This window comes from Mytilus californianus, unplaced genomic scaffold (assembly GCF_021869535.1).
Source record: "Mytilus californianus isolate M0D057914Y unplaced genomic scaffold, xbMytCali1.0.p SCAF_3, whole genome shotgun sequence".
Classification (NCBI taxonomy): Eukaryota; Metazoa; Mollusca; class Bivalvia; order Mytilida; family Mytilidae; genus Mytilus; species Mytilus californianus.
In genome coordinates, this window is record NW_026262679.1 from 21,938,323 (window position 1) to 22,000,419 (window position 62,097).

The following is a 62,097-nucleotide window of genomic DNA, read 5'->3' on the forward strand; positions in this document are numbered from 1 at the left end:
AGTTGATACAGTTCAGCCATCATCTCACCCTATATCAAACGTTATATTTGGTAATAATTTGTTTTGATATGTCTCATTTTTATTTGATTACTTCAGTCATCATCGATATCGAGTCGACATTGTCGATATCCACGGTTGATATCGACATCAGGTTTTGTCATTGGTTTCGTCATCGAAATCAAACATCTGATTATGTCATGAGTGTATACAATCATCGATATTGATTCGATATCGTGTCAATATTTTCGATAACGACATCTGGATTAGTTCATAATTTCAAAATAACAAGTATTTCAAGTTGATGAATAAACATATGAGAAAGTGATATAGTTATTTTTGTAGAGCTTATCTTATAAACGCGTTGACATTTACATCCCAAATAGGCTACAAATAGAGATTTTGTAGAAAGTAGACAACATCGACTGGATTTCACCTACATTTAGGTCTAGGAAACATAGAGCACAATGATCGACAAATCAAATATTCTAAATGGAGTTTCCAGAGGTGTGTTATTGTATTCTAAAGGGGCTAAAATGGTTTTAAATAACATATGAATTTGTTTTTACATGTTAGTTTCAATCAGTTTATTAGATAAGTATTGACTGTTATTACCCTGGGAAGAGCTAGATGACAATATGATGTTTCTTTTTGCTTTACAAGCTTTTGAATGCGAAATTGACTGTTTAATCCATGGAAGTTCTGTGAATGCTCGTACGAAAATTTATAAAGTTATATTTTCATATTTCATATGAAGACGTATTAAGAAATTAAGTCACTCTGATCTATCTAGATGTCTGTAATGAGACCAATGCAATAATTTGAAAATAGAAACAGAAACAGATATTTTTTATTATATTCAGGGAACTTCCAGAAAAAGGTTGTATTATACATTTTGCAAATATCTTAATTCATGTTATATTCATACAGATTGTAAAAAATACATACCTGACTTAGACACTTATTGGACAAATGTTGTCAATAACAGAGTGGCATCTGCCCAAATTAGCTGTGTAAATATTAGTTATATAGTGAAATATGTCTGGGTTCAGGATCGCCTTCAATTTTTGGCAATACTCTTTATATTGAATTTATATACATTGTCAATGCGAAAGTTCCAATCACACCAATAACCTCTTTGAATATCGTTAAGTATAAATATTACGCAAGATTTCAAATGATACTGATTTTGAAATAAAATAATTCTTGGTATCATAAATTTAAGTACAAAACATTTTGATAATAATATACTAATCGTCAAAAAATAAATCATAACATAAATTCTAAAGTTTCGGGTTTACCTTTTATTTTACATCTACCCAACACGAATGCACACACACACACATACACACACACAAAACGAATGAAAGTTAAACCACATTTTCGTCCTCTTTTCCTCGAATGTGACGTCACTGAATGAGACTTATCGCCGATTTTTTTATTTACATGAGCATAACGACTGGTGTCATAAGTGGAACAGGATCTTTTTGCCTTTCGGAGTATATGAGATCATTAACGGTCTTGGTAGGGTTCGTGTTGCTCAGTCTTCCATGTGGTGTTTTGTAGTTGTTTGTCCATTATTTTGTTCGTCATTTGTCATTGCGTTGTCAGTTTGTCTTCGACTTATGAGTTGAACATCCCTTTTGTTATCTTCCACCTCTCTTTTAAACATAACAAAATAATTATTTTGATGGCATGATTTAAAAGAATCGTTACTCTAAGGACTTCCATTGTATTATGTAACTTGATTCATGACATTTCCATAAAATATAGAACGAGAAAATACCTTTCTAAATCAGCTCTTTTCCCTCATTATACTTCTGAGAAAATTATTTATTTGTAGTAGTGTAGTTTAATTTATTAGCTCGTTTTTATAGACAGCTGCTTCCTTGTTTTAATCCTGAAAATGAAATACCGTACTTCGTCTTTTCATTCTTAACTTCATATCTTTTTATAACATAAGCAACACGACGGGTGCCACATGTGGAGCAGGATCTGCTTACCCTTCCGGAACACCTGAGATCACCCCCAGTTTTTGGTGGGGTTCGTGTTGTTTAGTCTTTAGTTTTCTATGTTGTGTCATCTGTACTGTTATTTGTCTGTTTGTCTTTTTATTTTTGGCCATGGCGTTGTCAGTTTGTTTTCGATCTATGAGTTTGACTGTCCCTCTGGTATCTTTCGTCCCTCTTTTACAAACATATATAAAAACACTTTCTTCTGATTTAAACCTTCTTACAACTAACATCATAGGCGACAGAATGTTTCCCAATCTATCAATTATGGGACACACAATGTTTCCTCCACCCTCTTCCACAACAACTATTTTGCGATTTTTCTAAATGGATATAAATACATTACGATCCTCTTATTTCTAAAGTCAGTCCACTTCAAATCATGATTGTTTGAAAAGTGCAACATTTCTTTATATTCTCCTAAAAGAAAACAATTTTGGATTAAAACAACTAGTAGTATAGTCTAAAGTAAAGTTTATCTACGCGTTTTAATAAATTTTTTTTTTTTAATTGTTAAAGGTTTTTTTATAAAAAAAAAAACAAATTAGAACATGGAAATTGTCGGGTATTTTACGTTAGTTCTATGCTATTTGTGTTCAGTAATTTCTATTAAAAAAAAATGAAAACAACACGTTATAAATTTCATGGATTTTCTGGATTTACCTTCATCAGGAACACTCAAATCCGAGTATTTGAAAGCCCCGGATGTATAAGAACCGAAACAATTGCAGAGCTATATATTCAAAAGGACCTACAAAAAAAAATAGCCAAATTCATCTAGTAAAAGTAAAAATAAATACTTAGGATTATAATATACTCAGCTGATCTTAATTATGACACAGTGTAAAGATAGAACACTTGTCTATTTCTTTTACAAATGATATAGTTCTTCCTAATTACAGTTTTTAATCAACCAAACATAAAATATAAAAACAAATGTTTCGTTTTGCTTCTATATATTTTTTCTTTCTTTCAAGGTTAAGAAACTAGACTAGAAAAAAGTCTTATGATAAGAAAATAAATGAAAATAATAAATATGCAAACGTGAAAGTATATTGATTTAATATATCAATTTGAGACCCAAAAGAATGGAACGAAAACAAATTATGTAGACACAGACGACAGAATAAAAGACGCGGGCTTTGATAGGGACACCTTGAGTGACAGATGTATTATTTAATGTTTCCGCTGGAAGAATGATCGGGCACAAACGTCACTCACGCATACCGGTAAAAATAGGAAATTACTTCGGTATCGATCAGTAAAAGATTATCAATCAGTCTGATCAATGAAACAAACTTGCAGAACATGTCTCTGGAGAACCGTGATAACATAAACAAGCGTAAAATGGCCAATTACCGGTGTCCCATTCCGTTCTTATAACACTTCCACAAATATTTTATATCTTCCTATGCAAACACGCTCTAATAGGGAATCAATTGAGATGTTTACAATTTGACATGCAAATCTGCCAATAATGAATTCATTTGTTTAATTATTTACGTTTATTATGGATTTTAAAGAGAAGGGTATCGATAACTCTTTACCTTTCTTATGATATATTTATTTAGTAACATGTAATCCTTTATTCCGGCACCGTGAAATCTTAATTAATGGTACACGTTCCTGTTAAGTACATATCCATAGATAGATAAATCACATCGATTTTGTTACAATATTACATTATCCATTATCAAGAGACCTTGCTTTTTTATATATATTTTTCTAGCATAATCTAAACATATGTTGTTTTTTTTATATTCAATTGGTATATTATAACTCCTTTATTGAAATAAATGATTAATGTCGAGAAGTCATGCAGAAAGACTTTAATACCAAAAAAAAAAGTAAAATAACACAATACCGAACTCCAAGGAAAATTCAAAACGGAAAGTCCTTTATCAAAAGGTAAAATAAAAACTGAAATACTTTAAACGAATGGAAAATGACTTGGTACAGGCATTTTTAATGTAGAAAATGGTGTATTGAACCTGGTTTTATAGCTAGCTAAACCTCTCACTTGTATGACAGTCGCATAGAATTCCGTTATATTGACAACAATGTGTGAGCAAAACAAACAAACATGATAGGTAAAAATGTCAAACTGAATTGCATATGCCAATAGTCAAAATTATGGATAGATTGATTGGGATGTTTTTTTTTTTTGTTCAAATTCAAAGATCGTGACGTTTTTTTTTATGTTTTGAGCATTACTAAGGATAGGAATTCCAGAAATTATAGTGTTATTTTCATTTGATACAGCTAGTATCCCCATATTAAATAAACAAAAGAAAAAGTCATTTCGGAGATAGTAGCTATCAAAAGTTATGATGGACAATAATTGATTGCCACTACTTGTAAACTTCTTCTTGTACGGAAAGTTTTTGCAGTATTAAAAGTATAAGATGTGACGCAATCTTTACAAAGATGGAGTGCAGTCTCGAAATAATTATCAGTTAGAGATTACCGACATCTAATCTATCCCACGGAGCTAGAAATTACACAACACTTCTGATTTAACCAAACCTGATTGATACCAGGTCATGATAATCATATATGCATGGTGAACTGTATACGTGCAACGTGATGGTGTCCCGTTTCAATTTTGATTTAATTGTTTTCCAGAAAGAATATTAAATCGTCAAATTTACAAGGTGTTTAGTTTACGTATTTTATTTTGAAGCGACACATGTGAATTTCTTTTAACAAGACATTATAAAACAAGTTGCTTTATTTAAAAAAAGAAAAGCAAAACGTGAACCCAAGACCGCTGACTGGTCACCAAAAAATTGTTGCTGAATTTTTGTTTGCTTTTGAATTGAAATAATTGACTGTGAAAAGAATATGATAATCATGATGTAAAAACAGCTTTATCAAAAATATGTAATTGTGTGCAGATTCTTGCCCAAGTCAGTTGAAAGCCATGTTGGATAGTTGTGAATAGTAAAGTGTATATATACAGCTACTATTTGAATGTACATTTTAAGGCTCGACTATCTTATTTATTACTTGGAATGTACATCATTTTTTCATAACCCTTTTGCAAATCCCAGTTTCTACAAACCGGATGTCTAATGCAAATTGCACAAACCAATCGCATTATAAATTTAAGCACTCAGTTTGCTTTATAATCTGGATGCATTTATTTCATCTATCATATCTTCATATTTTGTTTCCTGCATGAATGCCTTCAATTATTCTCAACTCGTTATTGAAGCTGTCTGTACTCATGGTAGATGTTGTATAGATAAATTCAAAATCCAATTTCCATGTGAAGTGAAACCCTGTGGCATGCAAATTATGAGAAGGTTTCGTATATTTTTCTTGAGAGTAAAACACCAGCTTCATTGGGACCACTTTTATAGAGACTTATCTCTAGAGATTAATTTTGGTCTCATAAAACTTCTCAAATTTTAAGGATTTCCTGATTTTACTTAAATCAATCCAAAGATTCTACAGGAAAACTTGGTTTTGAAGAATATCATATTTTCAGAAGTAAAATGAAGACATGAACATACTCTCAAAAGGATCAATTTATATAAAAAGTTATGTAGATATAAAAAGATACCAGGATTAAAATGTTGTACGCCAGAAGCGAATTAATTCCACAAAGAATCATCAGTGACGCTCGAATAAAAAAGTTTAAAAGGCCAAATAAAGTACGAAGTTAAGTAATCTATTCCTTGGGTAGGAAATCTTTAGTATTTCGAAAATGTCAAAGTTTATAATAGGACAGTGACTCAAAAAACTAAACAAAAGAGAGAAACAGCTAGAGATCAGAATACCGTAAGTAATGATGACCGTGCTTGAAAGTCACATGTCAAGCTCTTACTGCTGTGTCCTGAGTTTAGATAAGAAAAGCGAAAATTCGCATTCACGAGTGAAATTAATATTTATGCAACCACGTGGTATTTTTGCGCAAAAAATAGTAAATAAAAAGCATACACGCTGATACTCTGGATAAGAATACGCATTTGCGTCATCACATATATTAATCTAATAGTTGAATTCGGATGTCAAACTACCTATCTCAAGTGTTTTGACTCCGGATTCATTGACATTTTATCCCGAATTTTTGTGAACGCAAACCGATAGTATGCGTGTAAACAGGGTGATGTATATATAATGTGAATGAATCAAGACGTGTAGGATATTCGAAAATTTAGAATATAATATCAATAAACACAAACGTCAAGTATTTACGGATTGACATTTTACTCTTTTTAAAGTAACATTCCACTAAATGAATATATTGCTATACAAAATATAAGCAGAGACTTATAAATCCATACTAAAACAGTATAAAATAATTAACATTATGATAGTAATTAAATTTTGTTATGATTATAGTAAAAAATTAGATAACTCCTTTTGTCAGAAACATTGTCAAACATCCAAACACACTATCCACACTGATTTGTGTCCACACTTGTGATTATAGTAAAATATTAATTACGTTTTTTGTGAGTTGAAACCATGCAAGTATTTTTTTCATTCACGACCGTTTAAAATTTAGATATTTAGCTAACTTTGGATACGCATCCCTGCTCATTGGTGCTCATACGTTGCATATAATTTTCATAAATGTAATGACTGTTCAACCTGTGAGACTTAATGCACGTATATGTGACAATTTTAATTATATGCTATTAAGAATGAATTCAGTCTAGGTTTAAACTTAATAATGAATATTCTCTTAGTCTGGTAGTATCTATTCATGAAATTAGATATTTTTGACAGAAAAATCCTTTTGTTTGACTATCTTTTTGCTTTCCGTCCACTGTGTTTCCGACCTAAGATAAATATTTTTAACAGAAATTTCGTTTTCGTAATTTTCTTCATGCTTTCCGACATTTTCCCATGCTATGATTGAAATACAAAATATCAAATGAAAAACGTTCAGAAATAGTCAGTTTATTCTGGGACATTATATATGAATAAACTATTCCCAGGTTAATGTCACAATGCACAACAGCACGCTGTATTAAATACTACACACACACAACGCGTACAGGGACCTTCTCAAAGCATGAATTATGTAATTGCGTTTTCATTATAAAACATTCACATTATTAAAAACGCATATGTTTTGCCAAAAGGCATATAGGTTCTAACATATAAATGATTTTTTTGACTGCAACCTAGTCTTTATTGTTTTACTTTCAAATCTACAAATGCACTTTGATTGTTGAAATATACAATGTCACGCGGTAGTCTATACATAGAGGGACAGTATCAAAGACATAAATAACTACCTGTATAAATGATCGAAAGTTTTCGAGACGTTCCGAGAATCTTGATTCCGAGGATATCGAATGGCCCATAGACACATCCAAAACTCACCAATATATAAGTGTGAACCCCTCATGGGGTTCACGCAAAATATAGGCTTCTTCAAGTAAACTTGTTGGAATTTACCTTTTGTAAATGAAGTACAGTTTATTGGTAAATTGGAGTTATTGCATAAACTTCTTTCGACTGTAAATTTTTCTGTGTTGTTTACTTTGCCTGTCTCTGTCCTATGTATTTTCGTTTATTAAGTATTCTACTGGTTTTCGACAATTTTAATCATATCGAATGTAGCCGTTTACAATAGAGGTTTATCTGGGTGGGGGTGGGGGTATTGACACACTTGCAGTATATAGTTATAGATTATCTGACGGCCAACGCGGGATTTTTATGATATCATCTTTAATTTATTAAACCATTTTTAGACGTCAGCAAGTGTTGTACAAAATAATGAAAATAGTCAGAAATTTATCTCAAAGATACTTAACATTTAATTTAGATCATTTGGCAACCAAGTTGTGCTTTGACACAGTGTTAAAAATGCTAACTATATTTAAAGCACAACTTCGTTGACAAATGATCTAAATTAAATGTTAAGGTTGTTTAAACATTCCCTTAGTAACCAAATAGTAGGAAGGTAGGAAACACAAACTTACACAATCACTTCAGTAACATTACTGTAGATTTAAAGACTTGTACCGATCATTTGCAGTATGTAATAGAGTATGTCGTTTATTCGTCGATGTTCGATGGGTGAAGCTGTTTATTAACATTGCGTCATTGTGACCCCAAATCTATAAAGTTGTATACATCGGAAGACAAATGCGTCTTCTTTCTACTTAATATCCTTTAATATATTTGTATGCAATTAAACCACTTAAAATGTTTGACTGATTAGTTTTCAAAGAGAACTTTTAAAGTAGAGTTAAATACAGAATGGCTGCAAAGTTATTTTATGCGAAACGACATACATAAGATGCTCATAAAAAGACATTTAATCACAAATAAATTATATAAAACAAAAGTTTAAAGACATTTATTTTCAAGTTCGAACATTATCAGTGTGTCGTGGTAAGGGCAAAATTTTCACGTGTCAGTGAAAGGTATGCCGACACCATTATCTATTCATAACCTTTTCATGATTCGGTTTTTCTTTGATAATATTTCAAGAAAAATAAATAATTTTACAAAAAGGAAACGCACTTTGAATTTTAACATTAGCACGGGGTAATTTTATTATTCCAACACAAGCAATCTGTAATTAGGAATCATTTCACATTCTTTCATTTCACCACTATGCTTGTTCTTTAATGAACTGAATTTTGAAAGTTAATTTATCAAAATTTATCCTAAAATCCCTGCATCTGATAGAATAACTAGTATTACTAAAAAAAGATAGCAGGATTGAAATTTTGTACACCAGACGCGCGTTTCGTCTACAAAAGACTCATCAGTGACGCTCGAATCAAAAAAGTTAAAAAGGCCAAATAAAGTACGAAATTCAAGAGCTTTGAGTACCCAAATTTCCTAAACGTTTTGCTAAATACAGCTAAGGTAATCTATTCTTGGGGTAGAAAATCCTTAGCATTTCGAAAAATTCTAAGTTTTGTAAAATAGTTAATTTATAATTATGATCATATCAATGATAATTTGGGTAATTTACTGATTTTTTTTTATTGAAATACTATTCCTCAGTAGGAATCTTTAATCTTTCCTTAGATTTTTTCATTTCAACTGAGTAAAAACTCGCCAAAGTTTCAAGATTTCAAATTTGTTTTGAACCTGCATAAAATCAGATAACATATGATATTTTTGTCTTTAATTCGAAAGGTTCATTATATATTTAAGAGGCCCACAATAAATTTTATGTCAAAATTAAAACTAATCCACAGAAAAAAAATAAAAGGCTATAATACTTAAACTTTTTAATGACAATAGAAGCAGATGTAAACTGCCCAAATAAAGAGCTCCATTGGTATTGTTTAATTTAGACCACTGGTCGTCGTGAAATTAAAAGATTATTGTATTTAATTTGGTCAATCACTAGTCAAACAAAGAAATAGGAATAAGTGCGATAAAACAGTGCAATCAAAACAGTTTTGCCAAATTTCATCTCTCTCCATAATTTGATTCGAGATTGTAAGTGACCATTTAAATCTTTTCACGTTATCCGAATTCTTGCTCTTTCTAACGGTAAAATTATCACGTGACGCATTCTTGCAAAATGACGATGACCAATTTAACAAGAGTATGTAAAATCATCGCATTAAAGTATGATATATAATAAGGTTATTGTCCATTTAACTTTAACATCCGATTAATTTGAGTTTAAAGGAAATTAATATATTTAAAAGAACATTAAAACGCCTCATTTAAATAATTATAACTACAAACAATGTGCAATTTTGCGATTTAGATCTGTCAGTTTGTACAAGATGACCTCAATTTACAATTAAGGAGATAACAATAATTCACATATATGTTCTTTTTAAATGGAATGTGCAAAATGTCATTAATGACATGATGCAACAAAAGCAGAGCTTCATCGACATTTTCTCATTTTAATCGTAATCGCCACATGCATTTCAAACTAAATGTCACCACATATATAAAAACAAAAGGTTTGCATATAATTGGCATTTAGACAATATAATAAAAACGTCGTCAGACGCATGTTCACATAGTAATGAATTGCATTTTTAATACAAATTTAACTCTGTTTTCTAGTGATTGACACTGACTGACTAAATTAGAGATTAGTTTTGACGGAATTTTTGTCCCTTTAACGGAAGCCAGAGACCTTATTTTCCCGCGAGGACAGCCATCACAAAAAGTAATATATCATACTGATTTCAATTTCTCTATTGTAATATGTACAAGTTAACAAAATTGCCAGGAATCGATCTAATAACCGTTTAGGTTAGAATTGATGGACAGACTGAAACATTTTAAGGAAAATGAATAATTAGCCGTTTGATACTTTGGTCAATCTAGTGTCCCATGGTGACAATATTAAACTTATTGCAGTAATGTTACCTCTGTATAAAATGAACATTAAGCTGCACCAGTCTGTGGAAAATGTCTTGGAAATTATTAGACTGGAAATTACTTTGGCGGTTACGTGGTTTTGCCTATTTTGTTTTTGTTCTAAATGCCCCCAACAAATTATCGCTCTAGCTTAATGTGTCTTGATATTTTCACACTTTTCTTAAATTCATATCTTATATTAAAAATCTATTTCCATTTAAGAAATACGATAAATCTTTAAAAGAACATTCATTATAAGCACCAAATAGCTCCTTACAATCAAAACGACATGTTACGGCATCCATAGCTGTAAAAAGGTTTGTCGATATCATCTTATAAATATACAAAACTCTATTAAATACAAAAAAAACTTTAGACACAAAATAAACATCTAATGAGTTTATAAAACTCTATTAAATACAACAAAAAAACTTCAGATACCAAACAAATAATTTCCAATATGTGTAATGATTTTATGCCAAATATCATCTATACTCAATAAAAATGGTGAGACGTACACATGTTTTTATTTTCACCAATTAATAAAAGATAATTACAGACATACATAGTAATTTGTCATGAAGATTTGTTGACTGCCTTTTATTGATATTGTTGCAGATGGTACGGGTCATTAAAGGCAATGAGCAATCAGAAATCGGCCGTGTCTGTAAGTCATAGATAATATGCACCATATCAATTTCAGACTGACCAAACTTACAACTTATGACTTGCTACAGTAAAAACCGTGTATGACGCATCCGTTTATTATAGTCATTAACAAGTTAATGGAAGAAGTGATATGAAATATAACAACTCCAGTAAAATTGATCTAATTAATATTTGTATTCTGCTGGTTTATGGACATGGACAGGAAAAGCATGTATTAGATGTTCGCCTTCATTTTGATGACTATTTCAGGCGAAAGATTGTGAAGGCAATCTAAAAATACGTTATACGCTTCCTTGATTTTTTCCTTGAACGTGTTGTTTCCTTCATGAATGTTTTGAAATTAAACATTATTTGAATTTGACGTTATAAATTAGACAAAAATAAAAGAAAACACACCCTGACGTCCACTATTCAAAAAAATTTCACATAAAATAAATTTTGCAAATATTTTGCTGTGTGAAAAGCAAATATGCGGTCTGTTGAGTTGTCCAATATTTATCGTTATTCCTGTTATCCTTTTAAGTATCAAAACGAAGAAGTCTTACAACTTCATATGTAGTTTCAGTCGCTTACAAAGATAAAGTAGAAGTTTCAGGAAGAGTGATGAAATTAGCCCTGAAAGTCAATGAATTAGCCCTGAAAGTCAACGAATTAAAAAAAGTTAGTATCATAAACATTTGATAAAAAAGAAATATAGAAGTAATTGAAAAATACAAAATCAACTACTATTTAACAAATTCCATAAGTAACGAAGTCATCATGACTTCATAGTTGCACAATTTTGATGGTGAAAATTATAGTTTTGACTAATGTGTGCCTAAAAATTAGATTCCTGTTTCTTCAGGCAACATTTAGGCATGTAATTACCAAAATAAGTTCCAGTAAGAATGCGAATTAACTTATCATCTTTCTGTTAGATGGATTTATTTTGGTCGATGGGTGTAGAAAATCATGTTTTGCAGAAGGAAGTAAACTTTTTAAATGCATTTACAGTCAACTTGACTTAAAACTGGAATACCATGATAATTTTGCAGCTATTGGTAATGTCTCAAACATACATTTAGAAGAAAACTGATTTGTAATATTGCAAATTTTAGATTGTAAATGTTGATAATAACATTAACGATACCAATTTTTCTGCACATGATGCGCATTTCGATAATAAATGTCTCTTCAGTGATGCTCGAGGCCAAAATATTTGAAAATCTAAAGCTTATTAAAAAGACGAAGAGCTATAAACCAAAAAGGAAAAAAGAATAGCCAAAGCCAGGCAAGGAATCAGAGCTTTGCATGAGGGGGATATATTCCTTAATTAAAAAAAAATTCTAGTTTTGTAACAGCAATTTTAATAACACAAACTCCGTGTTTTCATGCCAATACCAAAATACTGGTAACTGGGCTGGTAATACCCTCGGGGACTAACTGTCCACTAGCAGAGGCATCGACCGAGTGTCATCGAAATGGCTGGTTAGGTTTCTGATTCATTTTAACACATCCTCGTGGAAAGAACCGATTGTAATGCCAGAATACTACAATGAGGTTTCAAAAAGAGCAAGATTCCAAGATGACAAATCAAGTTATCAAAGATACCATGATTAAAATTGTGTACGCCAAACGGGCATTTCGTCTACAATAGACTTATCAGTGAAGCTCGAATCAATAAAGTTAAAAGGGCCAAAGTACAAAGTTGAAGAGCATTTCGGATAAAATGCTGGTGAAACTATTTAAAATGAAAACCATAGAGGGGTTAAACATGTTTGCGAACCCTCCCCTTACCTTTGAAAAACGGTGTAACAACACAGCATAAGAACAAACAGTAAAAATCAGTACGCAAGGACTAACTTACCAGATTTGTACTAATCACATAAAAAATTAACAAATAAACAGAAGACACAACGAGTACTCATAGTTACTGAAAACTAATAAAAATCAAAATAACAACTTATTACTAAACCATGTTTTCCAAAACTTGGATACCAATCAGTTCCCCTCCAACGGGTTTAATGTTAAGGCGTTATAAACAGGTTGTAAAAACCATAACCTACTGCAATGACAAATTATAAGTATCGATAGGATGTAGGACCTCAAGTGTTGATACTTGGATAGCAATACATTTTTAGTTGTTTAACTAATCATTAAAGTTTAAACAAAAGTTTGTACCGATAAAGACAATATTCCTAGATTTAATTGAAAGGTTAAAATAGTAGTTTTCAGCCTCAAAAACAACATATATGTGTTCTCTTCCGGATTGAATGTTAGTTATTTTAAAAGCTTAAGCCCAATTGCAGCGATCAGTATACAATCATATTATTAAGTAAGAAAAAATAGACCTACTTACCAGTCCGGGAACAAAATAAGAATGTCGCCAAAATTTTTAATAAAGAATGCTTCATCATCGCTCAACTCGACTACGTACATTCATGATTTTTTTGTTGTTTAAAATGACCACAAATGACAGTTAAATTCATTTTTCCTCCAATATTAGCTCAAATTCTTATGTAATTGAAAAATTTATTCCATTTTCTGTGTAAATTGTTTATAAAGTTATTACACATAACACATTAACAACATTATTATCACATGTTCATATGCTGAAGTCTTGTAATTTGATTATTTGAGTATGATCGCCTTATTTTAACGAGACCCAAAGTGTCGTCAATAATTTTGTTAGCTCAATGAGATCTTACAGTTTTAAAACAAATAAAGTGACATGTATCAATATTGCTCATACTGAGGAGTGTATCTGTCAAAAATCAACAAACGTAGGAATCTTAAGTAATCTTTATTAAGGAAGACTTAACTTTTAAAGGATACAAACTTATTCTATGCTTAAAGGATTATATTGCTGTTTTGCAGTCAAACAATCAAGCCATTAGAATTACGCCATAATATAGAAAACGGTAATATCTCCTAAGGGAAAGAACGTCATTTTCCATCCACTATTCATTACCAAAATGGTACTCTAGAGTCTAGAGTTCTACTCCACGAGAAAAGCTCAAGAATTCATTTCTTCTGACATTAGATGAACCAAATAGAATTTGGTAATTGGATTTGAGCATCAAATGTGTCAATGTAGCAAACTTGTTTTATTTAGATTGTAATAAATACAGAATGATATCTTTATTGTATTGTTTCTGTGTAGACTTAAGACATTTCAATTGATTATGTTTTCTTGTATACCGGACAAAGCAAATTAACAGTATGACTCAGATAGCAGATCAAATCAGTGTTTTAAATTTTACAGTATATTGGTTTCATGAAACTAAGATTTAATGTGATAGAAAGATCAAACTCTAGGTTAGATGATGCAATTATTTTTTTTAATTTTGAAATCTGATTGATTATTTTATCTGAACAGAGTATGGTCTTATACGAAACACTATGACTCGTCAACAAACTTATTTGCTACAAATGTAAACATTTATGGATTTATATCTATTTTCACAAATCAAAGACCTTCTTTCTTTGAAAAGACTTAGTTTTTTAGTATTGACTTTTTTCGATGAAAGGCTACGATTTTGACTATTATACCAATTCAATTTTTTTCTCTAAAACTATTGATCTCATTCTAACTTACTGTGAAAACTAATCAAACATTTGCAGAAAACTTTGTTCATTGTTGGTGCCAGTATTAATTTATTTATTTGGTTTTTCGTGATAACCATTTTCCTATTTCTAAATTGGTTTTCATGGTTTTAACTGCAAAAACATCTTCGATCGTAATAAACAACAAATTTTTTTCATTGCTGAAAATTATCAAATCATGGATTTATATCTAAATAATTGACCAGAAGTTTTCCTGGATTTAATAACAAATTAATCAAAAGAACAAAGTTGTAATTCAGATAGCAAACAGATTTAAGAGTTGTTCTTACTCCGTTTATATTTAGCCAATAAAACTATTTACTAAGTCCATACGTATATATAGTTATTGAATCTTTAGATCTTGTAAACTTTATTTTTAGAAAATTCTGCAAAAACAATAACATGCATAAACAAAATTCAATTACCCTATCGTCGTTTCTATGTTTTGGTTTATAGCCGGAGTCATTGTAATAAATAAGTTTTTCCTTTAATTACAGTGTACCCTAATGAAAACGACATGAGCGGTATTAATATACGAGAATAACCACTATTTCATGCAGCAGAAGAAGTATTTTAAACTTGCTTTCAGTAAAAACTAATCATTCTGATATCACATTGCAGTAGCAATTTAAAGCTTGCAATATAATGTGTGCGCATGCCCATCATTGAAGATCACGTGTTTTACTAGGGGAGTTTATTTAAAGTCGATTTATGTTGAATATGTATTGTTTACTCACTATTGGATAAAAGAAAAGTAGGTCAAAAAGGGAGGCAGAAGACACCGAAGGGACATTCAAAACTCATTATAAAAATAAGGAGATGTGGTATGATTGCCAATGAGACAAAAGTTAAAATGAAGTAAATGTAGTCCACACAACACTAAAAATAAAACAAACAACCGAGCAACAACCCCACCAAACCCCGGGGATATCTCAATTGCTCCGGAAGGGTTGCACCCTCATAGTTTTAAAGATTTCCTTTCAGTAAGCAATAATTCAATTTATGTGGAGAAGGGTTGCACCCTCATAGTTTTAAAGATTTCCTTTCAGTAAGCAATAATTCAATTTATGTGGAGAAGGGTTGCACCCTCATAGTTTAAAAGATATCCTATCAGTAAGCAATAATTCAATTTATGTGGAGAAGGGTTGCACCCTCATTGTTTTAAAGATTTCCTTTCAGTAAGCAATAATTCTATTTATGTGGAGAAGGGTTGCACCCTCATAGTTTTAAAGATTTTCTTTCAGTAACCAATAATTAAATTTATGTGGAAAAGATATTCTCGGTGAAAGTTCAAAATAACCATTGTTCAATTATTGTTCAATTATTCATTTTACAAATTACCACGATCGAATGGTGGTTGTTATCAAAATCAACTTTCCAAAGACCAATTGAATGTATATGTGTAAGAAAGAGCAACAAAAGATAAGTAGAAAAAAATGATTTCAACTACAGACAAATGTCTTAACAGAAACAAATATCAATGCAATACAAAACTCAATTACTTAAAAGAGGAAATGAAAAAGAGAAAAATACAGATACATTTAACATTCACTTTGAAATAGATATTTGACACATATTTTCTATTGTTATCTATTTTAGGAAAATTAGCTCAATAGGGCAACCAAACAATATTTGACTGAACCGGATTACTACTTCTCTTTTGAAAAGTTCGAAAAATGGTGTTTTAAATTCAAAGCAACGTCAGTGGATTTTAATTGCCTGCTAGTCGTGATAATAGTTTGATGCAAAGCACCTTGTCTCGTTTACAGAAAAATTCTCTCTGAAAAGCTGTTGGGTTAGCATTTCCTGCGCTATGCTTGTGTGATCCAGTAGAAAATGTCAGAGCAAGAAACATGAACAAACAAGATATAATGTTTGATTTATAATTGGATATCTGGGATCTGCGATAAAGTTAAAATGTGAATTATAAGATAAGAAATATAAACAACCAATTCATGTTACAGACAAAAGTAGTTATGTAGTAAAAATTTCAGTGTATCTCCCAACGTATCTTGCTGAAGTTTTTTTTAAAAGTTAAATGTATTCTCTGTAAATGAATTCTCTGTGATGAGAACATGCTCTAATATATTAATCAAACTGATGTAAATGTCATACCCTTGAGGTAGATATTATTTTTTTCTCAAGAAAGCGAGACGAAAGTATGAAAACGGAAACCATCTCGTTTGTCATAGATCTGCATTTTCAGCTTTCTATCAGCATCAATTTCAAGAAAAAGATCCATGGCTCTCCAATACCTTCAAATTCAAGTTCAAATGGATATGTCAGTTGTAACAGTGAAGTTAAAATGTTTTGATAGATGTTTGTCTTCTTTATTTTCAGGAGCGTTTTTCATAAATTCTGCTTATATGAGTACCAGAATAATATGACTTAGTAGGAACAGTTTAATCAAGGTTTGAAGCTTTAGATTGTGAAGATTTTTTGGCAATTTGAATAAACCAAACATGGTATTTTTTACATACATATGGTGAGACCTCGAAAAGATACTTCAATATTTTTATTGAAACAAGAATATAAGTCTTATTTATTCAAATTCTCCAATACTTTTGATTTTGACATTGCACAAGATTTTGTTTTCCTGTTCTGTTCGATACGTTGCTGTTTGGAATTAACTTCAAAGTACAGCTGTCGCTATGAGAGTGTGTGCAGAGATTAATTCATTATCATAGAGCTTGCTATCACTAACTGCGAACATTCTTTGGTATGTTATAATTAAGTATTGCGTTTTACCTGTTATTGGGTGTTTTAAATTTACCAGGTATTGTACAGTAAACTGATTTTAATGCTGTAATTTAATTGTACGTTTTTCGATATGTAACTTTTTAGAGATTTTAGATAATTTATGTTACCTTAAGGATAAGTTGAAATCATGCACAGGGGTGTTCTGAAAACAAAAACAAAAGGATTATTATTATTCGATATTGGAATTGCTAAGAAAAAAATCATATTTACCCTTTAAAGTTTGTTAATTTCATTTTGATTGATTTTAGTTGTGGGGTTTAATTCTACTGAATGATTGATTGGCGGTGTTTAATGCTGCTGAATGATTGATGATATGTAACGCCCTACAGCACTATTTTTTATATTGTGGTGGTCAGTGGGACATTCAACTTCATAAGTCGAAAATAAACTGACAACGCCATGGCTAAAAAAGAAAAAGATCAACAGACAAACAACTGTAATTGTATTGAACGTCTTTCTCTGTTACTGATGTTATTCAACTGACCGTAATTTTTGTTCACCGTTTAGGAGTTTTCTGGTGATGATAAGTATCTTATACTATGTTTGTTTTCATTTACATCTTGCCTAGCATCTAATCAATTTAAATCTGCATGGAATTGACACTTGCATTATATTGGGAACCCCGAGATGTTTTTCATCTTTTTTTCAGTTGTTGTCTCGTTTCGATTCACCCCACATCTTTCTATGTTTGTGTTTAAAAACATCAACAACAAAAAACGGTGTGGTATGAAATTTTTATTTGCATTTAACTTTCAATTCAGGCGACAGTATTTATCGATGGTCAATGCTCGGTAATTTTATGTAATAAAAATCTTACTTTGGGGATAACCGCACTGATTCCAAATACAAATACACCAAAAATTATATCATCGAAATGCTAAACTTTTGATAGACAATATTTGTTGAGTTTAATGGATTGATATTTTAACAGAAGTCGGTATTTTAACGGGTTCGTATTGTGCAACCCTGATATGTTTGGTGTATGAGCCAGAATTCATACAACACATTCGCAAAGACGAAAGTAAAAATAATTTTACAAAGTTCTTTAATTTCACTTTCATGTATATTGATGATATATTGTCACTCAATAACCCACATTTCAGTGACAGTAACCATCTCTTATATCCCAGTTAATTTGAGTTTAAGGATACTACTGAAATCAGAAGGTCTGCTTCATTTCTTGATCTTTTCCTCTATGTGTGAATAGGATATATGACAAACGTTATGATCTCCACTTTTATATTGTCAATTTCCCTTTTCTCAGCATCTCTTATATCCCAGTAAATTTTATGTTAAGGATACTACCGTCACTAGAGGATCTGCTTCATTCTATGATCTTTCCTTCGATATTAACTCAGATGGACGACCTCAAACTAGTATCTATGACAAACATGATGATTTCCTTTTTGTATTGTCAACTTCCCTTTTCTCAGCAGTAACGTTCGGCGTTTAAATATATCTGAATTGATACGTTACGCTCGTGCATCTTCACACACTATATAGACTTCCTTATGAGAACTTGCTTCTCACATAACGGCTGCTTCGTCTGATATATGAGGAAGAACTACTAAATCGAAACTGCATACATTTAATGGTCACCATCACGTTATTGGTCACCATCACGAATTCGTTGAACGATTCGATATATTTGTATCTCAACAAACTAGCGACATGATTTTGCGGTCTTATTTCTTAGGATGCCACACTAGTCATCTTATTTGTAATTTTACCGGTATAATCCTATTCCCGATTGTAACATTTTGACTGAGTACGGATGTGCATGGCGGGTTATAGCAGGATACGCTTACCCGGTGATACATACATAGCAGAAGACGCTTATCCCGTCGACGCTCCTTTTGGAGTTCATGCGATTTCCAAAGTTTTTGTTTGTTACCCTAATTGTCTCTTTAATTCTATTAGATGTAAGCATTTTATTGCCTTAAATTATCATACATATTTTTATTGAACGGTTTGCAGAAAAAGGATTAAACAGGTAGGGCGTATTTAACATCTTGAATCTTTTATATCTATGTGTGCTATTATTGTTCTTTAATAGGTAGCATAAGGGCTTAATTTTTTGATTCAGTGTTTTCAAATAGTCTTTGACAATCACCTCAAGCATGGGCAATTCAATTTTTTAACCTTGCTATGACTTTATTGGAAGAGATTTCTCCTCTTTCATGGAAAAACAAGATATTTAAAGAATACTATTTTTACTTTTTCATTACGAGATGGAGCTGTCTTAATTCCAGAATGATATCATCATGCAATGAGCAGTGATTAGGTGGACGGCATTTCAAGATGATATTTAAAATACCTGTAAACTTTAATTCCTCCAACAAGAGAATTCCTGTTAAACAGCAGTCTTCTAATTAATTAAAGAAAATTTTTCCAAGACATAATTTCTGTAATATGGGTTTTTTTTTTTCATTATAACAATTATGTAAAAGTGTGACAACTTATTGTGTTCTATTCATTCAGCATACTAAAAAAAATAACTTGAATACTTATTATGTACTTCGTATTTTGTATACTTAACTGTCACACATTAAACATCAAAATTTTCCTTGATACTATTTTCTGAAAATAGCCAATGAATGTAATTTTGATTGAAACATGTAGCAAAATTTTTAGCATGTCTGACTTCTGAGTGAAAACAATACTGATATTCTATTATTGTCTGAAAACTGAAAGAAATCTTAAAAATCATGAATACCACAAAAAACAACAATAAAATTATCTATATATAGTGTAAAATTGTCATTTTAATTCGCAAGATTTTGTCAACATCATACTCATTAAATAGGATGCAAAAGAGGGACGAAAGATACCAGAGGGACTGTATACCAATATTCAAATATAAAAAAAATCATTTATAATATAAAAATCAAGATAAAAAACGAACCCTTATGTACCTTATGTAATCGCATGATCTCCAAACGGATCAGCGGATTCGTCGACAGGGTAAAGCGTGTCTTGCAATGCACGCCCAACCCGCCATGCAAATAATCTCTGTCAAAATATCACAATCGGTAAATCAACAGATATAACGGCTTTTCTCGTGTTTGAAGATTTAAGACCGCAAAAACATGTTTGTTATGAGATGAGACATCAACAACAATATCGTTTCGGTCGACCAACTTCTGGTGGTAACCATAACCTTGTTTAGTGTCGATATCAATCGCTCTTACTCATAACCCTACAGCAGTAGTTTTTTTGTTGTTGTTTTTTTTTTGTTTGTTTGTTTGTTTGTCATAGAACACACACATATCAATGAAGTCATTATAATGTGAACATGCACGCGCGGAACATATCAATTCAGATATTCAACGCCAGACGATGAACAGAAGGTATGTTACAGGCGAGAAATGGGGATTGGCAATCTCTAATAGAAATTGTCATGTATGTCATAGGTCAGTTTGAAGTCGTCTATTTTTTTCAATTTTAAGTAAATAATCTAGATATGTAGCAGACCTTCTTGTTTCGGTAAGATCCTTAATATCAAGCTCAGTGGGATATTTGAAAGTAATTTGCGGAGAAGGGTTTGATTTTCTTTTTGTCTTTCATATGTTTTGTATGAATTCTTATTCATATGAGAAAACAAAACAAAACAATCTGCGAGTTTAAGTTCAAATCCATGCAGTGTTTTCAAATAGTCTTTGACAATCATCTCAAGACAGGGCGATTCAATTTTTTAACCTTGCTATGACTTTATCGGAAGAGGTCTCTCCTCTTTCATAGAAAAAAAGATATTTAAAGGATACAATTTTTACTTTTTCATTACGAGATGGAGCTGTCTTAATTCCAGTATGATATCATCATCCAATGAGCAGTGATTAGGTGGACGACATTTCAAGATGATATCTAAAATACCAGTAAAGTTTAATCCCTCCAACAACAAAAAATCCTGTTAAACAGCACTCTTCTAATTAATTAATTATATATCATAATTGGTAAAAATCAACAGATATAACGGCTTTTCTCGTGTTTGAAGAATTAAGACCGCAAAAACATGTTTGTTATGAGATGAGTCATCAACAACAATATCATTTCGGTCGACCAACTCCTGGTGGTAACCATAACCTTGTTTAGTGTCGATGTCAATCGCTCTTACTCATAACCCCACAGCAGTAGTTTTTTGTTGTTATTTGTTTGTTTGTTTGTTTGTTTGTTATAGAACACACACATATCAATGAAGTCATTATAATGTGAACATGCACGCGCGGAACATATCAATTCAGATATTCAACGCCAGACGATGAACAGAAGGTATGTTACAGGCGAGAAATGGGGATCTCTAATAGAAATTGTCACGTATTTCATAGATCAGTTTGAAGTCGTCTATTTTTTCAATTTTAAGTAAATAATCTAGATATGTAGCAGACCTTCTTGTTTCGGTAAGATCCTTAATATCAAGCTCAGTGGGATATTTGAAAGTAATTTGCGGAGAAGGGTTTGATTTTCTTTTTGTCTTTCATATGTTTTGTATGAATTCTTATTCATATGAGAAAACAAAACAAAACAATCTGCGAGTTTAAGTTCAAATCCATTGGCAAACTGACTGTTTGTTGAAACATCGATCTGCCAAACACAACAAATATAAATCAAAAAGTCTCACATTTTTATGATTGCAGAAAGTCAAAGTTTTTTTTTCCATATTTTCGTAAAGTTTTAATAATCTATATCAAAGATTTGACTAGATCTTAAGAATTTTTAGAATGCATATCTGATTGACATCGTTGGTTGAGTATATCTCGTCACAATATTTTTGAAGAACATCTTTAAAGGTTTATTTAAATCTCCTATTTAGCAAAAGATGTAGGTTTAAATGTAAGATCCCCAAAGTTGCTGTGAATTCAAAGTTCTTTAGTTAAGCAATACAAACAATGAGTTCTCTAGAAGAAATTAACATTGTTTGGGGATTTACCTGCTGGAACAAACAACATATCTGTCATGAAGAGGGGACATTAACAACATCGCGCTTCTTGAAATAGTTGACAGTAGTGCACACGCTGAAATTTCTCGCCTGCTTTACTTATGATTGCATTATGTTGAAAGTCTGCTATATAAAGGTTTGACTACAAGTATCAAATAAACTTATCATGAAAATAAGGTCAAGGTCAGATGAACCATGCTAGACAAACATGTTCACCTTACAATCATTTCATAGATAAATATATAGGGGTCCTATTGCTTATAGTATCTGATAAAATGACAAACCAAGAACATTTAACATTGACCAATGAACCTTGAAAATAGGGTCAAGGTCATATGAACCTTGCCAGACTGTCATGTACACCTAATAATCATTCCATACACCAAATATGATTTACCTATTACTTATGGTATCTTATAAACTCGCAAAACCATGAAAAATTAACATTACCCAACGAACCATGAATATGAGGTCAAGGTATTATGAATCCTGCCAGACAGACATGTACACCTGACAATCATTCCATAGACAAAATACAATGGCTCTATTGCTTATAGTATCTAAAACAAGGACAAAACCACAAAAACTAAACATTGTCCAATGAACCATAAGAATAAGGTCAAGGTCAGATGATACCAACCAGTCGGACATGTATACCTTACAATCTTTCAAAACACCAAACATAGTTGACCTATTGCTTAAAGTAATTAAGATATGGACTTGATCAAATAAACATTACTTTCACCACTTAGCCATAAACTGAGGTCGAGGTCAAATGAAACCTGCCTGACAAATATGGAGACCTTGCATACCAATATACCAAATACTATATATTGTAATTTTTTTTAAAGCAGCCACTGAACCATGAAAATGAGGTCATGGACAATGAACAAATGACAGACGGAAAATTAATAACATAAGGTATCTGCATACAAGTTATGAAGCACCCAGGTCTTCTACATTCTGAAATATAAAGCTTTAAACAAATAGTCTATGCCGTCTCAGCCGCCGGATTGTAAACCTTATGTCTCACATTCTGCGACTTTAGGTTTTTCGGAATACATGACAAAACAGTTTTCATCCATTGCGCCATGTAGCGCCCAGTTTATGTTCATATGGTTTGCACTGGTTTTCCATTAGTAACCTTGAGTTCTTTTTTCAGTTGTTAGGCAGAGGAATAACTTTAAAGTGTCAAATACAATAATTCGTGTTGCTAGTCAGGAAACCTCTAATTGGTTAACATTGTTTCTTTCAAAGGTGAAAAAGTATGATTTTTTTAATCTTTCATAATATTATTTCAATCAAACAATATATCTATCAAAATATGCATTTTCATGTGTAAAAAATATTGATGAGACAATAAATAGCACTTTTTTTAAAACAGTGCTTACATTTACATAAACATTATCTAAGGTACTGGACAAGCAATTGCTTTATTTCTACGAAGACCAGTAATTAAAAACAACTCATCAAAAGACTTATAGTTTGGTATTCCAAACACATGTTTCATCAACATAAGACATAAACAGTTATAAATGTAAAAAAAAATCCTTCACAGTCATTAACTGCTGTAAATTAAATAAAGGGGTCAACTGCCATCAAGCCATTATCAGTTTCAAAATCTCAAATTCACTACAAGGCACTCTTGCTATATTAGCTGAAATCACTGGTTTTTAATGAGGCTTATGTGTTAAAATTTGATAAGTTTCCTGTCATATCACCAAATCATCACTTGAAACATCACTTCTGTCTTTAGTCCAGTTTACAGTTGAAATAAATTAGATTTATCCATGTCTGTTCCTAATAAGAATTATTCTCTTATGGTTGTGGCCTGTTATCTATTTCTTACATGGACATATTTCTCGTTTTACAACACACGAAGTGTGGAACGAAAAATGTGTTAATTTGATTGGCTTATTCAGCATCATGAAACGATATTTGGAGATTTTCATTGGTTATTCATTAGATATTGATGACTTTCAAAGGTTACTGGTATGTGCAAAAGACGAGAACAATGATTCAGGGAATTTTTACTCGTGAGAATTGGATATTGCTTGATATAAACCCTATTCATTTAATTCCAATAGTAATAACAGCCACAGGCTTTTTATCAATATATTGAAATTAAATAACTCAAGTTAATATCAAGCTAGTACCCCTATTACAGTCAAAACATTACATTAGCAAATATTACATATTCTCTTACACCAGCAGGTTTTTTTGTGTTTAGATGAGAATTAGAACAAAAAAGTAGCCACATGCTTTTCTATTAAAAATAATATTAATATAAAAATCAATTAAGGAAGGATAATTTTTTAGTCATCAATTAAACCTCCACCCAAAAAGATTGCTCTTGTTATAAAGGCCACTTATCAGATATAATGTTAATTTTGAAAAGTAATTTGAACACTTTTTTCACATGTTCAATTTGACACGTGTAAACAAATTTTCTTGCAAGTGTTACATTCTGTTTTATATTCTACTATAGAAGCCTACAGCTTCTTGGTTACAGATGAATATCTTATTCTACAGGCTAGTAACGACTTTTTTTATTTTACAGTTGTGTAATTTTAAATCATTGTCACTTGTACAATTCTACTCATGCGTGCATATATAAAACTGTGCAAACCTATATTCTGTCATTTTATCCTAATGCCAGAATAACACAGAAGTATATTATAATTGCTGAATCAGCAGACGGGAATCATGTCTAATATGTCTCTTTCTGAAAACTCTGACTCCAGTCTTTCACAAGACAGCCAATTTGCTGACATTACATTAATTTTAGTGTCTGGGGATGAACCTAGTTTCTCAGGATTCTCACATGTGGCTGAACCAGTCCATATTTCACCGCCTAAAAAGAAGAAATAATTGTCGTTGTAGTTACCCCAGAAACGGTAAAGAAATTTAAAAAGACAAACGAGGAACCTACATTGGCTAAAAGTAAACAAAACATTTAAAGAGCCCTGAAAAGTATAAAAAAAAAAGAAAGCTGCCGTTAAACAGTCTAAGAATGTTCCAAAGGATTTGCCTTCTACCTCGTAAGGTAAAGAGAAAAGATGAATTCAGAAGAATTTATTCCAAGTTGAAACTTTTGTTAGACAAGCATAATAATAATGCCAGAAGAAGTTTTGACGGGAGTGCACTGGAAGTAATGGACGATGAAGGTGAAGGTCCAGTAGATTTTAGTCAATATGACATATTTGGTGACAAAAACAATAATGAAGATGAGTATCTTGATTTAGAACATAACAGTGAGGAAGAGTACTCATATGCTATACCGAAATTTTGAAGATGATGACAAGTGTGGCAATGAGACGCATAAGAGTATTGCTGCTCTTGTGAACGCCGTTACAAAACACAAGTATGTGATAACTGAAATTGCAAAAGATTATAGAGTCCCATCAAACAGTAAGTCGATGGCACATCCTAAGGTAAATTCTGAGATTTGGCACCTGTTAACTCGTCAGGCAAAGGGTAATGATTTATCATTCCAAAAAGTAAAATCACAAAAATACTGAACTCCGAGGAAAATTCAGTCGGAAAGTCCCTAATCACATGGCAAAATCAAATGACAAAACACATCAAACGAATGGACAACAACTGTCATATTCCTGACTTGAACTGTCATATTCCAAACTATACAGAAAATCCCTGGGTTTGGTATTGTTCCTGTAATGTGTACTACATAAGCACTAACAAAACCTGATGCATTTAGAATGAGAGTCGATACTAACAATTCTTTGTCAATGTTAGGTGCAGTTTTCTTTGAAAATTCTTATGTGAGACGCATGACATTAAAATTAATCATGGATCAGAAGTATCACCAACTTTCCACCATACCTTAATTTTTGTCCCTGAATATTTGTTTGGAGACGATGTATCAAAAAAAAAGGTGAAGGATATTAATGATGCCAAGCAAATGAAAGTTGTTAATTCAGCAACTTAAAAAAACTGGAGACAAGGGTGTTGCAGCTATGGTTGCCCCCAGGTGTAAACAAGGGCTGATGAAGATACCAAAACGCAGTTATGTCCAAAGAGGCATGAGGAACTCCCGCATCCGAGTGAGAGCTGGTTACAGAAACCTCAAAGGTAGGAGATATTAGATGTAATCAACCAACAATCTTGCTCTTTTATAGCAGTTTCTATACGTTTTGGTTTTAAAAAATTTGGGATAATATCATATGATCCTTGGATTCTCAGTTTAGTTAAAAACTGTTATTAAATTGAATTTGAGAGTAAATCAGTTCAGTATTTTGCACCGAAATCTATGGAGTTTTACAAAACTGAAACAGAATTAATTGATAATGAAATTTAAATTTTATTGTCAAAAAGAGCAATACAAAATTCAAAACATGAGAAAGATGAATGTTTCTAATTTTTTTTTTGTTCAGAAGAAGAATGGCAAATTTAGGCCATTAATAAATTTGAAAGGTCTGAATAAATACGTGCAATATTTTCATTTCAAACAGGAAAATTTACAGTCTGTTTTGTTGAGAATTGCAAAGAATCATTATTTTACATCCATAGATTTGTGTGTTGCAATTTTTTTCATTTCTATGCACAACAAATGTAGAAAATATTTGTAATTTGTTTTAAAGGTTCAGATTTATGAATTAACTGCTCTTTGTTTTTGGTTAGCAAGTGCACCTAGAATTTTTACAAAACTTATGACCTGCCCTTGGTTAATAGCCCACCCATATTATGCACAAATTAAATGAGTTTTCCTTTCTCATCTTCTTCAGGGTACTTTGAAATGAGACAGAATATAGGTGTGTATACTGTAGAATAAGATATGTATCTTTGTTCTTTATAGCCTTCGGCTTCCTTACAGAACGTCCATCATCCATCACACCCTATGAATGCTTGAATGATGGACCATTTTAACTACAGAAGCCGGCAGGCTTCTCATGTTAAATATAAATATCTTATTCCTACTGGCTGTAGACGACCTTTTTTACAGGTAAATACAGGTAAAAATATATATCAATCAGAAATGGATTTGTCCTGTGCTCAGTGAGCCGTGTACTATAAAACCTAATGATATACTCGAATCGGCTTCTTTTTATTCCAAGGCTGTAAGACACGTGTTAAACTTACAACTTATCTACTGACTCAGCTTTTACCAAACGCGACACGTGCTTTCAAGTTGTGGACATTGTGGCCATGTCCAGTTTTTTGTGTGATTCAGAGTCCGACCAGGACCGTCCTCTTAATCTTAAGTGACGAGAAAGCAGACATTATGAAATTATTCGCTTCAGACGAAGAAAGTTGCTCTGAGTTGTCTGCACCGTGTGTACCGACAGGTGAGAATAGTGTTGATAAACAACAAACTAATGACCCTAAAAAGTCGAGCGGTCCCCGGAAGGGTCCTGGTAAAAACCACGATGGGAAGGCCCCACTAAAAAGAAGTAGAGATAACTCCGGTGGTGATGCGTTGCAGTCGACTAGTAAAGCTAGTAAAAGACCCACCCTACAGAGGTTAGGAAAACCGAGTTTATGAATTTGTAGTCTTCTTGAAGACTTTTTAGACTATAAGGCAAATACTAATCATTTTAATGCAAGTCCCGACCAAGTGAGTGCACTGCAAAAAGAACCGGAAGTGAATAGTGAATTTGATGGTTTTGATTTGTTATCGATTAAAGGGGCCATTACTGAATCTTTTCACGAGGAAATGAGTTTATTTCAGATTTGTTTCTAGTGAAAAAGAAAAATGTTAAATTTAGACCTGTTTAAAATTTGGTGAGACTTAACCATTTTGTGAAATATTTTCATTTTAAAGAAGAATGTTTTCAAACAGTTCTATGTGGGCTTTCTAGATGTGAATTTTATACTTCCATTGATTTGCGTGATGCATATTTTTCAATTTAAATTCATGATGATGATATAAAATATTTATAAATTTTTTGTGGAAGGGTCAACTATTCGAATTTACTTTTTTGGCTTGAGCACTGCTCCTAGAATACTTACAAAAGTTATGAAACTTAATTTTTCTTATATCAGAAGCATGGTCACAGGTTCTTATTTTTGCATAGATGATTTTCTGTTACTCGAATTTTCAAGCAAAATTTGTCAAGATAATACTGATTCTTTTACTCCAAATGATGAGATCACTAGGTTTTACTACTAATGAGGAAAAATCTGTTCTGGTTCCTACGCAAAGGATAACTTTTCTTGGTTTCATTATTGACTCTGTTGAGTTCAAGAAGAAAAGATACAAAAAACAATTGTAAGTAAAAAGCTACCTACAATAAGAGAGTTAATTACACTGGTTGGAATGTATGCATCGGCATAAAATGCAGTTCTTATGGCTCCATTATATTATAGATACCTTGATATCGATAAGAGTAAGGCTTTGAAGGTTTTTCATGATGAGTATGATGCAAAAACAATATTGCCTGTACAAGCAAAACAGGATATACAGTGGTGGATAGAAAAATTGAACTTGCAAATGGAAAAATAGTAAATTTTGGCTCACCGAGGCAGAGTTGTATACAGATGCCTCTGGTTTAGGCTGGGGTGCAGTTTTTGGTCAGTCGAGTACTCAATGTAAATGGAACAAGGTTGAACAAAATTTGCATATTAATGTTCTTGAGTTATTAGCAGTAAAATATGGCCTTGTAAGCCTTTGCAATGAATTGCAATGTTTACATATCTGTATAAAATCTGACAATGTAACAACAGTTAGTTACATTAATAATATGGGAGGCAGTGTTGTATCACCGTTGAAAATTTGAAGAGATATTTGGGTCTGGACAACAAGTAGAAACTTGTATTTATCTGCTGTTCATGTGCTTGGTGTTGAAAATGTTTTGCAAGATAATTTATCTAGACAATTTAGTGATTCCCCTGAGTGGATGTTGAATAAAGAGGTTTTTTATGCAATTTGTAGTAATTGGGTTGTGCCAGAAATTGATTTACTTGCCAGTAGGTAAAATAAACAACTAGACAAATTTGTTTCATGGTTCCCAAACCAAGATGATTTAGCCTGTGATGCTTTTTCTCTATATTGGAATGATTATTTACCACATATTTTTCTTCTTTTTAGCATTATCCAGAGAGTTTTGAAAAGAAATACAGAAAGAAAATGTGAGATTAGCATTTTTAGTTACTCCAATGTGGACCACACAGCCACGGTATCCAAAATTATTGAATTGTTTAGTAGATTTCCTAAGGAAACTTCCTTTCAAAAAAGATCTGCTTATGTTGGCTCACAACAATACATTACATCCAATGAACCAAACAAAACTATTCTTAGTCGCCTGTTTAATATCAGGAGATCCCTTAAAAGTAAGGGAGTTTCAAAAATCGCTAGTGGCATTTTGTTGGGGTCATGGAGACCATCCACAGCAAAACAGTATAACTATCAGTTGTCGAAATTGACACTTTGGTGTCATAAATGGAAAATTAATTCCACTTCAACCTCTGAAATTCTGATTGTGAATTTCCTTACACAGAGAGCACAAACTCTAACAAGTTTAGATTTGAAAAATATGTCAAAAATAAGAAAAGTATTTCTGTTATAGTTACAAGTTTGCAAAAAACTTCCAAAGTTAGTAGAGTAAGCCAAAAGATAGATTTGATTAAGTTTGACAGAAGAAAATTATGTCATGTCACTAATTTAATATATTATCTTAAAGTGACAAAAAAACAAAGAAAATCTAGTAATGTCTTGGTTTCATTTAAAACTTTTAAAAAATTTCAACTTCAACTTTTGCCGGATAGTTAAAGTTAGTATTACAGTTTCAGGAATTGAAATATCCTTATTTAAGGCTCACTCCTCCAGAGGAGCTTTAACTTATGCTAAATTCAGGGCTGGAATATCATTAAATGACATTCTTAAAACTGCAAACTGGCGTTCAGCAAAAACATTAAAAAAATTCTATTACCGATTCCAGATAAATGATAGAAATCAGCAATCTGATGAACATGTTGTTAAATTTTCTAATGTAGTTTTATCTCAGTAAATGGAAATTTATTTTACAGTATTTTGAGGATGCATCATGGTACAATTACTTTGTTGTTGCTGACCAGGACAGTCAGCAAGTGATGATTATGTATAAATGTACTACAGTTATGATGATTTTGTGAAGATGTGCTGCAATTTAATTTACTAGGACTAGATATGGAATTGGATTACATACACATGTGGGATGTTGTTATATATACTTGAAATGTTATATCCATTGTGGATTGTTTTGACTATTATAATTGGAAACATGTATTTGTCAATGAACTTATCACAAGATGTTTATTGAGCAGTGATGTTTTAGACAATGACTTGTGTTTTAGACTGCTGATGTTTGAATTATTATTGATAATAATAACATATTAATTTATTTGTTGTTCCATTTATTGGTTACTTTAAAGATTCATATTCAACTTGAGAAGCCTGTCGGCTTCTGTAATTAGAATGGCCCATTATCCAAGCATTTTTTTTGTCAAGTCTGATACTTGGTAGTATTTTCCTGCACATTTTTTAATGTTTGAGGAATTTGAAGTATTTGGTATGTCTATGTGATAGATGTTTTTTCTGGAGTCATAGCATTTTGCATTTGATTAGAAAGAAATAGTGGAGTGCCAATGATGACAAAACTTGTGATTTTATTTTTTCCAAACCCGTTAGATTTGATACCAATAAATGATGTTTGCACTTGCCTTCTGTGTGTTTGCTTTAAAAAGAGACAGAATAAAATATTCATATTCAACCCCTTTTGGCTTCCTTCTAGAATGCCTCTTTTCCATCTCATCCTCCAGATACTTGGATAATGGGCCATTTTCAAACAGCACTTTAAAATAAATAATGTGTTACATCTAAAATTTCTGAACTAAGATTAGTTAATAGAATTTCAACTTTTAATCTTTTACACTTGTTAGTGAACAAAAGGTTTTATCATAAAGATTATCTATTGATGTAAATGTATATCTTCATTATTCCTTATTTTAAAAAATGATGGCTAAATGTGGTTGAGACAAGATATGTTGACACTCCAAATTCCCGCTTAAACACAAGACAGTGGGCATTATTAAAACCCTCATTAAACATCAGAAAATGTGATGCATTAAGCTATTGATACATTTATAATATTCTATATTCATTGAAACAGCACCTTTTCAGAACTTGCAAAATAGCAAGCTTTACAAAATAACCAAAATAGTCAAAATGTCATTACCCTTTTATCGCACCCAAATATCATAGTCTGAAAAAAATATTCTTTACCCTTGAATCATACCATCACAGATGTTTGGATTTGATTTATAATGAACACAGTGTAAAAAATATGACTAGGTAGTTACAAACATAATAAACAAAGTTTACACTTGTGTATAATTATAAAAGATTGTAACAAATAAGCATAACAAATATGGGCTGATATTAAAAATCTGTTAACACCACATTATTATAACAAATATTAATGCCACTTATAATATCAACAATATACTATGGTCATAATAATATCTGTTGTCAGACCTTATCTTGATTACTGTAAAAACAAAAATAAGAGAAAAATTCACACTATTACATGATAAAAAACTTTAGTACAAAATCATAAAAAAGTATAAAAAATGTGGATAAAGACTTTTCAATTGTAGAATGATGTACTTCACCATTCTACATAAATGTATTGGTTGGAAAATAGCAAAAGCCTTTGTTAATGTTCATGTAACTCCTAGTGCAACAAGTTAAAACTTATTCAAAACTTGATAATCATAAAGTAATACCTATGTTTACTACAAAAATTCATCATCAGACATTATATTTACTTCATTTCAAATACATATTTAAGAACATGCATACATTTTGGGACTTCTTAAAATACAAGGTCGAGTATTCAATCACTATTTCCTGAAAAAAGAATATGCAGTTTTCCATTGAAATTGGAGATAAGCGGTGTCAATTTCCATTCTTACTTTCTGAGGTAATTTAATTGAATGAAATGCAATTAAGGACCCAGATCAATTAAAAATATTTACTATCAGTTAGTTTTGAAATAATCAAAAGAAATACTTCAGTTTGTAGGCTCAAATATTGTGGTATGTGGCCTTTTACTGATTTGCTTCAGCATAATCTTTGTCAAAGTCATGAAAAATTTTGACCTCATGCAACTGAAAAATATTCTTCAAACAAATATAAATGCAGACTTCAATCAATACAATATTTGTAGATATTAAAAATTTTAAAAAGATCATAAAATTTTAACAAAAACTATAACTTGTCAATGTTAAAAATGTGTAGGGACCACATAAATTTAACACATCAATGCTACTTATAATAAAATATAGATAACACAATATCAAAGTACAATTTTGATCAATCTTTTTTTAAAGTTTGGTTACCCTGATTTTTTGTTCATGCAAAAACATTAAAATTCTTAAAAAAACAACTTCTAATGATCCCATTAAGAGAAAAACAAAATAAATGGAGAATGTGTCTATGGGCCACAGATGCCCCCACTTGTAAATATGCATGAGTCAACTTCCATATACAAATGCAGGATTCACGTAGTTAAGACTGTTTTGTGATTATAATCATAACATTTTGTTGAGGCAAACTAAAGTTAGAGAACGGAAACGAAAAATTCAGCAATTCTTATGTTTATAAAGAGGCATAACTCATGAACGGTAAAAGTGACGCCATTATAACATTTGGTTGAGGCAAACTAAAGTTCGAGAAGGGAAACCAATTTTCTGGAAGGACGGGACCGTCAGATGGGATGGACAAGGGTAACACTTAATGCCCCCTCCGCTATAGCAGGGGCATAAAAATGCACATAATTGCTTAGGTGACCGATTTACTAAGGGTCAAGGATAAATTTTGAAAAGTTAAAAATTAACGTTTACTTGATAAAGAAAATAATTTATCAACATTTTTATCTACAATAAATCAATGAAGAAATGTGCAAAGATTGAAAAATTAATTTTGCATGGCTTTAAAAGTTACCAATTTTTGGAAAAAGAATATCAACAAGTTCACATTATGCAACAAAATCAATTCCTCAATAGATTTACATATACATAAAAAATAAACATCACTTGGCAAAATGAATTAAAATAATGTGCACTTTAGTTGGATTACATATATGTAAAATCACATGTCTGTAAAAACAGAAATCTAACTAATCATACACTAAACATACACTAAACTTCTAATACCTCTTTCTCTCTATCACAAACTTTCATTTACCACTAAAACATAACAAGCAACTAATTAATCAATAATAATAACATCACAGTCCCCTGTAGAACTACCAGATTGTTTAGATTGAGAAAATTTAGCTTTTTTGGTGAAAGTAGTAAGATCAACATCACACATTTGATTAGAACTGCCAGCATGTTTAGCTATAGAAGATCTAGACTTTTTTGGTTTGGTGACAGTAGTATTATCAACATCACACATTTGATTAGAACTGCCAGCATGCTTAGCTACAGAAGTTCTAGACTTTTTTGGTTTGGTGACAGTAGTATTGTCAATAACCTGCTCTGACCAACTTTTAGCATTTTTCATTGGAGGGGTTGGTGACCTCCTGGCCTTTTTTGTGATTGCAAAGCAGTCTGTAATAGACCTCTGTCCCTTATCATTTTTGGTATCTTTTCTCTTCTTTCCTGAAAGAAAAATGAATCATTTTATTGTAAGAAATGTCAAAATTAAATAATAGACCTTTGCTATTTTGGAATCTGCGACACTTGACCAGAGATATTGCGACACTTGACCAGAGATATTGCTACACTCGAAGAATTGACTTAAGGCAACAATTCCTTTTGCATTGTTGCCTCAGACATTTTCTCTTATGACGTCAAATTTTACAGGAACATCAATGATGGCCTGTGATGGTCAGTAATGGCGGACAAATAGCGATAAGGTGTATAATATTAGATGCCACTTAAAAAAATGGTCTTTCAGACAAAAAGTAAGAACCATGAGTTTTGGTAAATAGGCAAAAGAGAAGTCTTTATTTTATGCTCAAACTACCTCTTAAAAATCTTCAACATATAACCATAAATTATCTTAAGTTGATGGAACACACCTTCACTTTTAAATTATGATCAGTTTATACATAATTGGTTTTTGAATTGATAACTGTTGTTATTTTTATAAGTTAAATGGTTCAACTGAATTATGTCAGGTAAACAGACATGGACCCTTATAATCTAGGTGATGTTAATTCATGTAAGTAAATAGCATTTGTACTTGTGTATTTATTTTCACAAATATAAAAACATACTGTAAAATATGGGAAAAAATAACATATAGTACTCTTAAATAAAACAAGATTGCTATGCTTTGTGAAATATTTCCCACTACTGTGAAAATGATGAATGAATTGGTGTGTCACAAGAAATCATGTTGATACTTTAGTCAAAATATGTTCAAATTCCCATCATAATACCAATAAAAATTGTTGAATAATAATGGGGGTATAATATGGTCAACTACATTTGATGGCAAACAATCCTACCAAGTATGTTAGTTTTCTGTCCAACAGTCTCAGGGGAGCCCCATTCACCAGGTGTCAATGTTACAATACTAAAAAAAAATTCAAAGTCCCATAACTCCTGTAAATAAACTGTTGACACAGAGATATATGGTTTTGTAATTTTGATAGTATAATGCAAATATTGAAATTAAAATCGCAATATTTAAACATGAAAACTACGCAAATCATTCAACGGATCATGACTAAAGGTGCAGAGCAAAATAACCTCCATGGAAATGAGAAAATGCCAGCACTTATAAAACTGCATACCAATTACCATTGACCTATTATAAGTTGTTCCCTTTAAACAAACCTTATCACAAACTTTCAAAGACAATGGGGAGTGGGAACATATAATCTCCATGGAAATGAGACTTCCAAATGCCAATACATCAGCATACCAAATATCATTGACTTAACATTAGTGGTTCATCTTAAACTGAGCTAATCACAAATTTTAACATGTAAACTATGCAAAACATTGAAAGTCAACAGACCATGACTGAGGGGTTGGGGCCAAATAATCTCCAAGTAATCAGATGTGCCAATGCTAGTACAACTGCATACCAAATATCATTGACCTACCACTAGTGGTTCCCCATAAACTGACCTGATGACAAACTAATAAATTGTTAACAGTCTCGTTTATTTACATCGTCAACACAAGACAAATAAATGGAGAATGACAGATGGACACAGACGATGCCCCCGCTTGCATAAAACACCATAAAGGGACATAACATGAGAAATGTAAAAGTGACGCCACCCAAATTTGAACTTGATCTGTGTTTTATGGTAATAAGCATTGTGTATAAGTTTCATAACATTTGGTTGAGGCAAACTGAAGTTAGAGAACGGAAACAAAAAATTCAGGAATTTTACCATTTATAATAAATAAAAGTTCAGGACATACGGACGTACAGACAGTCAAGGGTAAACCTTATTGCCCCCTCCGCTACAGCTAGGGCATAAAAATGTTGAATCAGAATGTAGTATAATGTGGTCACCTACACATAATGTCAAACAATTCTACTAAGAATGAGTGCTTTCTGTAAGGTCTCAGAGGAGCTGCCTTCACAAAGTGTTTTGGACAGATGAACGGATGAACATTACTATATCCCTGCTCAGGGAGCATGGCAGGGCTCAAGATGTGGGACAGTATGTTACAATTTTGATCCGAATTTAACATACTAACATTATCAATTCAATTTAAAATACATGAACTTAAGACAAAAAAATTTGGTCAAATGATTTAAAAAAACAACTCAATCAAACCTTTCTTATTGGCATTTTTTTCTTCGAGTTTACGAAGCTTTTCTTCTTCTTTTCTCTGGTTAAAATCGTGTAACATACTGGGATAGCGCCTGGAGAAGTTTTCTTCTGACACTGTTATTTCCTTCGAATTCTCTGTATTGGTATCGATTCCTGTTGGATACATAAACATAATGATTTTAGAGGAAAGCTAAAGAAACAAGAGTTTCTCAGAATCAGTCAATTTGTCATAAAATGAACCATGCATAGCAACACATGACCAATCTTACCATGTAGTTTTAAAGATGTGGTGCTAAATAGCAAAATGTCTTGTTTTTTTTTGTTTTATGGTTAATCTGTCATTGACTTTGATCACAAATATCCTTTTAGCAAATAACAAGAATGATCAATATATTTGTTCTATACATCTACATGTATTGTAAATTTTCCATTGAATAGTATTATATTGTAACTATAAATTTACACTAAACAATTGCCTAGGAAAACAGCAATAAAATGATTATCAATGGTCTTTCAAACTCAAGGATGCTTTTCTGCTATATCTCATCTCAGGGTTGTCCCAATTCGATGAGATTGTAGCTGAGAAATACCCTCTCATTTGAAAACCCATTGATAATCTATAAATATCAAAACATTTATTTGCCAGGAGTTTAGACAAGTTGTGATTTTTAACAAAGACTACAAAAATCTGCCATCAAATTACTTATACACACTTAAATATAAGCAGCAATAACAATTGACAGGCTTATTGTCATGTGGCAGGGTAATTTTCAAAATTGTCCCTATTAATCTTAATCAATGAAATAACAAAATATACTGAGAAAATCATAAAATAAAACATTTTCATTTTATTTTTAAATCTATAATATCATATTACATTGTTTTTTGAACAACCCAATTGTGATGATTCTATCAATAAATATATTAAAATTTAAATACTATTTTTATACTAAATATTGCAAAACAAATAAAAATCAATTTTGGTCATAGCAATACAGACACAAAACAAACCGAAGAAAAACTCAGCAATATTAAGATACATGTTAAAAACAGTTATTGGTCTCCTTTCCTCAGTTCTAATGACTCTTTAATAAAAGAAACGACTGCTTTTATATCATTGGGTGTTGATGGATTTAGTATAATTGAGAGTTTATTGGTTACGTTAAGTGTATTAAAATTGGCATATTTTTCGATATAATATTTTAAAAAGGTTTCTCTATTATTTTTATTAATTTTACAGCTAAAGAAAAATGGAATTCATCATCTAAGATATTACAAATTTTACATTTTCTTTCATTTCTTGGTATTTTTGTACATCTTCCAGTTTCTATTAAAAGACAATGATCGTTGATTCTAAATTTGGTTAACATTTTTCTTGTTTCTTTGTTTGGGTGAGATAGGTAGTATTCCATTTAGTTATTTATATTAGATTTAAGAAATTTATATAGATATATTTTATTATTTTCATTCAGGTTGTTTATTTTATCATTAATAAGAGTTTGATAATAGTTATAGAACATTTTTTTCAATTGGGACTTGGTTTTAACTTTTTAGTCTGTTTTAAAGTTTTAGTTTCTTCAATAAGTTTGATGTCAAAATTTATTTCTTGTGACACATTTTTTACAAAAGTATACCAAGAGTATGTTCCTTCATTACCTAAATTTTTAGTTAGGTTAAATGCTTCATTAAGAAGTGGGTTTAGATTTTCATTATTTAATCTAGATAGGTACACAATGGTTTGGGTTTTTATAAAAGTTTCTAATAGCAGAAGTATTAGTTCATTTCTTACAGCTACATTTGTTGAGCTTCTTGTTTATTTTGTTCCCAGTGCTTTTTAAACACAAGAGTGCACATGCTGAAATGTCTCGCCTTCTTTACTAATCATTGATATTATGTTGATAGTCCTAAATATAAAGCTTTATTAAAACCGTCACATAAACTTAACATTAACCAAGAAAACTAAACATTGACAATGAACCATGAAAATGAGGTCAAAGTCAGATGAACCGTGCCAGGCAGACATGTACAGTTAACAATTCTTCCATAAAACAAATATAGTTGACCTATTGCTTATAGTTTAAGAAAAACAGACCAAAACACAAAAACTTAACACTGAGCAATGAACCGTGAAAATGAGGTCAAGGTCATATAAAACCTGCATGACTGACATATAGATCATAAAATATTTCCATACACCAAATATAGTTGACCTATGGCATATAGTATTAGAAAAAAATACCAAAACGCAAAAACCTAACTTTGACCACTGAACCATGAAAATGAGGTCAAGGTCAGATGACACCTGCCAGCTAGACATGTACACCTTACAATCATTCCATACACCAAATATAGTAGACCTATTGCATACAGTATAAGAAAAACAGACCAAAACACAAAAACTTAACTATAACCACTGAACCATGAAAATGAGGTCAAGGTCAGATGACACCTGCCAGTTTGACATGTACACCTTACAGTCCTTCCATACACCGAATATACTAGACCTATTGCTTATAGTATCTGAGATATGGACTTGACCACCAAAACTTAACCTTGTTCACTGATCCATGAAATGAGGTCGAGGTCAAGTGAAAACTGTCTGACGGACATGAGGACCTTGCAAGGTACGCACATACCAAATATAGTTATCCTACTACTTATAATGAGAGAGAATTTAACATTACAAAAAATGTTGACTTTTTTTTCAAGTAGTCACTGAACCATGAAAATGAGGTCAAGGACATTGGACATGTGACTGGCGGAAACTTCGTAACATGAGGCATCCATATACAAAGTATGAAGCATCCAGGTCTTCCACCTTCTAAAATATAAAGCTTTTAAGAAGTTAGCTAACGCAGCCGCCACCGCTGCCGCCGCCGCCGGATCACTATCCCTATGTCGAGCTTTCTGCGACAAAAGTCGCAGGCTCGACAAAAATGCAGCTGGGTTTTTTCTTAAATACTTTTATCAATAAAATGAATGATGTCTGGTGTTAAGTTATTTTTGTTAGCTCACAGTTTAGCTAAATAAAATTGAATATAATTGTCCATATAACATATTTCATTTTTAAATTTTAAAAAGGGTTTATTTCTTTTACTGGGGTTATTGTGTAATATCATGGTTTTAGATTTTTTTATATCAACTGTTTATTGCCATTTATCACAATATTCAGAGAGATTATTCAAGCTATTTTGCAGACCATTTTCACTTTCTGATAATATAATTAAATCATCTGCAAATAGGAGACTTCCTATGTCTGAATTTATAAGTTTTACAAATAAAACATAAAATTTAAAAAAATTAATTTCATGGCTGATCATTGAAAAGTGTTAATAAGTAGTACATACTTAGTTTCGTCCACTCAACAATAACAGAAGGAGTCTTTTTCAATATACTCTTTCTAACAATTCTGTAAAAAAAAGTATGGAAAATATAAAACAACTATAAAATGATGTGTTTTAAGACATGAATGTCCTAACTTCAAAAGAATTAAGTGTAACAAGGTAACTTATTGACAAATTCAAGTAAGAACTTACAAGATTGTTCAATTCTAAAATTAGAACATAATCATATATAACAGTGACTTATTTAAGCCTAAATATCAGAGAAAAAAAGAATAATTAAAGGGATCGAGTTGAAATGTTGCAGAATGGATTTTTACTGTGTAATATAATGGTAAAACTGAAGTATTGTTGAAGTATTATCAGGGTTATTGGAGAAGAAACAATCACAAAAATGTGCATAATTTAAGCATAAAAAGTAGGTATTTCAGCATAAATTGTTGTAACTTTGCTATATACAAAAAATTTGTAGAAGTAAAATGATGTATTAAAAAAAACATAGTTAGGTTCTGAGAAAAGGACTTTAAACAGAGAACTTAATTCAGCTGAACATATATGTCCATGATAACTACATCCATGACATGGTATAAAATTACTTTTGTGGATCTTGTCCAATTTCCTTCTGTTACAGTGAAATCTATGGTATTAAGATTCAGTTTACCCAACCTTAGGTTTCAGATACAGTTAACTCTTGTTGTTTCGAAATTCCGTTGGCCGGAAATTTCGATTGAGTCGAAGTTTTCCCGTAGTCTCCAACTTTGTTCGATATAAATATATGTATTTCGACTCCTGATGAGTGGAAATTGGATGAGTCAAAACTTCGGTTGACTCCAACCAAACTTACGGTCCCAAGGCTAACAAAGGCATTCAAAATGCATTATTTATCTCGAAGTAATACACATATCTCAAAACATGACCTCGGGGATTTAAATGATATGACAATACACATGTAATTGAATTTCCGGTCACTGACCACTGCATTGATTTATGACATTCTATTTCTACGAGTTTTTGGTTAGATTATCTTTCATCACCATGACAAATAATTAGTGATACATTGTTATGGTTTATGAAAAATTATTCAAAATGTTATAAAAACAACTAATCGTAAATATACAATAATGAGCTTGGTTGTGCATAAAGTAGGGATTAAGACTTAGTGATTAACTCAAAACTTCTCAATCAGCGTCTTTAATCTGTTTGTATTTTATCTTGCAGAAAAAGATTGAAAAAAAGGAAAAGAAAAAGGAATCTAAATTTTCTAAAATTTCTTGTATACGAAAATGAACAATTTGTCAACTAAATTTTAAATAAATCACGCTTAGATCAATTGGAAATTTTACTATCGGCTAAAACCACAGGAAAATATCGTAACTGTACAAAAAATAAATAAGAGACCAAAAATCATATAATTTTATTATAATGATAAAAGACCATTACATACAGATACATCTATATCAGACATGAATATCGATCCCCTACCCATATTCATCTGGATTTATTCTAGTCTTACCAAGCTAAGCAAGAGTTGTGTCCCTTTGGTCTGTCAAACTTCCGGTATTTGTTTGAGTTGAACTACGGGTATCTCGAAATATTTCTCTGGTCCAGATGACTTCGAGATAACAAGAGTTGACCTTCTTAGATTACTCAAGAATATTTGTAGTGTGTCTTGAAACATCTGTTCTATTTATAAAGAATTCAAGTTTATTCTGGTTCATTTTAGAAAGGTCTTACTGAATTTTTTATTAAATATTTCAGATTTCTTTTTTTCTGCAATAATTGCTAAATACTCTTTTTACATACCATATGCATTCAATCTTTAAGTAATATATAAAACAAGAGTGCACACGCTGAAATGTCTCGCCTTCTTTACTAACCATTGATTTTATGTTGATAGTCCTTAATACAAAGCTTTACTACAAGTAACACATAAACTTAACATGATCCAAGAAAATGAGATCAAGGTCAGATAAACCAAACGAGAAATACATGTACACCTTACAATCATTCAATAAACAAAACATAGTTGACCTATATATTGCTTATTGTTTCTAAGAAACAGTCTTAAACAAGAAAACTTAACATTGACCAATGAACCATGAAAATGAGGTCAAGGTCAGATGAACCATGCCATACAGACATGTGCACCTTACAATCAATTTAGGCATTAAATATAGTTGACCTATTGCTTAAAGTATCTAAGAAACAAACTTAACCATGAAAACTTAACATTGACCAATGAACCATGAAAATGAGGTCAAGGTCAGATGATACCTGCCAGACAGACATATACACCTTACAATCCTTCCATACATCAAATATAGTTGATCTATTGCTTATAGTTGAAGAATAACAGACCAAAACACAAAAACTTAACACTGAGAAATGAACCGTGAAAATGAGGTCAAGGTCAAATAAAACCTGTGAGACTGACATGTACATCATAAAATATTTCCATACACCATTTATAGTTGACCTATTGCATAAAGTATTAGAAAAAAAGACCAAAACTCAAAAACTTTACTTTGACCACTGAACCAAGAAAATCAGGTCAAGGTCAGATGACACCTACCAGTTGGACATGTACACCTTACAATCATTCCATATACCAAATATAGTAGACCTACTGCTTATAGTATCTGATATATGGACTTGACCACGAAAACTTAACCTTGTTCACTGATCCATGAAATGAGGTCGAGGTCAAATGAAAATAGTCTGACGGGCATGAGGACCTTGCAAGGTACGCACATACTAAATATAGTTATCCTATTACTCATAATAAGAAAGAAATTAACATTACAAAAAATGTTGACTTTTTTTATCAAGTAGTCACTGAACCATGAAAATGAGGTCAAGGACAATGGACATATGACAGACGGAAACTTCGTAACATAAGGCATCTTTATACAAAGTATTAAGCATCCAGGTCTTCTAGCTTCTAAAATATAAAGCTTTTAAGAAGTTAGCTAACGGCGGATCACTATCCCTATGTTGAGCTTTCTGCGACAAAAGTCGCAGGCTCGACAAAAATATGTTTAATCACTTTCAAACTATGTGTAAATATTTGCTTAACCTTTCCAAATACTCCTTGCAGGTCATATATCTAAAACTGACTAATGTACCTTTCAGGTTGAAGTTTTTCTAATACTGCCCATTCCATACCATTAACCTGTAGAATGACTAGAAGTTCAGATATTTTATTAAAGAATTCAACATTTGCCCATCGTATATGGTTTTGGATAAAGGTTTTTAGACTGGATACATTGACTGGCTTCCATTCCAGTAGAGGTAATGGTAATTCTTTTGTTGACTGCAGAAATTCATCAATTATCTGTAATAGAATTCTAAGATGTGATTTTTTTTCTTCAGTAAAAATTAAACCAAAGTAGTGTAATCTGTTAACTTTCATATGCTTTATGATTAGTGAAAATATGTAGCATCCCTTATGGTCATAAAAGAATATCGGCGTACTCAAAATGATCAAAATGAAATTTAATGAAGGCAATATGCAATGCAAGTAAAGTACTCAACAGTATAATATAATTGAATTCTGTATCTTTTTCTTTGCAATGCAAGTACCCGGTATAAATATTTTACTAAATATTACTGTATAAAAAAACTTGCAATTCTTAAAAATAAGTTCAAAGTACTTCATTTGATGATACAGAAAAAAGAATACTTCTTCAGCCTTAGTTTGTTATGATTTATAACTAGAATCTATATTTCTTCACATATATAATCAACATACACTATGAACATCATGTAGAAGAACCCTAAACAAACCAGAAAAGTGAAAGAAAGTTTTAAGGTTTAATCTATATAGCATGTTATCTATGGTGAGTTTATCGTAAATTCATAAACAAAATTTCATGTTTTTATTATTCTAAAGTTTGCCACAGGGCATGTTTAGCAAAAAATTAAACTTATATTTCAAATTTTGATAGCATAATTCGTTATGAAGCATTACCTGAAATCACAATAATAAATCTCACATTTTTTCCCCATTATTCAACAATTGCAATAATAAGTGCATGGAAGCATTTCTGAATGTATAGTCATAGTTTAAGGTACTTAGTCTGAATTCTTTCATCAAAGGTATTTTTATCATTTTATACAATATCATGAGTCAGAAAAGTTTTATTTCTCTTAAAATAACTGTAAAAACTGTAAAAGATTAGTAAGAAATTCTAGTACACATCCAAGGCTCACTGTATAAACGGAAATGTTGTTAACCAATATTACAGGTATATTTACTGCATGAGAAACCGATATATTCAAAAAAGGTAAACTAAAAATTGTTATCTTCTTATTCATTTATATGACTAACAATAAAAGTGTGCATCAGGGTAAACTTATGGGTCTTTGAAATAAACTTATTCTAAAAGGTTACCAATTCAACACTGTAATTAGATCTTTGAATATTGTTTTTATTGGCACTAACATTGATTTTGTTATCAGTAAATTAAAATCAAACTAATTATTATTTCTATATACATATGCACATTCATGGCTCTACAATCTGTCGATACCTGTATCTTGGCATTGCATAAGGTCATGTTTTTCTCCGACTGTTAATGATGTCTTTACTAAAATCCAGTGGATGTTGGATGTGTACTGATTGATATTTTAGTCTTAGATGCATGATTTTTTTATTAATTGTTATTGGCTTTGAACTGGCTGTCAGTAACTGCGAGTACTCTCAGATCTGTACTTAGTGTCTTTTTTGTTGTGGGGATGTATAAATATCCTGCCACGTCCGGTCTGTGTTCTTGTTAGATGTCTTTCTACTTTGTATCGATCTGATGAGTTGAGCTCTTTTCAACTGATTTGTATAGTTCGTTCTTATGTTGTACTGTTAAACCACTATACCAGGTCAAAATGGTTTAACTAGTTTAACCCTGCCACATTCTGTATGTGCCTGTCCTAAGTCAGGAGCCTGTATTTCAGAAGTTGTTGTTTGTTGCTGTATATCATATTTGTTTTTCGTTTTTTGTTTTATACATAAATCAGGCCATTAGTTTTTCTCGTGTGAATTGTTTTACATTTGTCAATTAGGGGCCTTTTATAGTAGACTATGCAGTATGGGTTTTGCTCATTGTTGAAGGCCATACGGTGACCTATAGTTGTTAACTTCTATGTCGTTTGGTCTCTGGTGGAGAGTTGTCTCATTGGCAATCATACCACATCTTCTTATTTTTATATTGTTGTATAAATATAGATTGAATTTCTACCACTACATCAAGTGGGATACCATATTTCTCCACTCCAGACAGTTTTTAATTTAAATTTAAAACATGAGGCTTACCGAGCATTTTAAATATTGTAATTTTATTGGTCGAGAGTGGAAAAATATTGTATTGCACCAGATTAAGTGGTTGAATCTGTTTCTCTAATTTTTAGATGATATGCAGACAAAAATTGTCACTGATCTGCAAACAGATGTGTTCTTTATATGTGATGTCATCAGACATGGTCCCTTTTTTTGTAATGTCACAATATAAAATTCAGAGGAAAGCAAGATAATTTGATGTCATAATTGACCAATGAAGAATTGAGATCAAATGAACCACATGTTGATTATAAAAAAATAATCAACCAGTTGGGAATACATACCATTTGATTAGGAAAACCTGGATCTCTCAAAGCTTTTTCTCTCATTTTCAATTCAAACTTATGGAGATCAACATTGCAACTATCACATGTACAGCTGATTTGATTATCTGAGTCACATGACTGCTTTGTGTCACATGGTATACAACCATTCTTAAAATGGTCAGGCTTAGTACCTGTTTAATTGCAAAGCAAAATCTAAATATAGGTGACATGAAAAACTAATCAATTCTTATCATAGTTATTAAATTCCTATAAAGATACTGTGTGCTCATTATATCTACAATTTAAAAAAGACAGCATATTATCAATAAATTTTCTAAGTTGTTTTAAACCTATATATAGCTAGTTGACTGAATTATCCTGCAACTGTTCTTTTTGTTTCTGTAATGCTAGAAGAGCAGTAACTCTGAGGATACTTTTATAATATAGAATTTCATTTAGTCATCTGAACCCATTGTTCTAGAAGACCTCATATGGCTGAATAGAATATTTATCTGACACAGACATCTCAAGCATTTTCAGGCTGTTTTGAAGAATGTAACATACCAGAGAAAAAATCTGTGGAAAAGTTCTGATTGGCACATAGATAAAACTTCTAATTATTACAAGAAACAATTTCTTATGACATAATCACTGTTGAGTATTTAAGTCAATGCTGAATTTTATGTAAAAACTACTTGAATTTGGTCACTGAACATTAAACATAGATCAAATATAAACTTCATAATGAACCTGATGTAATCTACACTTGATCTCACTAAAATATCTCTATTGCAAGACCATCATACGATGATTATCCACATTTTCTTCCAAATTATTAATTGAAGCCTATTAAAGTCTGATAGGAGCTATTTAGATATATTCAATGTTTTAGATATTTCTACATTCCTGCCTTTAAATTTTAAAAATGTTTAGGCTTGAGGGTTCCTAATGAAGGAAATTCTAGAAAAGTGCTTTTGAAACACAACATTTATAAAGTGCTTTTGAAACACAACATTTATATAGTGCTTTTGAAACACAACATTTATATAGTGCTTTTGAAACACAACATTTATAAAGTGCTTTTGAAACACAACATTTATATAGTGCTTTTGAAACACAACATTTATAAGGTGCTTTTTCATCTAATAGTTGTTGACAGTAGATCTGACCAAGTGGAATTGCATGAATTAGTTGCCTGATCTAATTCTATCATAATTTGCACAAAGCGCTTTTGTTTAAACAATTTTTAAAAAAAATCTGTCTCTACAATATTTACATGTTCTATCAATCTTCACAACAGTTTAAAATCGTACCTAAATGTTTACACACAATACAATGTGATGGTTTCTTCTGTGGACTTTCTTTCACTTTCTGTAAAGTCTTTAACTCACTGTTTGTTCTCCAAGTCATGATCCTATGGATAATAACTATTTTAAATCATCTGTACATATATATAAAATAAAGAGATGTGGTATGATTGCCAATGAGACAACTATCAAACAGAGTCTGAATGAATCAGATTTAAGCAACAATAGGACAGTGTACGGCCTTCAACAATGAGCATAACCCAAACTGTATAGTCAGCAATAAAAGTCCTAGACATGACATTATGTGAAACAATTCAAAAGAAAAAACCAACAGCCTGATTTATGACAAAACAATAAAAAAAAAACAAATATGACAGACAGCAACAAATGATAACCACTGATTACAGGCTCCTGACTTGGGACAGGCACATATAGAATGTGGACGGGTTAAACACATTGAACATATGACATAGTGAATCTCATCAAGTAATTATAAACAACTTATGACTTCATGGTACAGGAATATCTAATTACTTGACTGTGTTCATGTTTGGGCTTAGTTTTTTTTGGTGAAAACACAATGAATTTGAGAAACTTAAATACTCTCATACTTTAAAAATTTTGTATAACTTACACTTAAAAACTGTACACTTTCCCAAAACTGATACTATAAATTTAGAAGTTTGTGCCTGCATTTATTATTGTGATTGTTGAACAAAGAACACAAATAAGAGATTAATTATTGGGATTTTTTTCAGTAAATTTAGCATAGACACAATGCTATCAACATTACAATTGTATGTTTTACATTTTTGTGAAACATATCCTGGCATACTTTTTGTAATGATAAAAATATTGCATACCTTTCTGAATTATCAGTATAGGCACCTAATCACCAAAATGTTTGCTTTAAAAATATTTTGAATTTTAGAATAATTTTGGTGCATTTTATTTTGACACTTTCATCATATGCAACAAATAAACTGAAATAAAACCACAGCCCAGTATTCATATTCAAGGTGTTTCAAAACAATTATTTTGATTCTAATAGGAGAAATATGGTAATTATAATACTGAGGCAAAGATAAATTTGCTGTGTGTGTGACTGTTCTATTTTACCCCCTTTAAGATAAAGCTTAAACATTGCCAACAAATATATGGCTTGCATGAATTATTTCTTCAATAACATCTTGAAAAAATGTGTCTAATCCTGATAATTTCAACCTAAACATTTGCAATTTTCAATTCATTTTTTTTTATTGGCTACTATTTACGGTAAAATCTACAGTTGACATGTCATCCCTTAGTTATGAGCTGCCACATTAACTTGCTGCAATCCATAAATGTGCAATTAATGCAATATAATATAAAATAAGTCAATACCTTTCTCAAAAACTTACTTTTTAATGATATTTTATCCGAAATTTGAAGCATACAAGAACCAGAATAACCTTCAGCTTAAGAGTTTTCATTCGTACAACATCATCTTTGACATGAAGTTAATGGGCCAAGATCATGCATGAAATTTCACAGAATTTTAATTTTATTTTAATTTACTACATTTTTTCCTAGCAATTATTGTTTTTGCTATGCAATAATAGCTCTATAATTTTTTTCTCAATTTCAATTTTCACACAGAGAAATCGACAGAGTGTTTGTTACCATATATGTATGTGGCTTTGCTTGGGGGTAAACTGTCATAAGCAGTCATAAATATGTACATCTCCAAGTCTGCGCTATATGTTGTTATATCGAGAACACGCTGTTGTTTACAAAGTGAAAGCAGCACATCATATAAGATTTTTTTATTTTCTTTCATCTTTACACTTAACCAATGTTATATGTACCTGTTCAGTGGGTCAACACCTAACTTTGTACAGAGTTGTACGAATTCATACGCCTTCTGTGCACCAACATTTTTAACACCATCTTTATCATAATCACATCCAGATAATAATGCCATGGCAACAAGACCTTTTCTGTCAACTTTTAACTTCTCTTCTATCTCAACCATATCATAACAATCTACAGTACCATCCTGAAAAATACATAAGGAGGGGGTGAAACTTAAAGGGTAGAAGTGGTCAAATTACAGAATTAAAAAAAATTTCAATGTTTAAATGATTATAAAGAAACAAAAAAATCACAGATCTAGCAAATTCTGGGAAAATTTCATTTATGTTTCAAAGTGCCTGACACAAATCAGGAATCTACAATTCAGTGGTTGTCATTGGTTTCAGTCTGCTATATTTGTTGTTTTGTTTATTGTTTTGTCATAAATCAGGCAGTTGGTTTTTTTTGTTTTTACTTGTTTCCCATTTTTCATGTCTGGGCATTTTATAGCTGGCTATAAACCATATGGGTTTTGCACATTGTTGAAGACCGTATGGTGACTTACTGTTGCTTAAATCTACTTCGTTTGGCTGCTGGTGGATAGCTGTCTTATTGTCTATCATACCACGTCTCCTTGTTTAATTTAAATGACAATTACCTCTTAAATATATAAATCAATTGATTAAGCTTTGCAATTCAACATGAACATAGACTCTATGTCATTGTACTATATAAGTAAAAAATTGTCTTAAATAAAATAATATCCCTCAACTCCTTAGTATTATACCTTTATATTAAGATAGAGTTGGAGCAAATTACACTTTGCTATTTGATATGAACATATGTTTATCAGTAAACATGTTTTCTATCGGTGTTGTGTTTCAAGTGAATTGTCTCTTTTCCTTAGCTAGTACTACTTCCCCTTCATTTATGTCTAAAACTTTTTTTACGGTGAGGAAAAACCCTTCTTTTCATTTGCCATAAGAAAAGGTCATAGGATATCAATTGTTATCTACATATTTGCAGTACCTCCTTTTTTATCCAAGTTAATTTTCATAATGTTATAATGATAAACTACTCACATTCATTTTGAAGTTTCTGTAGACTTTTTTAGCACCATATAACAGAGCATCTCCATCAGATGTCAATACACCATTTACTACCTACAAAATAACAGAAATTCATATAGTCATCAATGTATAGATTACTGTACAGTTTTTCTTTAAAAGTTATGTCTACTTATATTGAAGCAAAGAGATAGTCATTAGTTTTTTTCTACTTCAAGAATAGAGAAAAAGAAAAAAACAATTGAGTTATCTCCCTTCTATTAGTTAAAAATGTTGCCTCTCTGATAAAAAAAGTTTAAGCACTGCAGAAATCCACTCTCCTTTAATCTTAATAAAGTCCAGTCTTAGTCTTTATAAGATTACATGAATTATAAACTTCAACAAACTAATAAAAGTAATTTGTTTAAACTTTAGGCTTACAACATGTCATGCTTAAAATTGATGACCCATTGTTACTTGCAATATCCATCAGATGAAAGGTTATAAAGAAGAAAAAGATGGCCAACAAATGCTTGTATAAGGTAAAAAGTGCAATGATATTTTAGTCTTACATTAATTTTTTTTCATTTATTTGTTTTGGGCTTTGAACTAGCTTTCAGTAACTACTAGAATTCCTAGATCTGTACTTTCTGTCTTTTTTTGTTTTTGCTAGTTTATTGTGCTTTGTATTGATTTAATTAGTTAAGCCCTTTTCAACTGATTTTTTTATAGTTAGTTCTTATGTTGTACTGTTACACCACTGTCCTAGGTTAGGGGGAGGGTTTTGCGTCTGCAAACATGTTTAAACCCGCCACATTCTGTATATGCCTGTCCAAAGTCAGGAGCCTGCTATTCAGTGGTTGTTGTATCTTGCTTGATATTTAATTATTATTTTTTGTTTATAGTTCTGTACATGTCCTGCTGTTAGTTTTCATTTTTGAATTGTTTTACATTTGTCATTTCAAGGCCTTTTACAGCTTACTATGTGGTCTGGGTTAAGCTTATTGTTGAAGGCAGTCAGTGGCCTATAGTTTTTATCTTCTAAGTCATTAGGTCTCTTGGGGAGAGTTGTCTCATTGGCAATTATACCACATCTTCTTATATTTATAAAAACAGTATGTTCTTAAATACTCACACCAGCATGATTAAGTTGAGCACACAAAGCCTCAGCTTCTCCAACACTCTGTATACATGGTAAACCAAGGTTGTTCAAAAACTCCCTGCACTAAAAAAATACAAAAGACTTGTTTTAAAAGTCAGCTGATTAACATGAAAAAAAGGGAAGGTTGATATTTAAAGGAAACTAGCTATATAGTGTAACACCACATCATGACCATATGCCGTGTAACCAAGCCTCAACAATTGTACCACAACTGTGCCAAGTCAGTGGTTGTCTTATGTTGTATATCTTAGGGTCTTTTGTTAATAGAAGTAGGTGTTGATGGAAGATCTTTGTAAGTATCTGTAAAATTTATCAATAACTTTTTTTACAAGAGGAGAAATTTGTATAGACACCTGTCTGCTGTCAAAGACTATATGTTGACTTCTAGATGTCTTTGGCTAAGTTGTGTCATTGGAGTGTTGTCTCATTGGTGTATCCCCCTCATCTCCTTTTTAATAACTGTAAACTCAAACATGGATGCAGGGTTGACAAAGGTCATAGAATAGTTGACTGCACTATAAGTATCCATATATACATAGTAAAGGTTAAGTTTAAAATTGCTTTGTACTAATTGTAAACAAATGGATATTTAACAAATCATACACAAAAAATATACATAGTCATACATGTAATTAAATTGTTGTTTGAATGGAACCATCAGTTGTATACTTTTATATAGACTGTCTTATGATATCATCTAGTGATGTTTCAGTCTGGACTAGAAATGGACGTGGTGGTTATTAACTCACATGTCAACTCATTACTAATAGACAGACAGGTAAAGTTGAACTAGACTGCCATGTCTGATTAGCTAATAATAAAATAAGAGTAACTCTACATATATCATATTTATACATGTCACTTTTTGACTATCTACATACACGTTTCTCCATAGACTAATGTGACCGGAGTTGTTTGCAGTACTGTGATTTTGACACCCAAGCTTTAGAGTAAAGAAATTTCGTCTTACTTTTTCAGATATAGATTTCAATCCTATTCTATCTAAGCTTGTCTCTCTGTTGTTATTTCTGTGTACCAAAGCTGCCTTTTTTATTTCTGGTGCTGTTCCATCTTCAACAAATACCAGTTTGATGCCATGCTTCATAAAGAATGTTGTTCTGTAATATAAATTCCTGCAAAAAAAAACATTAGTCGACTTTTTTAAGTCTACCTTTAAATTCTAGTGAAGAATATTAAGTCGATGAAAGCAAAATATGTTTATTTTATTATGGACATATTGTATGTTCTAAATTAAAGTTAAAACAGTTAATTCAAATAAATCAAACTGAATTGAAGAATATTTAATCCAATAACATTTGATCATGATTTCAAGCTTAAGTGAATAAAGGAACAGAATAATTTAAAATATTATTAAATAATTACTTGAGGTATAGATTTGGTATTGATGGTGCTATTTGTATTTTCCTCAGTTCACAGATCCAGGAACTTAAATCTACTGCAATGGTTTGGCCATGTAAACTGGAAACAGGTAAATCATACTGACAAGTATCTGTCAGCAAGGTCCATAGCTTTGTAACTCCCATTGTTACACATCACAAGTGGTAACATGTTTGGTCATGTATACTATCTATCACCAAGTTCCATAGTGTTGTCACTCCCATTGTTAACATCACATTTTTCAAGTAATTCTGTTGTTTACCTTGAAATGAAAGTAAAGGAAATATTATGGTACAGGTAGTTGCACTTTTTTAAATCCCTTTTTCTATAATTTTCTTAAAAAATCAGTAATGTACATTATAAACTGTATTTACATGTAGATTATTGAGGAAAATGTCTAACAAGTACAGTCTATGATTTTATATTATTAAAATCAACTGTGCTTGGTTTTTTATAAATCCTATCACCTATTTGCCCTATCTTAAAACTACAGTTCTAAATTTGACAAAGACAACTTTTTCTGCATTGGTCCAAATGATTTCACAATAAATGTATGCAGTTGCCCTTAATGTGTCTTTTTGTTACATGTATTTGCGTCATTGGGTTGCTGGTTAAATGTACATGTATAGACCCCACACCTCTTTTGATGTACATGTATACGTATAGACCCCACACCTCTTTTAATTCCTTTCATTTATATATCTATTCATAAAAACTTGACAACTAAATCTACACAAAATTGCCATGTCCTAACTTTATCATCCCAATTAATTTGTTTAATTTTTGAGGGAGGAGGGCAATTGCATGGAAAGTTTTCATTACATTTCAGTCATTTCTAAAAGCTTATATGATAATTCTTTTTTTCAAGCTCAAATTGATATGTTTGACAGGGTATTCACTAAGGTGAGTCCACAAGTCCTGGACTCATGAAAATCTGTCTGGACTGATCATTTTCAAAACTGATGAGTCCAGAGATGCATTAAGAATGTAAAATTTTGTATCAAAATAGCATATATATCATTATTTAATAACAAAAGATTCAAAATAATCTAAATTTGGTGTCATTCCCTTGCCCTATTTTGTCATGGAGACTGAAATAATAAATTATATAGCAGTAAAATTCCTTCTTCTCACTGTTGGACTCACCAAAAAGTCGACAATTATGAGTTCCTGGACTCCTTTTCTAAAATCCTTAGTTAGAACTATGGTTTGATACGAAAGACATTCCGAAACATAATCAGAAGTCTAACTAAAAACTGTATGTGTTCAAGTTATAATTAACTATATTTTGTTTGTGGTGCATTATATGTACATGTAGCTTGCATTTCTAACTAAGGATAGCTTAGCAGACTAAAAGAACATGATTACACTGAATGTAAACTATGGAATGTCTAAAAGCACTGTTTCACCTAAGGGAAGAGGATAACTAGCATCAGCATGATACATGTATGTCCTATTTCATTTCAAGAAACAAATGTTCTTCCATACATGCAAGATTCTGGTCACTTATTTTGTACATTAGATAAGTCAGTTCATGTAACATTTTGTTCCAAATAATAAGCAACTTACAGAACTAAACAATTCACAGGATTGAGGATTCTAGGTATAAAAGTTGGGTTCCTATTGCAATTTGAACACTGGTGGACTATGCAAGTAAACAAATTACAAATCTCGCCCTAAAAGGCTTTGTATAGATGCTAAACCCACCGGAGCACTTAATCACCAAGGTTTTTTTGGTTAGGTTCACTTTACTGGGGTCGCTCCGATATTCCGACACCCCAATAGTCCGACACAGGAAGGTACAATACTGGTACTGCCGAAACAGAAAATTCATTTCATAGAATCGTTGTTTACGTAGTCATGATTTGAACTACTCTTTCTTATTTCTTATAAGTATGTCAAAGAAACCGAAACAGATAATACCATGACAATATGCATATATATCAATCGAGAACCTAGCAAGTTTTGGTTAACTAATACACGGTGTGTTCTATGGGAAAATACACTCCACAAAAAGAACATGTAAAGAACAGTCCTCAGTAGTGTAGTCTCTCATAGTTCACGAAATTTAGTCTCGGAAACTGTAATTACCGAAAAAGTATCATTTTACCATGCAAAGGGAATATTTTTTTCTGAAGCATGATGATTTCTGTTTATCTACACTGTACATGAACTTGTAGATCGAAAACTTTAGAAATCTGAAAGTTTTCGAGGTGTTAATTGATAATATAATCGAAAATTAGTGAGTTTAAAAGTGTTTTCAAAACATCAATAGTAAAATTGTTCAATCGATTATAATTGGTTCTTTATTTGAAGACTTTGTTGAAACTTCGATAAAACGGATGAAATTTGCTGTCAGAATGAACTTGTATTAAAATACATAAAACATTTGCCACTGGACATTACAAAAAAAGACAAATCAAGCATGTACAAAAAGCCATAGGAACCTGATGTTCAGTGGTTGTCGTTTCTTGATGTGATTCATAAGTGTTTCTTGTTTCTGGTTTTTTATATAGATTAGACCGTTGGTTTTCCTGTTTGAATTGTTTTACACTAGTCATTTTTGGGGCCCTTTATAGCTTGCTGTTTTTTGGTGTGAGCCAAGGCTCCGTGTTGAAGGCCGTACTTTGACCTATAATGGTTTATTTTTACAAATTGTGACTTGGATGGAGAGTTGTCTCATTGGCACTCATACCACATCTTCTTATATCTATATATAGGAATGTACTTTAAATATCAGCGATTAGATTTGAAATTGCATATTCATAAAACAACAAACTCTTTTTCTTTACATTGTTATTTCCATTCATGTTTTATTTTTCTTCTTTGAAAACTAATCGATTGTCTTTTCTTTCCCCTTTACAAACAATCGATCACCGGTCGAAATTTTGATCTATTGCACAGCACAAGAAAACATGTGAAGATAACTCTAGCAACCCACAGCACTTCTCTGACATTGACACAGGAATGCAATGAGTTAGAATTCAAGAACGCCTCATGAATAACAAATTTTAATAAAAACATGGCAAGACTTTACATGTACCAATCCATTATATATGTATCTTTCTATAAAAAATGGTGGGAAAACATGAACCCTTCCTTGCTCACCAGATTAACATGTCTCCATGTTTCGCTTTATCAAAGTAAAATGTAAAAACACTTTGACCAGCGTATAAGGAAAATTCTGTTTCATATCTTGACATAAAGATTGTTTTTGTGTCAAGGCTGTTTAGATCCATTCCTGTACAAATCACTTCAAATTCTATCCTCAATATTGCCTTATATATATGTTTTTAAAACAGTCCTGTTAATTATATTTATTTTTCATTTTTCCTTTTCCAAAAAAATCAATTAACAGTCATTTGCCCATTGTTGAAGGCCGTACAGTAATCTATAGTTGTTCATTTCTGTGTCTCTTGGTCTCTGGTGGAGAGTCGTCACATTGGCAATCATACCACATCTTCTTATTTTTATATTATCCATATTATCGTTTAGTTGATATAAGTGTTTTTCTGACTTTGAAACTGATTTAATTTCTTACTAATTCTATACAAAAAAATCACAGGTTTTGTTAGGCAAATGTTAGGATTGATATTTAGCCAAATAACCATTTCTTCTTTAACAATTTTACATACTATGAAAGAAAATATGAGATTTTTTAGTGGCTGTTTAACGTCAAAAATCAAATATTATACTCATATTCAGGGCAACAACGGACTATTGGAGTGTCAGACCAATGCGGTGTCGGATCATTGGGGTTTTGCCCCATGGGGCATATGACTAATGGGGTGTCTGACTAATGGGGTGACGGACCAATGGGGAGTCGGACTAATGGGGTGATGGAATATAGGGGCTGCCCCCATTTTACTCAATCTTTATTTTCCCGTGTATTGTTTTGAAGACTTATCTTTTGTCTTTACATCATTTTTTTTTCAATAGACTATATCAAAATTGCCTTAAACATAGCCTTAACCCATATCGAGCTCAAACTTTACCTATATTTATATCTACATAATACTTCTGAACTTCAATATGTTGAAGATAATACACCTAATCGCTATTTATTCCATTCCGGATAAGTTCTAAAATTACACAACTTTTTCATCCAGTTGACGCTATCTGGGACCCTGTTTAAACAATGCACCATGCATGATACTTTTTAATGAGACCTGTTTAAAACATCGTAAATACTTGAAACACAATACTATAATTTGAGTTTGGAAAAAGTGGATCATAGTCTATCAAAGTTTCCTATTGATCGGTTTCTAAATTTTTCCCTCCCTCAGCTCGTTACTGACGACCTTTGTTTGCGGCCTGTTGACCCAAACAGGAAGTTGTCTAAATGACTGTTTTTTTCGGATTGGACTAAATAGCGATAAGGTGTATTTACAAGAAGGCACATGCTAGTAAAAATCTGAACATATTTAACCTGAGTGAATAGGGACATTAGTTTTTTACCAACCTAGTACCATTTTTATATTTATACCTATTATTTGTTTTTTTTGCTGTATACGAGAGCTAAATACACAAATATAACACCATGTGACAATATGTCTTGTTTGTTTACATTTTTCCAAGCTAAAAAAATATTCACCGGAAGTCTTGAACGACTGTGTAAAAACTTTCAGTACGGAAGAACTACCCTTTTCCGGGTATGGCGAATTCTTAAAATATTTCGATTTTTAACTTAGATATCATCTTTATCGCTCAAATGCATGTGTGTAATGTTGATTTACGGTATACCTAGTACCGAAAAATTATCCTATGACAGTCTTAAAGAAAATTAAAGTCTTGACTGTACTGAATGGGAAAATAATTACATTTTTTTTGAAAATTGTATAATATATCCACAGGCACTTGTCTCAGATTTTTTTCCCCCTATATACCTTAATTAAGGTATATGGGGGGAAAAGATTATTAAGGTATATAGGGGGAAAAAATCTGAGACAAGTGCCTGTGAATATATCATTGAGAACCTATCCCCTTATCAATGTATTTTTACATATAAGGTATGCGAGTTTTTTTGTCGATGTCAGAGATATTATACATGTAGATCAAATTGGTATGGTTAGTGACGATTGCAAACTTTGTTTGGATGTTTGCCCAAGCAACACACAAATGGTTCCGGGTGATAACTTGATTATCTCATGCTTGATTGGAATGAAACGTATTTATAGGGAAGATATAGGAAAGGGGAAAAAGTCCATTAATTTCAGGGTCAATAAATCAAAGGTCAGGGATAATGTTATTAAAATAGAAAACCATAGGAAAATGGTTTCCTGATGGTAACTTAAGATTGCCTTGCATGATTGAATGAAACTTTTACAAATGGAAGATAGAAGGAAGGGGAAAAAGCCTTTTGATTTTAGGGCCAATAGGACAAAGGTCAAGGTCACTGTGCAGTGTTACTAAAAGTAGATTTTTTGAAACGGTTTCCAGAGAGTAGCTTAAGTTTCCCTTCCTTGATTGTAATGATACTTATACAGGAGATAGAGGGAATAAAACTGAAAGATTGATTATGGATTTCCAGGTCAAAGGTTCGCTTCACTGTTACTAAAAAAAGGTTGAATCTAAGTTCGTTCAAGTTTTGTTTTATCCCAATATAAATTGCAACACATGTATGCAGAAGAAAAATTAGCAACACTAGTACATGTTTATTTGTCCCTCCAAGCCTACTAGTTTGTATTGGATCCATGATTTTTTGTATTAGTTGTTATTGTCTTTGAACTAGTTTTCAGTAACTGCGAGTACTCACAGATCGGTAGTTTACATCTTTAGTGATTTTGTTAGTCGGTTTTGTGTGCTTTGTATCGATCTGATGATTCAAGCCCCTTTTAACTGATTTTTATAGCTTGTTTTTTTATGTTGTGCTTTTACACCGCTGTCCCAGCTAGGCTAGAGGGAGGGATGGGAGTCCGAAAACATGTTTAATCTGTCGCATTCTGTATGTTCATCTCCCAAGTCAGGAGCCTGTAATTCAGTGGTTGACGTATATTGCTGTATATCATATTAGTTTTTCGTTTATTGTTTACTTACATAAAGCCGGTCGTTGGTTTCTTCGTTTGGATCGTTTTTCATTAATCTTTATTTTTTTTTCATTTCGGGGCCGTTTATAGCTTTCTATGCGGTATTAGTTTTGCTCATTGTTGAAGGCCGTACGACGACCTATAGTTGCTAACTTCTATGTCATTCGGGATCTGGTGGATAGTTGTCATATTGGCAATCATATCACATCTTCTTATTTCTATATGAAAAACACCAACATCTAATCAATCATTCTAAGAATATATATACAAATAGATCCAAATCTTCATGACATTTTTTTTCTTAGTAAATAAACTACCATATGATATAAATATACTGAGCCGGACCTTGTATCTCCAGATTCAAAACAAAAACCTCAATCCTTAACAACGGCTAATAATTATACCCTTCACATAAGACTTTTAAAAGTAAAATATATCAGGGAGGTTTTGCATGTTTGTTAAATTAGCCATGAATTCCTTTTTAGCAATTAAAGAAATCAATTGGCCCAACAGGTTTTTCAGTCATCCTTTAGTTTCTTATCGTATGATTTGTTTACAATATTCATTTTAAACAACTATAGTAACTCCTCCAAAGGGTAGACAACAAATATGTTAATATGTCCTTTGATTGAGTGGAGCTATTTCAGTTGATATTTTATTGTGTGTCTTTCTATGTTGTGATGTTACACTATTGTTTCAGAAAAAGGGTGAAGGTTTGGTACCATTAAAACGTTTAAACCCGCTGCATTTGTTTGCACCTGTCCTAAGTCAGGAATCTGATTACAGTAGTTGTCGTTTGTTGATGTGGTTCATAAGTGTTTCTCGTTTCTCGTTTTTTATATAGATTAGACCGTTGGTTTTCCCGTTTGAATGGTTTTACACTAGTAATTTTTGGGGCCCTTTATAGATTACTGTTCGGCTCCGTGTTGAAGACCGAACTTTGACCTATAATGGTTTAATTTTATAAATTTTGACTTGGATGGAGAGTTGTCTCATTGGCACTCATACCACATCTTCTTATATCTATGACATGTATTGTATGACCCATCTTTTAAACAGGTAAGCTTAACTTCATTGTTCTTTCTATGAACAGAAGCACATTCACTGTAAAGCCTCAAAAACAATATCTGCTCACATCAATTTCGAAACATATGTCCACTACTACTAAGGGGGTGGTTAACGACCTCGACTACCCATGAGGGTCTCGCACGGTAGGTAACTATGTCCGTGAAAACTAGCTAAATTCTAAGTTTAGACTTTTTTCTTTGATGTTTTTTTTTATCTTCCAACAAAAATGTTAAAAATATGCACATGTACTACTTGATTAGTTATTACTTTCCATCTCCTGCTCAATTAAGTATTTTCGGTCCTATACAAAAATGGGATAAAATGTTTACTTATTTTTTATTCTTCATCATGGTTTTTATCGTACGTGCAAACGGTGTATTTATATATTGGTAAATCACAATTGTATTCCATTATGTGCTGTATCTATGTATTTGTACAAGTCAGTAGGAGTTTCCTTGGGCGGTTTAACATAAAAAGTAAGAAAATGATTTATATCTCGGAAATTGTGTTTACAGCTAAAGCATGTGTAACAGTATCTGGGTACCAAAACGAGATCATTTTGCATTCTTATACGTTTTTTGTGCTTCCAGAGATCATTATTATTTTCAATTACGAACTTCCCTATAAGGGAATGTTTACAGTTATGGAAATAGCCAGATTTCTTTTCTTTTAAATCTATGGTTTTTTTTAGTTGTGCGTAAATTCTTGCATAAATTGTATAAAGGCATGAAAAAAGTCAAAGTAAATATCAGACCTTGACGGAATTATGCAGTAATATCTGATTTCCATATTTTTAAATACAACATCAGAAATGACAACACCTTAGATCCTATACAATCGAATAAATTATATAATTAACGTGATCGAAATCACTGGGTGGAACGATTGGTAGAATTGTGTGCATTTTTAATCCAAACATGTATTTAAATCTTCCATTTTGGTATGATGGAGAACAAAGATAAACATAAACATAGCACTATTTAATACATATAGTTGCATTACTGCCACTTTTCCGAAGGTTTAGAAATGTTTGTCTTGACTGTGGCGCTTTGTAGTTTAAGAAAAGTTCTGACCACTTGCACCTTTTGATTTAATAAAAAAAACTTGCAGTTGTTTATGTATTTTTACGGAGTATATATCACCCATTGTTACGATATAACAGGGCTTTCTCGATTAGATGGTTGCTGCTCACAAGGAAGCTTTTAAACCAAGAGTTCCAAGAAGTGAAGTTAAAATCATCCTTTCGTAAATTTTACGGACGCCATCACGAGTTGGTTGACCGTTATGGAATATCCGTTCCACAGATGACGACGGATATGTTCCAATTGTCGTAATTACAATCTCGTCCCCTTTCCCCCGAAGGTGACCTACCGAATTAGACATAGCATCGGGTTTATACTTTGACGGGTGGTACATGTGGAGCAGGATCTGCTTACCCTTCTGGAGCACCTGAGATCACTCCCAGTTTTTGGTGGAATTCGTGTTGCTCAGCCTTTGGTTTTCTATGTTGTTTTGTGTACTGTTTTTAGCAATGGCGTGGTCAGTTTATTTTCAACTTATGAATTTGAATGTCCCTTTGGTATCCTTCGCCTCTCTTTTAATGAATTGCAATAGAAAAAAAAACTGACGCGGGAGATACAAAGGGGATATTCAAAACTCATAAGTCGAGAGAATGAAAAAGCCATGGCAAAAAACGAAGGACGACGAAAGTCAAACAAGTTCACAAAACACAACATCACTGAGTAACAAGAACCCAACAAAATTTTAATAAAAAGAACTATTAGATCCTATTCCATAAGTGACATAAAAGAGAGGCGAACGATACTAAAGGGACATTCAAACTCATAAGTTGAAAATAAACTAACAACGCCATGGCTAAAAAGAAAAAGAACCAACCGACAAAAATCAGTAAACAAAACACAACATAGAAAACTTAAGACTGAGCAACACGAACCCCAACAAAAACTTGGGATGATCTCAGGTGCTCCGAAAGGGTAAGCAGATCCTGCTTCACATGTGGCATCAGTCGTGTTGCTCATAAGTACATACCCGGTGATAAGTCTAATTCGGTAGGTCACATTCGAGGAAAAGGGGAACAGATTGCAGTAGTTACGAAAATTGGAACATATTCGTTGTCATCTGTGAAACAGGTATTCCAGAACGGTCAACCAAATCGTGATGGCGTCCATAAAATTTACGAAGGGATGATTTCAACTTCACCACTTGGAACCCTTGGAGGAATAGCTTTCTTGTGAGCAGCAACCCTCTATCAAGGAATCATGATAGGAAACACAAGCCCTGAAATATCGTATCAACTGGGAGATATATATTCCGCTGCTGGAATGTTGCTGCATAGAAATAGAAAGTTCACAATTGGGAAGCTGAACTCATCTCTTTTGTCGAAGGTTTTGTTTTCAACCAACACTGATTGTCAATATCTAGATGTAAGTCAAGATATGAGACTGACTTAATTGTATCTGTGTATCCTTTATCTCAAGTTTGATGGGATAGATACGTTCAACATAGTCACCAAGTTTTGGTTCCCATGGAAACGCCGATTATTTGTTGAAAAACACGTCCTCCAAACTTTGCAAATATGTTGTCGATCAAGAAATCAAGCATCTTGATACTGTCAGTTTCAGAGATTTTTTTGTTGTATGAATCAGGTGATTTTTTTACAAAGTACGATTTATTCCTCCATAATATCTACATTGGTCATTCTTTTTAATGAAACGAAGCAGGACCAACTCTGTCATTTTGCCGTTTAGATTGAAACGGGGAAAACTTGTGTAAAGTGTAGAAAAGTCAAATGTTTAAATACTATTGCAAGATGAAAGAGTCTTAGATTGTATGTACTCTAAAAGATCTTTAGAATATTTTAGTATCCACATCTGATTCACGCCTTCTCTAGGAAGTTTCACAATAACTTTGAAGCCCGGCATTGATTGCTGATCAAATTGATGTTAATAATTTAGAACGAGGTTTAGTGGAGCACTTGGAAGACCGAGCAATACAATGTTGTTTGCAAGGACACTTATGTAGTTTAGGTATTCAATACAATGAAGGAAGATCCAGTTCTTCATCTTTGGTTGAAATTCTAAAGAAACATAGAACAGACCTATGCTTATCCAGGATGTCCTCATTGGTAAGTGTCGTATGGGTATATGTTGAGTTTCCAAGTGAATAGTTAAATTCTTATTAATTTATCAAACAGTTTACGTAATTTGATTTACACACAAAACGATGTTCTTTTGGGCTTTATCCTCGGGAACACCTGTCATGTTTAAGATTCTAT

General features: G+C 31.8%; 1 protein-coding gene across 1 annotated transcript; it reads right to left on the reverse strand.

Moving 5' to 3' along the window:
- Nucleotides 1-26,576: 26,576 nt before the first annotated feature.
- LOC127734122 (flap endonuclease GEN homolog 1-like) lies at nt 26,577-51,966 on the reverse strand. Its single transcript, XM_052243795.1, has 11 exons — nt 51,694-51,966; nt 51,281-51,443; nt 50,284-50,373; nt 49,185-49,265; nt 48,117-48,307; nt 46,276-46,376; nt 44,981-45,153; nt 42,490-42,698; nt 39,371-39,432; nt 36,027-36,176; nt 26,577-33,879 (listed from the first exon to the last, which is right to left on the reverse strand). The coding sequence occupies exons 1-11, from the start codon at nt 51,852-51,854 to the stop codon at nt 33,485-33,487; spliced, it is 1,776 nt and encodes a 591-aa protein (XP_052099755.1). The 5' UTR covers nt 51,855-51,966; the 3' UTR covers nt 26,577-33,484.
- Nucleotides 51,967-62,097: the final 10,131 nt, after the last annotated feature.

Bases quoted from the DNA above. Each gene is read 5' to 3' on its own strand.
- LOC127734122 (XM_052243795.1), bottom strand. From the start codon at position 51,854: ATGGGAGTTACAAAGCTATGGACCTTGCTGACAGATACTTGTCAGTAT. The intron at 46,377-48,116 runs GTACATATAACA...TATTATCCATAG, and splicing joins GGTGTTGACCCACTGAACAG to GATCATGACTTGGAGAACAA. The intron at 42,699-44,980 runs GTATGTATTCCC...ATTCTATTACAG, and splicing joins CAGGTTTTCCTAATCAAATG to ATAATTGATGAATTTCTGCA.